The 60,948-nt window shown below is 38.7% G+C and overlaps 2 protein-coding genes across 2 annotated transcripts; both read left to right on the forward strand.

The window, feature by feature from the left end:
• Positions 1-47,748: 47,748 nt before the first annotated feature.
• mgst2 (microsomal glutathione S-transferase 2) lies at positions 47,749-51,669 on the forward strand. The gene is made up of 4 exons (XM_059346713.1): positions 47,749-47,924; positions 49,409-49,508; positions 50,122-50,274; positions 51,257-51,669. The coding sequence occupies exons 1-4, from the start codon at positions 47,870-47,872 to the stop codon at positions 51,363-51,365; spliced, it is 417 nt and encodes a 138-aa protein (XP_059202696.1). The 5' UTR covers positions 47,749-47,869; the 3' UTR covers positions 51,366-51,669.
• Positions 51,670-52,819: 1,150 nt separating this feature from the next.
• LOC131981951 (short coiled-coil protein B-like) lies at positions 52,820-59,259 on the forward strand. The gene is made up of 4 exons (XM_059346493.1): positions 52,820-52,966; positions 54,266-54,334; positions 54,439-54,519; positions 56,319-59,259. The coding sequence occupies exons 2-4, from the start codon at positions 54,319-54,321 to the stop codon at positions 56,459-56,461; spliced, it is 240 nt and encodes a 79-aa protein (XP_059202476.1). The 5' UTR covers positions 52,820-52,966; positions 54,266-54,318; the 3' UTR covers positions 56,462-59,259.
• Positions 59,260-60,948: the final 1,689 nt, after the last annotated feature.

Raw genomic sequence — 60,948 nt, forward strand, 5'->3', positions numbered from 1 at the left:
TAGATAGAGGCCCAATAAAACATGATAGTCAAACCTTTTGCATCCCAATTTACAGGACTAATTTGCTCTCTTGCAGCCTTTTTTGTTTAAAAAAAAAAAGTAAATCATTTTTGGGTAACTTAATTTTTTTTTTGTTTGTTTTTTTACGGAATTTAAGGTTGTCACGTCACCCTCGTAACTACTTCACTTCCAGCATTTACATTATAGTTAACGAAAACTAATGAAAATAACGAAAACTAGAATTGAAAAAACATTTTCGTTAACTGAAAAAAGAAAGCGAGTTTTTTTTTAAAACGATAACTAACTGAAACTGTATTTTGTGGTTACAAAACTAACTAAAATTATAGTGAAATGTCCTTTGTTTTAGTCTTTGTCAACTTTTTTCATACATAAACTTTTTGGTTGATATGAAATCTATTTCATCTATTTGGTTTCATGACTTAATAAACTTATTGGGGCTGAGATGGATCAGACAAAGGAAACAAATCTATAAATAAACATCTCAGTTAATGTTCCAGTTAATGCTAACATGAATTAGCAGCAACTTCTCTCAGTCAGGTTGAGGTGTAGAGAGGCTGTAGTCAGTGATCAGATCCCTCTCCTCCTCCACAGTCCATATATGGTCTGCTTCCTGTATCAGAAACAAGATGGCGACGAGTGAAACGCTGAACTCGATGCCTCAAACGGGCCACAAACCAACGGGTGACGTCATGGTGACTATGTCCATTATTTGTATGCAGTCTATACCAGTGCAAGAACAACAGACCAACATTTTTTTGCAAGATGTAATTTTGTGCATTTTTACACTGCACTTTTAAGATTTCATGCTCAAATGCATGTAGTTGTACTGAGGGCCACTTCAAGTGAGGGTGCGGGCCATATGCGGCCCCCGGGCCTCCAGTTGCCCATCCCTGCTTTATGTGCTAATTTTAAGAATGTGAATATTTTTTGTCTTGTATAGTTAATAAAATCTAAAGAAGTCATTTTGTAACAAAAATGAGTAAATAAACTCTTCACAAGGATTTCAGTCTTGTGAAAGACTTCTTTTTAGGGTTGACATTGTGAGCTTTTTCAAGCTTTTCAATCTATTCAACTGTTGAATATGGTGAGTTTTTACCTAAAATATTGGTTCCAATGGAGATTCTTAGTTGCATGTAGTTTAAATACTATTACAAAAGCATTTTCTCGTATTTTTGGATTTATATTTGTATATTTATATTTTATAGTATATTTGGCCGCCGGATGCGGCCCCCGGGCCTCCAGTTGCCTATCCCTGGTGTATGGTTTGCTCTTGGGCCTCCAATCTACGAACCAGAGTAATTTTTTTTTACAATTTGTTCTGTGAGCAACACCTCCAATCTGTACGAGTAGAAGAGAATCAGACACATTAACCTTTCCTTATGTGCAGCCCGGAGAAAACATGACTCTAGCTTTAGTGATTCAGTAGAAACCTTCCACATCACATCACTGCCCTGCAACACCTCCATACTTTTACTACTTGGATGCAGAGTATTAAGTATTTTTGGATTTGTATATTTATATTTTATAGTATATTTGGCCGCCGGATGCGGCCCCCGGGCCTCCAGTTGCCCATCCCTGGTCTATGGTTTGCTCTTGGGCCTCCAGTCTACGAACCAGAGTGATTTTTTTACAATTTGTTCTGTGAGTAACACCTCCAATCTGTACGAGTAGAATAGAATCAGACAGGTTAATGTTTCCTTACGTGCCGCCCGGAGGAAACATGACTCCAGCTGCAGTGATTCAGTGAAAACCTTCCACATCACATCACTGCCCTGCAACACCTCCATACTTTAACTATTCGGGTGCAGAGATGACTCCTAACCCTGAGCTCTCCAGTTGCCCATCCCCGGTCTATGGTTTGCTCTTGGGCCTCCAATCCATGAACCAGAGTGATTTTTTTACAATTTGTTCTGTGAGTAACACCTCCAATCTGTACGAATAGAAGAGAATCAGACAGGTTAACGTTTCCTTACGTGCAGCCCGGAGAAAACATGACTCCAGCTGCAGTGATTCAGTGAAAACCTTCCAGATCACATCACTGCCCTGCAACACCTCCATACTTTTACTACTTGGATGCAGAGATGACTCCTAACCCTGAGCTCTCTGCTCCTCCACTTCATCTCTCCTCCCTTAAAGCTGCTTGTATTCATCTCTTGTATTCTCCTTCCCCTCTCATTCTTTTTCTATCCTCTTTGCGCCCTCATCCTCTCCCATCCCTTTCCCCTGTTGCCTCCTCTCTCCTCTTCACCCCCTCCTCTCCTCTGTCTCTCCATCCTCCCCTCCCCGTCTCTCCATTCATCAGTATTTCAGCTCCCCGGCTAGATAGCATCGTTGCTTTACTGCTGCGCCGAGCTGACAGTCTGTCTGTCCTCGCTGTGGGCTTTAAACACACTAAATCAACGCCTGAAAGAAATAGATATTTTGCCACCGAGATAAGCCCATTTCCTGGCGAGTATTCATTGAAATGATATAATAACTGACATGGATAGCGGAGCGGCGGAAGAGAGAGGGAGAGAGAGGGAACAGAGATAAATATGGTATTTGCAAGTTTCCTTTTGTAGCGTGAAGGCGCCTCCCTTTTTTCCGGAGGAGGAGAAGGGGTGAGGGATCTAAACGTTGACAGGGGAGGTGGTAAATTGAATGCCATGAGCCGTCTGAGCCTCTCTGTCTCTAAAAAGAAATTCAATTAAAGTGTATTGGAGGGTTGTGAATGTGGCAGAGACTGGGCTCCCAGTGGCTGATAAGAGCTGCTTCTCTCAGCGAGTGGCGTTATAACTGAAGCCAGATCACTAGCTGCTAAACGTGTAATCCCCTGCAGCCGAACAATATGGGCCCCAGTCTGATTCAATACAGCAGCAGCCAATTCTCCACATTAAATCAACGCAGGGGGGCCACAGTCTCCGCCGCCGCACAGCCGCTAACGCACTTCCTCCGGCTTAAGCCACACACAGAAATCAGAAAGCTAGGCCGCTGACAATGGCTACTATCTACCTCTCAACACACACACACACACACACACACACACACACTCATACACACACACATTGTATAAAAGCTCCCTTGGGAAGTGATTTCAGTCTTTTCAGTGTTAAGTACCTGCCCCACTCTGGCTAATACCACCACTAATACTGGAATTATACACTCTGTGTGTGTGTGTGCGTGTGTGTGTGTGTGTGTGTGTGTGTGTGTTTGCCTTTTCTGACAGATAAAAAAGATGAGATTAAACGGTGCTCCTTGGCTGAAGCACACACACCATACAGTCTGGTTCGTGACCTGTTAAGCTCCAGATCTGTGTGTGTGTGTGTGTGTGTGTGTGTGTGTGTGTGTGTGTGTGTGTGTGTGTGTGTGTGTGTGTGTGTTAAAGGGACACGTCAACTTGGAAGCTCACTGATCAACTTTTCACTTTGCAACAAGTCAGACAGAGACTCTGTGTCTCAGTGGAATAATGTGACTCTGATGGGTTTTTGCTGCAGTAAATCAGCATTAAGAAAGTTTTATTGTGTTGCCAAAAAGAAAAAAAAACACCAAAATACCAGTGGTCCAGTGGTGGAAGAAATATTAAAGAATTCTCACATGCATGCACATGATGAGGCATGAAATTAAGTACTGAGGTCCGGTCGAGCCAAACATAGAAAGTAAAAAAAACACAATACAATACAACACAGTGAAATATAAAATCAAGTTTAAGAGAAGTGTGCAATATTTGCAAGTATCTGTATCAATATAGATATGTAAATATAAATATAGTGCACAGCAGTCAAAGCTAATCTAATCAATATTGCACCTGTCCATGAGGGGGCATGGTGTGTGATTATTGCACATGTTCCTGGTGGGAGAAGTATTCAGATCTCTTACTTCAGTAAAAGTACTAATACCACACTGTGAAATGACTCCACTACAGTAAAAGTCCTGCATTCAAAACTTACTGAAGTAAAAGTACAAAAGTATCAGCGTCAAAATGTACTTAAAGGATCAAAAGTAAAAGTACTCGTTATGCAGAATGAACCCACTCAGATTGTTTTATATGTTCCAAATATATTATTGTTATCATTGTTGTATTATTATTGATGCATTTATGTAATATTTTAATTTTCTCAAGATAGGGTTCATTTTTAAGACTTAATATACTGTTATGATGTTTTATTTATTTTTTTAAAAAGCTAATCACTTTAATTTTTTCATGTTTTTCTGTTAAATATTGACATGAAAGTAACTAAAGCTGTCAGCTAAATTTAGTGGAGAAAAAAGTGTAAAGTTATATAAAATGGAAATACTCCAGTAAAGTACAAGTACCTCAAAAAGTACAAGTACCTCAAAGAACTTGAGTAGATGTACTTAGCATGTAACATTCATACATGTAACTTCATTGAGCATGTGTTCATTGTCGTTTTAAAAGTAAAGAACATAATTTTCAGAATCTGATCTTGTGCTTTTTGGCTTCAAAATATTGATCCAGTTAGTCAAAATGAAAAATAATTCATAATAATTGTCCTTTCAATTGTTGTGCTGAAAAAATGATCCAGTCCTACATTTTTGTAGTATATACAGGCAGAATGAAAAGGAAAAAATAAAAATAAAAATGGATAATATAGCCCAAAACTCCAAAATAAATTAACTTTAATGACAAAAAACCCAACTTAGTATGACCAGATGTGTCATTTTAATATCTCTAGTTATTTTTATTTTTTTTGCTCTTTTCATTTATTCCACTTTATTTGAGTCCTTTTTGTTGTTTTATAGATGCCTTATGAGATAAATATGATTGTTTATTTCACATTACTATGTGTTCGAGCAATTTATTTCTTGTAAGTATTTATTTGTGTATTTAGTTTATTTTTTTATTTTTAAGCCCAAAACTCCAAAATAATTTTACTTAAATGACAAAAAACCCAACTTAGTATGACCAGATAGTCATTTTAATATCACTAGTTAATTTATGATTTTTACTTTATTTTATTTTATTTCTTAGAAACGGTGAAACAAAATGTATCCTGGTCATAAACAAACCCAACCTAACACACACACACACACACACACACACACACACACACACAGATTGTGAATGACTAATAAGTTGCCTGGGAATAAAGCTCATTAATTAATAACAAGAGATACACAATAGACCCACATTAACACTGTCAGCCAGACACACACACACACACACACACACACACACACACACACACACACATCCAGCACCCCCTCCAATCTCCAATTATTAATTAGTGAAAGTGAAATCTATGAATTACTTGCTCCATTATGTACTTTAGCGGCTTCAATTTGCATTGTGGCCTGTTTCCCCCTGGCCAGCAGATTAAAGTGGCTATTTGAAATCAATTTCTCTAATAACAGATCTTAACGAGCTCATCAATTAAGGCTTCGTTAATGGCTTGTTACCGTCCAGTGTGTGTGTGTGTGTGTGTGTGTGTGTGTGTGGCCCTGTCTGCCTGTGTTACTCCTGACGAGACACACCTCGTACATACATCACTGTGATTGGTGTGAGTGGGCCGGGCTGCTGGGTATTGATAGGAGGAGGCAACATGGGGGTTACTCTTAACTTTTAGTCTAACCTAACTAACTGGAGGCTTGGAGGAATGTTGGACACACACACACACACATACACAAACACACACACATGTGTTTGGGGTCGGGGTTGGGGGTGGGGGCGTGTCCCGGCCTTCAGGAACCTATTTGAAAGAGTCTTTATGCAAATTAGTCCGACAATGGCTTCCAGCGTTGAGGTTATGATTTCCATAAGTTAGGCTGCTCACTGGGGCGTTTCCCAGGCTGGAAAGACCATTAGCACGCCTCACACACACACACACACTCACACACATTCTTGTACTTCTATCTTTGTGAGGACCCTTATTGGAATAGTGAATTCTTTGTTGAATTTTTGTTTTCAAATCCAGTTAGTTTTAATGAGTTTTTAGAGTGAGTTTGCTAGTTTTAGTTTAGTATTTATTTTTTGAAATGCTTTAGTTCTGTTTTTTTTGTAATGGGGTATTTGTTGGGTGGGAGATTAAAAGAGGTCACAGTGAATTTTGCCTTTATTTGCCTTATTTCCTTTGTTTTATTTGTTGTTATTATTTATTTATCTTCATTATGGATGAAAAAAGTTGACAAAGAAGATGAAAATGAAGGACGTTTTCACTATAATTTTAGTTAGTTTTGTAACCACACAATACAGTTTCAGTTAATTATCATTATCATGTAACCTTTAACCCTGAAAACAAAGTCTGAAATCTAAAAAAAAAAGCCTTTAAAGAAGTGAGGACCGGCCGAAATGTCCTCACTCTGCAAAAATGTCCTCACTCTGTTTGTAAAAAACGTGTTCTGGTCCTCACTATGTAGGAAATACAAGATCACACACACACACACACACACACACACACACACACACTGTTATGAGCCTGTGACCTCCTCCCTGACCCCTCTTCTCTGCGACACACACACACACACACACACACACAGTGACGCCCCCTCTAAATGTAAGTGTTATATATGCATGGGTTAGCTTAACTGCTTGGAGCGAGGCCTGTAATAAGCAGTTCATTTATTTAACCTCTGCCTGGGCACTTTCTCTCAGCTCTGATGAAGGAGGCTACAACATACATCTACTCCTCATGCAGACTGAATGTGGACTCACTTCTCATAGTTTCTGCTAGATTCAATTAGATCAACAACAACGACACCTGAACGCCCCAGTCTCAGCCGTGTGGGCTTAAAGGTCCAGATGTGATACACGTTCATTATTATTTGGAAGCAATGGCAATAGCTGACCAAATCTAGTTAAAAAATCTTCTTCTTTTTTTGTTTTTGGGTGTTATTCAAACAAGTTTGAATGCTGGATTATGTTCAGAAACCATTTGATTGGACACACGTTTGGCACTATCTTACACCTGACACCTGAAGCTATATGCAGCACAACTGAAACTGCTATTTTCAGACTGATGCAGTTGTCATTTTTCATGGACAGTTTATACCGTGTTGTGTAAGTTACGCTGATATGTAAGCTTATAGATGGGTTTTTTGCCTTAAAACGAGGTGTGGTCAATGTGGTGTTGGTGCTAACTTTGGCAGCATAAAAGCAATTGTGCCATTGACCAACAAATACCTGGTCTAAAGTCAATGGTGCAGTATTTTCCTGCTGTTTGTCATGACAGGAAACACCAAATTTCCTTCACACCGTCTAAACGAAAGGCACATCTTTTAAAAATATTTTGTTGTTTGATATGTAACAACCAGTGGTAGGAGAAGTATAATTAAATAATCCCATAAATATATAAGTATAATCCCATAATTAAATAAAAGTACTGATACCACACTGTGAAATAACTCCACTAAAAGTAAAAGTCCTGCATTGGAAACTTACTGAAGCAAAAGTACAAAAGTATCAGCATCAAAATGTACTTAAAGTATCAAAAGTAAAAGTACTTCTTATGCAGAATGGACCCACTCAGATTGTTTTATATGTTCTAAATATATTTTTGGTGATGCATTTATGTAAACAGTCTTTGAATTTTCTCAAGATAGGGCTCATTTAAACCACTTAATATACTGTTCCTCACTCTAATCACTTTAAATTTATCATGTTTTTAATGTTAAATCTCAACCTGAAAAATAACTGAAGCTTTCAGCTAAATACTTTATTACACTAAATGAAAGAATAGTACAGAACTTGAACTGTAAAAAATAAAATAAAAAATAGGTAAAATTAATGTAGAAATACCATAATGTCACAAAGACACAGTTTCTAACTACAGTTATTGCTGATATTTACATTCAAATTTACAGTAGAAAACCCACTCACTGTATTTTTTACTGTGTATTTTACCATCAATTTAACAAATTTTTTTTACAGTGTACATTTATGCACTTTTCCTTAATTACAAATCTAAAGACAGGACTTAACATCATGGTATAACGACTTTTACTAAAGTAAAGGATCCTCCATCACTGATATTGCAACAAATGCTCACCCACATTTAAATGTACGTAAATATTTTTCTATTCCTCGATCAGAAAAGTACACAAAGAGCTGTTAAAGTTCACGATGCTGTCAGACTGGAGCGTTCAGATGTAGGTGAAGCGCAGCAGGAATAAAAGAGTGTAAACCCTCAGCTCATTACTGCACATTTAGCGCTCTTATCATGTGATTTCCCAGCAATAACAGCAGGAGACTCTCGGCCATGTCTCCGCTCTCATCAGCTGCCTGTTTATCAGCAAACTTGCACTTTAATGATTGATACTGGGAGAACTAATTATGACACCTCAGTTCACTCATTAAGCTACACAGCTACAAATGATTAATTGATTTATCACATTTTCCCAAGGCTCCATTTATAATCTCATGCTGAAATGAGTTTGGAGAAGGAGGGGGAGGAAAAGAGAGAGAGACGAGACGGAGCGAGGGATAAGACGGGAGGAAGGAGGAAGGGAGGAAGGAGAGGATGATGAAGGGAGGGAAGGTGAAAAGGTGGCGGTGGGATTTTAAGGGCGGAGTGGAGGTTAAGGAATATTAATATACTCCAACTGGTGCTATTAAACTATATTAATGCACTGCGAGCTCGGAGATAAGTGTTCCAATTATTATAGTGGTGAGGGGGCAAATCAAAAACAAGCAGAGTGACATGATGGGGTTGTTTCATGAAGCTCGCTTCTGGGGAAATAGGGTTTTATTCACTTTTAAGATTTTCATTTTCCTTCTCCACGGGAAAATATTTAGGAGATTTTCCACTACGCTGTACGTCTTATATTTTATTAAAAATCAGTTATAACATACTCCGACATAGTAGAATATAGCAGTAGTAGCAGCAGCAGAAGAGCCGTCATGAAAAAAGGAAATACAATTTTTATTTTCTCAGGTTTCATGGCCCATGAAAATTACTGAACATCTAGAGGCATGCATTCAATCCAGGAGGGAAAATGGAAATCATGAAACTTGGGAGTTATGAGGATTGGTTGAGAGTACAATATAAACCGCTCCAACTTCAATTCTTTGTTTTTCCACTGTCTGAACTTAATAGGAGGCTCTTAATTTTCTTCCAGGAGGCAGAAGGAGGAGGAGGAGTAGGAGGAGGAGGAGGAGGAGGTCTGTCGGGAGGAGCGGAGAGGAGAGAAGAGGTCTGTAATCAGGAAAGTAGGACGCTGGTCTATCATCAGGAGAGAAGGAGGCCACTCTATCAGGAGGAAGTTGGTCTGAAATTAGGAGAGAAGGAGGCAGGTTAATCAGGAGGAGACGGGTCTATCTTCAGGAGAGGTGAAAGCTGGTCTATAATGAGACAAGAAGGAGGCCAGTTTATCGGAAAGAGAGGAGGAGGCTGGTATATAGCCAGGAATGTAGGACGCTGGTCTATCATCAGGAGAGAAGGAGGCCGGTCTATCAGAAGGATGCCCGTCTAAAATCAGGAGAGAAGGAGGCCGATCCACCAGGAGGAGGCTGGTCTATCATCAGGAGAGTAGGATGCTGGTCTTTAATCAGGAGCGAAGGAGGCCAGTCTATCAGGAGGAGGCCGGTCTATTTCCAGGAAAAGGGGAGACCGGTATATCAGCAGGAGAAATGGAGGAGTGTGGTCTATCATCAGGAGAGAAGGAGGTCGGTCTATCAGAAGGATGCCCGTCTATATTCAGGAGAAGAGAAGGCTGGTCCATCAGGAAGAGAGAAGGAGGCTGGAGGATGCCCGCCTAAAATCAGGAGAGAGGGAGGCCAGTCTATAATGACAAAAGAAGGAGGCCAGTCTATCAGGAGGAGAGCAGCAGGCTCGTCTATAGTCAGGAAAGTAGGACGCCGGTCTATCATTAGGAGAGAAGGAGGCCAGTCTATCAGGAGGAGGCCGGTCTATTTCCAGGAAAAGGGGAGACCGGTATATCAGCGGGAGAAATGGAGGAGTGTGGTCTATCATCAGGAGAGGAGACGGTCAATCTAACATGAACACATCGGTACATCATGAGGAGGCCAGGAGAGGAGGAGTCCAGTCTCTCACAAGGACAGCATAAACCTGGAGCCTGGAACCTAACTAAAGGAGATCCGTGTTTCAGAAGGAGGAAGAGGTCTCTCAGGAAGAGGAGGTCTATCAGCAGGAGGAGGTCTATCAGGAGGAGGTGTAATGAGATGCTGAGGCTCGGCTGCCTAACAATAGCTGCTGTGTGTCGCTGCTTAGCCTGCTGCTCTCCGTCTATTTGTCATAATCACAGCCAGTTTTCTCATTAGTGGAAACCATTAGCCCTTAAAGCTTTATCTGTCTCTTATCAGCCCAGCACGACCACATCACCAGGCTCTGCACTAACACACTCACACACACACACACTCTCACACACGCACACACACACACACATTAGAAAACCTCAAAAAACAATCAGAGAGCACTACGTATGCAGTGCATTCCAGCAGAAATAACACCCACAGTGCCATCGCGCCACTGGCCCACAATGCCTTGCTCAGGTATCTCATAAAGGAGCCACTGACCCCACACATCTAACTGAGCAACTCCGGCAGTGCCAGCGCGAGTTACAAAGCACACCCATCCTAATCTGGCTCCATTAGCGGCGTCTGTCCCTCCCCGCTTCCTGGGCTTTGTTCAGCTGTCAGGATGACCAATGACGTCGCACCGCTGCTTGATTCATGGCGGCGACCCTAAGATCACATCTGATGGGAGCGTCAGGCCAAACGACCAAACGCACCCCCAGCAACCCATTATAGTCTATTTATCTAGCTGGACATCTAATGGGAGCGCTTCTTTTCCACTCCAACAATGTGATGCTATCACTGAAGGCTTGGTTAAGACTTGGACTGCTTGGCTGGGGCTATCTGGAGTGGTGCAGGTTAATAACTGGAATAGCTGTTAACTTCTGAAACCTATAAAAGGGAATTAGACTTGACTGAGGCCTGTGGAAGCCCCTCCTTTAAAAAAAAATCAGCACAATGTAGTCTGAGATGTGTTTAGTCGTCAATCATCCTCTGAAACCTTTCAGCTCCAACAAGCTGGGTCTAAATTAATCTACGTCCAGTGGATGGCGGTTGTTTTGTAGATAGTTAGGGTATTCAAGGCTTCAACAAGATGGATATTAAATCATATCTGTGATTCCAAACTCCCATAGAATGATCTGTCATCACACTTTTTATTACAAGTTGGCAAACACAATTGTTGACTAGACAGAATTCGGCCTGATGCTTGTTTCAAAGAAATATAAAAAAAATAATCCACATTTTCACAGCTCAATTTAGGTTAGCACTGAGTTTAACCCTCTGGGGTCTGAGATTATTTTGGCCATTTTTGAATACTTTTGATTTTGCCCTTCATGTACCACATAGAAAATGTTTACTATACCCATATTTGGTATCCATTTTTTCTTCACCTATATGATCTGACAGTTATTTTCTCACTTTAACCGACTTTATCAACATATTCAGCCCAAAAATCATGAAATTATACTATTTACTACAATAAAAACCACAAATATGCTCAATGAACTGTTTTGGAACATAGGATACAAATATGAACATATAAAAAGGTAAAATTTAAATATAATAAAACTATCCCAACAAAAATGTCCCATAAAAACATGTATATTTATCGACGTTTTTTCCTTGTTAGCTGCAACTCTTCAAAACAAACTGTGCAAAATTACATATTATCATTATTATCTTTTCTTATTATTATATCTTTGGTTTTACACGACCTGGGAAAAGGATGTTTCTTACTTTTGAACATTCAGTGACAACAACATGGTCTTATTTTCTGTCCTCACTGTCTATAGTCCGTGTGTTCTTAGATCTCAGATACTACTAGAGTAGAGTAAATGTCCTAAAAGCTGATTGATTTCAGACTGTTAGACTATTTCTTTAGTCCACAGAATGTTGTGATGACATTACTTATGATAAATCCTAAAACGAATCAACAGCCACATATCAAGAAAGTGCAACAACACAAGACACAATAAGCCAGCTAAGAAGCCTCTCTAAAAGCCAGTCTTGGATTTACTCTTGTCTGGCGGCCTCTTGCTCGGTCACTATATCCTTTTCTCTTCTTAGCTCTTCTCCTTAATGTCCGTAGAAGCTGCTGAACCTCCCAGCGGTCCAAAGCTCCTGTGCTAGCGGTGTAAACACCAACACTCCCCTTGTGCTTGAAGCTTCCAGTCCTAGCCGCATGGTGTCATATGACATCAGACCAAATTTTCTCCATAAAATGTGATCCAGTTTCACCAGTTTCAGGTCGAACTTGGTCTCATAGTAATCCGCGAAATAGCCACGGATTCGCTTAACTCAAAATCCGTGGAATAGCCATGGAATCACACGGATTTCGCTACAATGCAAGTTAATGATCCCGTGGCTATTCCATTGATATTTTTTCCTATTGGTTTGTTCCAAGTCACGTGACTTTCAAGGTCCCGGCAGTCAGAACAAAAAACATGGCGGACAATTCTCTCATTTTTAGTGAAAAAATCTATATTTTGACTTAGTTTCTGCAAAAAATGAATTTTGATCACATTTCCAGCTAGAAATATATGTTTTATTTTCTAAATATTCACTCAGTGAATGTACATAATCACTTTGTAACATGTTACTTGACAAAGGTAGTGTAATAATTTACCAACTATCCTGTTTGTAGCACATTGTATTGTATGATAGTTAAAGTAGAAGTGCAGCTAAACTCCATTACAATGATTCCTTGCTGTAAAGATGCTGACAGCTTTGATGCAGAAGGCGGGAAAAACTGACCAATCAGAGCACACTGGGCTTTTTGGGAGGGGGCTTAAAGAGACATGCACAAAAACAAAGACAGAGTGAATACAGGTGCAATGCAGCGCAGACAGTAAAGTAAAAAATAATGGATTTTTTTCAACATTAAAGTTAAATTCAAGTATGAAGTCCCTGTAAGTTCTTCCCCTTTTCTATTTCCTCTCTATTCCACCTTCCTCCTCCTGTCTCATCCACACCTTCTTCGCCCTCTTTCATCCTCTCCCTCTTCTTCCTCCTCTTCCTCATCTCTCCATGTCATTAAGCCCTCAGCCCGCCCGTGCACTAAAACATGTAAAAGAGCTTCCATTTTGGGAGAGATTTGTTTGTGGCATTAATAGTCTTTAGTTTTCCACATGGTTTCCCAGCACTCGGAGACATTAGAAAGAGAAGTGAGGTGCAACACATTTCCCCTCTCATCCTCTCATCCTCTCATCCCTGCCTCATCCGTCAAACACAGAGGCGGAGGGAGGGAGGGAGGGAAGCACAAAAAGGGAAGAGAGACATAAAGAAGACAAACATTAAAGAAGAGTTTGGTGGATTTTATTCGTAGTTTAGCACCTTTTTAAGACTCAGATTCCATAATGAGACACTTAAAGGACAGACAGAATAATGAAACTATAAGTGATATTGTTTTTCATGTTGTTTTTTTCTCTCCACAGACCAAAAACCACCATAAACACCCAATTTATTTTATTACTTTTTTTCCTCCTGTTTTTATAATGCCGTATTAGGGCCAAGAATGAAAATAATAATAATAATACAGAACCGGGGGAGGGGGGTAATATTTCAAGAAAAACGTTGCTGATTTATGAGATTAAAAGTGGCAAATCTACCAGAAAAAAATAGCAGATTTATGAGATTAAAAGTGGTAAATCCATGAGAAAAAAGGCGCAGATTTATGAGTTTAAAGTGGCAAATTTCCAAGAAAAAAGTCACAGATTGATGAGGTTAAAGTGGCAAATCTACAAGAAAAAAGTCACAGATTTTTTTAGATTAAAGTTGGAAAATCTATGAGAAAAAAGTCTCAGATTCATGACATTAAAGTGGCAAACCTACCAGAAAAAGGTTGCAGATTTTTTAGATTAAAGTTGAGAAATCTTTGAGAAAAAAGTCTCAGATTTATGAGATTAAAAGTGGCAAATCTATGAGAAAAAAGTTGCAGTTTAATGAGATTAAAGTGGCAAATCTACAAGAAAAAAAGGTTGCAGATTTATGAGATTAAAAGTGACAAATCTACAAGGAAAAAGTACCAGATTTAGGAGATTAAAGTGGCAAATCTACAAGAAAAAAAATCACAGATTTATGAGATTAAAAAGTCAGAAAATTAAACTGTTGTTTTTTGTTTTTTCAAGGAACTACGTCACCACAGAAGCTTTTTTTCTCGTAGATTTGCCACTTCTTTATCTAAATATTACCCCCTCCCCTTGGTCTGTATTCATTTTATTTTTTTCATACTTGGCCCTAATAGGCCGTCATATTTTTTTAGACATTTTTTCTTTTCTTTCCACACATAGGCCTCAGTACACTTCAAGCAAAACCCTGTTTCTAATCTCAGGACTAATGTGTCCAGCTTAAAAGTGGCAAATAAACAAGAAAAAAGGATCAGATTCATGACAAAAAAAGTGGCATAGATGTACAGCAATATCCTTGTATCTGTCCATTGTGTTGTAGTAAAACTCTCACCCCATCCACATTAGCACATTGTTTTCTTCTAGTTCACAGCAATGTCTCTTCAAAGTCCAGATACGTCTATTTTAGATAAATTCCAAATAGACGAAGAAAGAAAACAAAACTCAGGGTAAATGGAAATATTTGTGCAACTGCACTGAAAAAAATTGGAGTGACATTTACTTAAAAAAAAGCTAGGGAAGTTTTTCCACACAGAAAGTGTTTGTAATCTTTACTCTGCTGTTTCACTGATGTCCCTCAATTACATTTTACTAGGAAATATCAACTAATTCAGCCAATGAACTGGTTTAGTGAATATTACTTGGAACGAATGATTCAATTTAGATACAAAACTGAGGACACATAATAACAAACAATCACTAAGTAATGCACCACATGAAAAACTGATATTTCAAAGTAAAAGCACTGAATTCGTATATCTTTGTAGAATTTATATAGACGATTGAAATAATAATTACAGGGCCAAAAAAATCTATTTTTTTCAGTGTATAATTCCATTTAATTTCTTAGCTCAACTGAAATATTAAAGCTTTTAGCCTTTCTTTGCTTTGATCTGGTCTCTTATTCCCTCCATCCTTCCACTCATCCACTCATCTCTCCATCCACTGTGTCATCAGTTGGTTATGTCACCTGCAGCGACCTGTCTGTCTGTAATTAATACAAGCAGACTGTGAACATTTTCCGGCCAGCTCCTCCTGCTCCTCTCTCCTTCTTTCTTCTCTTCCACCCCCTCCTCCCTCCCTCGCTCCCTCCCTCCGTCACCCCCCCTCAGTTAATCACAGTTGTTCCCGGGCAAAAGGAGCCGTTAACGGCTTGGTGCGTCAGGAATGGTCCTGGCGCTCCCCGCCGCTAATCGGACCGTTACGACTGAGAAGCTTTGCATTATGCAAATCACTGGCCGGGAACAGGTGACATTTGTAGGGGAGCGGGGCGACAGGGCGATGGAGTCTGGCTGATTTAGACATTAGTCCCTGTCACAACGCAACACACACACACACACACACACACACACTGCTCATCTGCATATGCACACAGCACACACTCACTGTATATACAAGCAGAAAGAGCGGAAGTAACAAATGACATATAATCTGCCTTTTGTTCTGTAATTGAGGAGCTAATTTGTGCCACTGCTCTTTTTGGAGTCGGTGTTTTAGTTCGGCTCAGACTGAGAAGCACAGACTTCTTGTTTTTATGTTAATTCGACCACAGTTCACTGGTACGGTTTCTCTTTCTCACGATGGTGTTCACAGATCACGTAGCAGTGCTCGGTAAACTTTAAGTCTTCTTTGATGTGTTTGTTCACGTGGTCATGTTCAAGTCAACCATCCAGGGCTGTTTTACACAAAGATCTAATGGCTTAGAAATCATAAAACACATCTTACGAACCCCTCTGACTCTTTAAAAGTCTTTAACCTAAAGCATCGTAACTGAAGACCCCCTTAGAAGTGATGAGTGCCCACCACAAAGAGATGTAAAACAGCTACAAAGAGACACAAAGACACAGTGACTCCAAAAAGGTGCAAAACAACCACAGAACCAAACCAAAAAACGGCCGCAGAGATGCATGACGACTGAAAGGCAACACAAAACAAAACTTACTATTTTTAATTTACATGCAAATAGATGGTTTTGTGTGTTTTCCTGCTTTTTTTGTGTCTATAAATGGTAAAAAAAAAAAAATAAAAAAAAATAAAAAGTACATTTCAATAGAAACCTGTGTCTTTTGTTTGTATTTTCGGTATTTTTGGCAGCTTTATACTAATTACATATACTAATTAAAATAAAATGAAGAATCTGACTGATAGCCAAGTTTGTGTGGAGAAAAAGGAGCCATGCATGTGATGTAAGGACAGACTGAAAGATGCTTATTTGACAGAAAATAATGGATAGGAAGTTGACAAATTTGAACCAAAATCTCCTGGACTTCAGAGGTTTAAAACACAGAGTGGACAGAGTGAGGCCTGTTGGCTGCTTTCATCCTGTGCTGTCTTCAGCACTTGGTGTGTGTGTGTGTGTGTGTGTGTGTGTGTGTGTGTGTGCAGGATTAACATGTTTAAGTTGGAGCATCCTTGAACAAGTCAAAATCTAATTCTCTGTCAGTCTGCTCGATGTCTCTGTCACTCTACCTCTCTCTCTCTCTCTGTCGTGGTCTGTCACACACACAAACTGACACACACACACACACACACACACACACACACAGATATCTGTATTCATTGAGCGTAAGCAGTAATAAGAGGCCATTATGGATGCTAACCAGATCTTTTAACCAATGACTAACTGACATTCCCTCATATACAACCAATGAGCTGTGAGAGATCACACACACACACACACACACACACACACACACACACACACACACCGAGAGTGACACGGTGTAATAATACATGCATACCAATCTAGAGTGTGTCTGCCTGAATGCCCCTCAACTGAACACATAACCATAATCACTTTATCAGAGGGAGGAGAATAAAAGGCAGTGAATATGAAGAAGGGGAGGAGGAGGAGGAGGAGGAGGAGGAGGGAGCAAATTAAGAAGTTAGGAAGGGAGGAATGAGAGAGGGAATAAGGGAGGAGGAGAGAGAAATAAATGAAAAGTGAGAGCTGCTGTAAAAACACGTCCGTACTTGAAACTCATTCATACAGGATGGAGTTCTTCCAGTACAGTTACAAAGAGTTCTATGTGTTGGTCTGGAAACATTCATTGGGGACTATTTTTAGTGGCGGATTAACACATATTTGTTGTACTTGTGAGCATTGTTTTAACAGTAAATACTGTGTGTGTGTGCTGGACAACAGTGAAGCTTTATGACACAAAGGAGGGTGAATTCATTGTTGGTTTTGTCAAAAATACTAAATAGAACCATGCAGCCTTATGGATACTCACTGTCTTCGTAGCAGGCTGCAGGGCCAATGGGGACATCCAGTTCGGCCCCCCAAAAATAATTCTGCAGCAGGACAGTCAAACATCTGGTATCTAAACTGCTAAAGCTAGTTAAGCAGGTGAAGTGAAGATGATGTTGCTGGTGGATAAAAAGCTCTAAATTCCTCCGTACACAACCTGCTCAGCTACAAACAGCAGTAAAACACCAGCTGGTGAACATGGTGCAGCATTTAGCTCCAAAATGAATGATTCTGAGATTGTAATAATTATAATAATGAGGCTCTGTGTCTGTCAGATGTGTAAATAGTAGGGGTGTGACGAGATCTCGTGCCACGAGATTTGTGAGTTATCAAACTTCTATTTGTGACCTGTGGGGGCAGTAAAAGGAAAAGAAGAAGAAGAGGAGGAGGAGGAATGACGTTGCAGAGACTCGTTAAGAAGAGTAAGAACGAATCGAAGTGGCTCAGTCCTCCTGCAGCAGTCTTTCCCAGCTGCAGAGCTGGAGTCTGCAAATTGCTAACAAGCAAACAGTTAGCTCTGTAGCAGTACAGTGTGTATGTGCTAACAGGCTAACAGTTAGCTCTGTAGCAGTACAGTGTGTATGTGCTAACAGGCTAACAGTTAGCTCTGTAGCAGTACAGTGTGTATGTGCTAGCAGGCTAACAGTTAGCTCCGTAGCAGTACAGTGTGTATGTGCTAACAGGCTAACAGTTAGCTCTGTATCAGTACAGTGTGTATGTGCTGCTGCTGCAGGAGGTGTTCACTTAGTGATCTCTGTTTGTTTACAACAAGCACCGGACACTCAGTTAGCAATGCCATTTAATTAAAGATCACTATGTTTATGACAATTAGCCATGCTGGTTTGTTTTGATCAGCTGATGATGTTGTGCTGTTAGCGACGGCGGCCACAATCCATCGTGTATGTGATCCCGGATCACGGTCAACACTGTTGCTAAGTGATTACCATACGTCACCTCTGGAGTCTCATTAATCCCTCTGGGGGATTTAATTTTTTTATTTATCTTATTTTAACTTTTATAAATTTTAGTTTTAGTTTCAATTTGTGGAAGAATTTTATTAAAAGCCCATGCTTACATCATGCATGTAAAGAGTTATAATAAAACATTTCAAAATGCATGTGCAACTTGGTTAAATAAAAGTCTATTGGTCCAGTCAGATATTTTGTCATTGTAGTTTTCTTAAAGTCTCGTCTCGTCTCGTGAGCTGAGAGTTTCGCCACACCCCTTGTAGTAAATAGGCAAATAACATGTTTGTCATAGCATTGTTAAAAGAGCACTCTGTGCCAGATTGGTTGTTGGCTGTTATCTGTCATCTTGGGTATTTTTGGACCCAAAAGTGAACAGCCGACTCTGTAAAGTCTCTTTTGGGAAAACCAAACACTCAGCATGACATTTTTAGGCAACCAACATGTTAAAAATTAACTTTCACAAACTGAAAACTCACTGTAAAAAAGTTTTGAGATGAAAACACAGACAACACCCTAAAACCCAATGTTGCTTGTTTGTTATTATAACTAATTTGTCCTTTTCAATACAGCAAAGATTTGTGCAAAAAATCATTTTAACCTAAAATATTGAGTCAAATAGCAAGATTAATTTGAGTTAACTCCATTGTCTTTGTTGTCTTGACATAAAATTCTTGCAGCATCGACACTCAAACTTAATTAAGTTGAAACAACAAGTTGGGTATGCTTTCGGGTGCAGCTACCTAATAGAAGTAAACTTGTAGTTACATTGTAAAACCTGTAAAACATCTTTATTGTCTCTAAAGGAAATGTTTACCGAGATAATAAACCAAAGTGAGAATTAAACAAATTATTCTTAGACTTCTATAAAATTAGACTTCTTTTTGCCGCCAGCAGAGTCTCCCCCTGCTGGTCATTAGACAGAACGCAGGTTTAAGGCACTCCTGGATTACCAGTTCTGCTCTAAAGTAAATAAAAAATACATACATAATTAATGCAGCTTTAAGTTTCCACCCCAATGAATAATAGGTGATAAACCCCTCCTCATCCTTCCAGAAATGTTGTCTATTAATGATGTGAATTAATGTAAGTTTCTCACCTGTTTAAATGGATGGAAAGCTTTTATCCATGCTCTCTTCAAAACCACCAGACTCCTTTAACAAAAACAGGAATTTAACCTGCCAGGTGTTGGTGTCTCAATCTGTGTTTTTTTCTCACTGTTTCACTTTTGTCCAGACTAACTCTTTAAACACCAGAGGTGGCTTTATTAACCCAAACCCTGACTTATGTAACAACCTCACATCCTGCAGTAGTATTTTCACATCAATATGTGGTGTTGTTACACTGGATCATTTACAGCAGAGGTCTCAAACTCAAATTACCTGGGGGCCGCTGGAGGCGGAATCAAAATAACCAAAAAAAGACACAAAATTACTAAAAAAAGACACAAAATTACTAAAAAAGACACAAAATTACCAAAAAAGACACGAAATTACCAAAAAAGACATAAAATAACTGAAAAAACACAAAATTACTTAAAAAAGACACAAAATTACAAAAAGACACAAAATTACAAAAAAAGACACAGAAATACCAAAAAAGACACAAAATTATTTTTAAAAAGACACAAAATTACAAAAAAGACACAGAATTACCAAAAAAGACAGGAAATTATTAAAAAAGACACAAAATTACTTTAAAAATACACAAAGTGACCAAAAAAGACACAAAATGACCAAAAAGACACAAAATTACAAAAAAAAGAGACAAAATGACAAAAAGACAAATAATTACCAAAAAAGACACAAAATTACAAAAAAATATTTTAAAAAGACACAAAATGACACAAAAAAGACACAAAATGACACAAAAAACTGAATTACTTAAAAAGACACAAAAATGATTTTAAAAAGACACAAAATTACCAAAAAAGACACAAAATTATTTTAAAAAATATACAACATGACACAAAATTAACAAAAAAGACACAAAATCATTTTAAAAAGTAACTAAAGGGACCTTCCACACACAACATGGTAAAGTGCCATTCATATAAAACTCACATTAAACTTTCATATCAAGGTGGGGGCCACAAGATATCATCACGAGGGCCGCAATTGGCCCGCGGGCCGCGAGTTTGAGACCCCTGATTTACAGTATCATGTAGCCATCATTGGGAGAGAAGAGTCTGATATTAAACTGGCCAATCAGATGATCAATAGCCCTGCAGACCCCCCAGCTCCAGCCAATAGCAGGCGAGCGTGCCCAGTGTTAATTAGCGCTGGTACATCTCTGCTCTCCTCTTGTCTCTGTGTGTCTCGCTAATTCAGCCTCTCGTTAACAACGCTTATACAGCCAATTACCATAAATCCCTGTTAGCCGCGGCAATTAACAGTAACGAGGCAGCGCTGCATGTGTTTCTACTGTTGTAATTAAGCCAGTGTGTTGTTAATTAGCAAAATGTGAGTGGGAGGTTTTATGCTCGTTAGTATGGCCATTTCATTCAATTAGCACCGTCATTAACGAGGTGTCTCTGTTCTAACAAAGTTAATGCAGGGAGGAGGCGGCGACTGGGCGATTAGCCTAGACAAACATGATGAGGAGCATGGCACCGCGCCCAGGGAACGATATATGGAGCCTGTGTGTGTGTGTGTGTGTGTGTGTGTGTGTGTGTCCAGGTGCAGCCTAACACAGTGCCACTGTGCTGCAGACATTTATAAGATGTTTAATGACTCTGGCTCCTCATGCAAACAGACATAAAGTGAAAACATTACAACACGTTAACATCCACCTTCTGCTCTTCTTTGACTTCATTAGTTCTAACAAGAGCTGTCAACAAAACTGCAAAATATGAAGGAAAGCCAAAACCAAAAAAAATGAAGGCTTCACATCCACGCTGCACAAAGTGGTGAAAAACATAGAGTGACCAAAAAATATATGGTAAATAAAGATCATATTGAGGTTACACACAGTGTTACACACAGTGTGCAACATGTTGCTATTAGCATTTAGCTAAAAGCAATGTTGTGACTTATATTATTATTATTTTATAATATTATATTAGTAAATCCTCTGTTAACACTTCTCTTCTCACTCTCTCTCTACAGATAAGAGTATTCCCCTGAATATTTACCGTAACTGCTCCTGGTTGGGGCTGTTTGACTTGAACTACTGGAAATGGACTTTTCCATCACATTCTAATATATTATATATTCTTTGTTTCTTCTTCTGAAACCATGTACCTACACCTTTGTTTAGAGCATGGGTCTCAAACTCGCGGGCCGCGGGCCAATTGTGGCCCTCATGCCGATATTTTGTGGCCCCCACCTTGATATGAAAGTTTAATGTGAGTTTTATATGAATGTCACTTTACCGTGTTGTGTGTGGAAGGTCCCTTTAATAACTTTTTAAAATAATTTTGTGTCTTTTTTTAATAATTGTGTGTCTTTTTCATTAATTTTGTGTCTTTTTTGGTAATTTTGTGTCTTTTTTTGTAATTTTGTGTCTTATTTTGTAATTTTGTGTCTTTTTTAAATAATTTTGTGTCTTTTTAAATAATTTTTTGTCTTTTTAGTAATTTTTTGTCTTTTTTTGTCATTTTGTGTCTTTTTGGGTCATTTTGTGTCTTTTTTTTTATAATTTTGTGTCTTTTTTTGGTAATTCTGTGTATTTTTTGGTCATTTTGTGTCTTTTTTGACATTTTGTCTTTTTTAAATAATTTATTGTTTTTTCAGTCATTTTGTTTCTTTTTTTCGTAATTCTGTTTCTTTTTTGGTCATTTTCTGTCTTTTTTTGTAATTTTGTGTCTTTTTTTGGTCATTTTGATACTGCCTCCAGCGGCCCCCAGGTAATTTGAGTTTGAGACCCCTGATATAGAGTATACAGAAAATCTTTGGTGAACAGAATACAGAAAAATACACATAAATACAGGAAAAATATATTGATGAAAGATGACGAACCTGAAGCCTAAAATAACTTCTCATGTAGAAGAAACAAAGACACACCCAGCGATTTTAGTGCTATTATCAGAGTCAGTCACCAGAAATGGTTCTGAGGAAGAAGAATGTACAACATTGATACATTTAATGAGATTATTAAAAGAAAATAGAGGCGTCTGGCAGGTTTCTTCACTTTGCTGCTTCAGTAACTGCCGAACTAAAGAAATCTCGGAGGTTATGCTGCTTTCTGAATCTTTTCTCTCCACTAAATTATAATGGAGACACATCATTTACTCCTCTATCTGTTTTATGTTTTCAGAGCTCACTCAGCCATTTAGTTGAAACCCATGAAAGGAACGCTGAAGCTCCCGCGGTGCATAACACACCAGACAGATTAACTTTAAATGGGAATTGCTCTGACATCCAAAGAGATTACCAGGAATTATGACACGACACAGCGGTGAGAGCGGAGACATGAGCGGTGAGAGCGCTGCAGGTCTGAGAGCAAACATCAAGTGTTGAAGTGTTTAACATCTGGAAACACATGTGAACTGTGATTTCTAGTAGCATTTAACCTCCTCTGTATGACATACAATAATATTTGTGTTTGCCAAAAACATTGTGGCTCAGATCAGATATCAGATCAATATCAGATATAGAATGAAAACAAAACAAACTGCACATTTCTTCCTTTTAACTAGGAATAAGAAAAGAAAATCACTCAAGACCTGACAATGACATGGACAAAGTCCTGGTTCTCTGACAGGGAACAAGACAAAGAGAGACATGGTCAATATAAACACACAGGTGGAAACAATCAGGGTGGAGACAGGTGATCCTAAAGGCGGGAAAACAGACAAAGGGAGAAAGTAAAACTGGGAACTATGGACACAGACAGGAAGTGGAACCAAAATAAAACACAAGACAACAAAGACACGAGACAGAACTAAATGAATGAATTAACTTAACACAGTTTCCTGGACATGACTGTGGCTGTATCCCAATGTCACGGAAGGATCCTCAAACAGCTGAATGTGAAGGATTCTACGTCATCGACAGCTGAAGGACTGTCCCAATGTCCAGGATCCTCCAGAGGACAGAGTCTTTCTTTTCCCCAAATTCCAAGGATGCATGTGTGTATCCTCCGACTACCCATAATGCCTTGCGCACACCGGTCTACCGGGAGATTTAAAAATGGCGAGCGAAGAAACAGTGACGCCAGTGCCGCAATGTGGATTTAAATATAGAAGTATCTTCAAGTTACACTTAATATTTGTTATCACATAACTTACAAAACTTGTGTTCAAAGTCAAGCAAACCATATCCATAAACAAATACCAGAATATTCAGCTAAAAGATAATGAACATTATCTTGATACATTGCCAGTTAAGTTAATTAATGCTGTCTCAGTCGCTTATTTATATGCATCAGATGATGATGTACTATGTGCAAAGTTTAGCTATTCCATTCAGAAAGTTATTCATTTGTTTATTGTGTTAACAGACCAACAGTCCACTATTATCCTTTATTGTTATTTATAAATAACTGTTATTGTACTGTACTGTAAAATAAAAATAAAAAAAATCACAGAACACATATCCATGGTGAGTTATGCTCCACTGCTTTTATGAAACTAAGTAGCGGCCAAATTCAGCCATAAAACTGGAAACTGGAGATTCAACCTAAAAGCATCTTTTTCCTTTTCCACTAATATGTGTCAGAGTGCTGATGCCAAAGACACATCATGTGGTGAACTGGTTTAGAAATTGCGGCGCTGAATTTAACCCATTGAAGCCTGGAAAGCGGATACGTCATTTTGTAGTATTTGTATAAGCTCTAAAATACTTTTTGAATTTCATTTCTATCTGCTACAGAGGCTGAAAAATCGTTATCATCGTAATTATTTAGTAGAAGCGTTGACACTTCTGTTGAATTTCCAGTAAAACTTCAGGTTTTAGGGGGTTATTTTAAAATCGCCCAGAGGTTTTACCGGAAGTTTTAGGCCTCAATGGGTTAAGCAGGATGTCCAGTTACGCTGCACACTGAAGGCTGTTCTATTTGTGCGTTACACCAGTGAAAGGAAGGACTCTGGCCTCTGGAGGACCCGACTCTGAAGGAAGGATCCTTGACTTTGGGATACAGCTCGTGTCTCTCTTTGTCCTGTCCCAGTTCATCTTGTTCCATGTCAGAGAACCAGGACCAGGTCATTGTCAGGTCTTGTTGCTTTGACACTTTGTTTGCTAGAGTCATTTTCTGTTCTTATTCCCAGTTTAACCCTTATAATTGTGATTTTCTGTTTATTTTTTTTTTCTTTATCAAGCCTTAGTATTGTGAGTTTTAGTTTCTGAGTTTAGTGTAGTTTTATTTTGTTTAATAAAACTTTAATTTTGAAACTTTGGTCTTAAGAGTTGTGCATTTTGCTTCGGCTCCATAGTTCGGTCGTAACAGTTACAATACATTAACTACATTCATTTTATTAAATCAATACACCAATTTGACGTGTGTTTATCTATAAAGGTAATACATGTAAATATCCACTAACAATAATGACTTATAAATGGGAGACAGTGAGTTAGTGTAAATCTCTCATTAACCATAATTCACTCTGCAGCGCCCTCTGCTGGCTCTAACCAGAGCTGCGTCTTTTTTTTTTTTTTTTCAATCATTGTCTTGTATCATTTCCAAAGAATGCTTGAAGACAAAGACGCACGCTTTGATATTCCCACAAAGATGCAGAAGCTGAAAACCTCACCACTGACTTTAGCCACAGAGAGAGAGAGAGAGAGAGAGAGAGAGAGAGAGAGAGAGAGAGGGAGGGATGGAGGGATGGAGGGGGAGGGGCTGCTGGTGTTGATGTGACACAAGATGAACATGCTCCACACTGAATGGCCTCTTCTTCCTCATCTTCTTCTCCTCGTCTCTTCTTCTCCCCATTTCCTCTTTTTTTCTCCTCCACCAGAATCTTTCCACCTCCTTCTCCTTCTCCTCTTCTTCTCTTCCTCCTCTCTACTTCCAATTGTCCACATCCCTCTCTCTCTCTCTCTCTCTCTTTCACTCTTTCTGATAAGAGCCTGTTCTCTTTGACATCTCAGTCTGACTCCATTACAGCTAATAGAGAGAGGCCATCTTGCCACTGACACACACACACACACACACACACACACACACACACATTCTTGTACTTCTATCTTTGTGAGGGCCCTCATTGGAATAGTGAATTCCCTTGCAAGGTTATAATAGTTTTGGATTTTTTATTATTTTTAGTTTTTTGTAATGGGGTATTTGTTGGGTAGGAGATTAAAAGAGGTCACAGTAAATTTTGCCTTTATTTCCTTTGTCTTATCCATCTTCATTATGTATGAAAAAAGTTGACAAAGATGAAAACATGACATTTTCACTATAATTTTAGTTAGTAAGACACAAAATGACTGAAAAAACAGTAAATTACTTTAAAAAGACTCAAAATTACAAAAAAAATACACAAAATGACCAAAAAATACAGAAATATTTAAAAAAGACACAAAATTATTAAAAAAGACGCAAATTATCTTAAAAAGACACAAAATTACCCAAAAAAGTAATTAAAGGGACCTTCCACACACAACACGGTAAAGTGCCATTCATATAAAACTCACATTAAACTTTCATATCAAGGTGGGGGCCACAAAATATCGTCACGAGGGCCACAATTGGCCCGCGGGCCGCAAGTTTGAGACCCATGATCTATGCTCTTTCTCTCTGAGAGTCCAGGTCTCAGAGGACTCTTCTAAAAATGCTCACATGTGAATAAAGGAGCAAAATTTGATTTTAACTATTAAAATATCAGTTGTTAGAAAGCCATAGGGTGACTGTAGGAAACAAGAGAATGTTACATCGTAGGTTGAATTCCTTCAAGACATATCGCCTACACACACAAACACACACACACTCTCACACACACACACACAGACACACACACATTGATGTGACCAGTGCCCCCCCTCCTTCAGTGTCTGCCATGACAGGGTGATTACAAATGGAGAACGAGGGCTCGAGCGGTCAAATGGTTCAACAATAGAGTGTGTGTGTTTGTGTTGTTATGTTGCTATGTGCTTGTGTGTGTGTGTGTGTGTGTGTGTGTTGCAGTGTGTATCAGTGTATTGGTTGCTGATAAATGGCTGCCTCTTTAGGGAACTTATCTCTTTAAGTGTTGCCGCGGTGAAGGATGACATCATTTGGATCCCCCGGCTAACTGGCTGCCATGACGACACCTCACCAACCTATCCATTTACCAGATGGCCCGATAGTGTCTGCACACGCACGCACACACACACACACACACACACACACAAACACACACACACACACACACACACACACACACACACACACAGGTAATAGGAGGCCACGTGGAAATTACAGCCAGAGACTGTGGCAGCTCCCAGCACTGATACACACTCTGCTGTGATAGGGACACACACACAACACACACACACACACACACACTGATAATATACACTCAGTCGCAGTTGACTTACAAACACACACACACACACACACACTGAAGCCCACAGCACCGCCCCCTCCCTCGTCTTATCACAGCTTAACAGAGAAAAAAAGCATCGAGGAGGAAAAATTAAGTATTGATCAAATTAGCAGTTTTTAAAGCATCCCTCATGGACGTCTGTGTGTGTGTGTGTGTGTGTGTGTGTGTGTGTGTGTGTGTGTAGATGGTGGTGGGGCGGGATGTGTTGAAGGGATTTAATGAACCCATCACACGGCAAACAAAATGGAAAGGCCAGGAGGACGCTTGACCTGCAACACACACGCAATCACACACACACAGGAGACATAAATCTACATATCCAATACTATGAAAACAGGACACACACACACACACACACACACACACACACCTGGAGACGAAGATGCATCAGTATATCACTGAGTGACATCCTTTTACTCTTCAGTGATACAGATACCAGACAGTGGAGAGTCTTTGTGTGTTTGGCTGCAGAATAGTGAGCAGAAGTCCAACTAACAGTAGAGTTGAAGAAATGTGAATTGATGGAGTTGGGTCGATAAGACTTCATTTGGGTACTAATTGGCCCTGTCTGCACGAGAACACTGAGGGCTAAAGGCTAAAGGCTGGGAGAGCACCATAGGGGGCCCTGCATCAAGTTTTCTCCACTGGGAATTCACCCAAGGGAGACCTTAATCATGCTTTCTCCACTGGGAAGTCACTCTAGGGGGCCCTGCACCTTTTTTTTCCACTGTTAGGTCACCCAAAGGGGGCCTGCATCAAGTTTCATCCTCTGGAAGGGCATCCTAGGGGCCCTGCATCAAGGATTCTCCACTGAAAAGTCAGTCAAGAGCCCTCCATCAAGTTTTGTCCACTGGGAAGTCACTATTGGGGGTCCTGCACCATTTTTCCACTAATAGGTCACCCAAAGGGGGTCCTGCATCAAGTTTTCTCCACTGGAAGGAAATGTTAAAGGACCTTGCATCACCTTTTCTTCAAGGAACGACACCTTAGAGGGCACTGCATCACATTTTCTCCACTGGAAGGGCACCCAATGGAGACCTTAATCATGTTTTCTCCACTGGGAAGTCACTCTAGGGGGCCCTGCACCATTTTTTCCCACTGGTAAGTCACCCAAAGGGGGCCTGCATCAAGTTTCGTCCTCTGGAAGGACATCCTAGGGTCCCTGCTTCAAGGATTCTCCACTGAAAAGTCAGTCAAGAGCTTCACTGGGAAGCCACCCTAGAGGGCCTTGCATCAAGTTTTCTCCACTGGGAAGTCACTCTAGGGGGTCTTGCACCATTTTTTTCCACTGGTAGGTCACCAAAAGGGGCCCTGCATCAAGTTCTCGCCACTGGGAAGTCAAGAGAGGACACCTTAGAGGGTCCTGCATCAAGTTTTTTCTCCACTGGAATGGTACCCTAGGGGGCCCTGCATCAAGTTTTCTCCACTTGGAAGTCACTCTAGGGGCCCGGCATCAAGTTTTATACATTAGAAGGACACCATAGGGGGCCCTGCATCAAGTTTTCTCCACAGGAATAATACCCAAGGGGACCCCGAATCACGTTTTCTCAACTGGAAAGTCACCTATAGGGGGCCCTGCATCAAATGTTCTCATTTCATCTCATTTCCATTGGAAGGGCAACCAAGGGGGCCCTGAATCACACTTTCTCAGCTGCAGAGCACAAGCTGGATTATCTACTTATACTTAAAATACTTAAAATACTTCTCACGGCTAACAATAATACAGTTTGATTCATAGTGAACATCTGGAGCAGTGGTTCAAATATCTCTTTCCATTAAAGAAAAAACACTGGTTCACCCTAAAATCTCTCACAAATGAAATGTTCATTTTATACATTATATTGTTTTATTTTCATTTATGTTCTCTGGTTGTGTGGTATAATAGAGACCTTTCTAACACATGTGACCCCCCTTTATACCTAAAACACCCCCCAGTCACCCTCATAATGTTTCCTGATTCCTTCCCTGTGGGTAACACCCCATAGAGGAGAGTTGTTCACATTCACAGTTACTGATAGGCCCGCTGTGCACTATCACAGTGACAATTACTCATTCTTAAAATAAGTGCTTTGTCCCTTTAGAGCTCTGTGGACTGAGCTAATAGTTGCTATCAGTGACAGAATAAGTCAAACAAATGCTGCTGGTAATGAAGAGCTATATGTTCTGGACCTCATACTGCATATTCAGACTGGAAACAATACAAACACACACTGACCTGACTGACCTCACACGCCAGCCCTGGCACCAACACACACACACACACACACACACACACACACACATATACACACACACACACACACATATACACACACACAAGGGGAAACTTATTAGGTTATTATCTTTCCGCCCCATAAAATAGGAATAACTTAAAGCGCCGCCGCAATTAATAACCCAACTATAAATCTGAATATTCCCCATGAATATTATTCTATATTACTCACACACACACACTCGCACACACACATACACAGCGATCAGCAGGGTGCATGGGAGCAGGGAGAATGATAAAGCCATCAGAGAACGTTCTGGATGAAGTGAGACAAACGTGAATGTGTGTATCAGAGCATGTGAGTGTGTGTGTGTGTGTGAGTGTGTGTCCCATCAGAGTGTGTTCTGCATGGCAGCTTTATGCATCAACACACTGATGCATTCTGCACCTCCGTGTTGAGGGGCCATTCTCCCAGTCATATGTGCGGGATGCACTGGTTAAATCAATGCTCTACCCAGTAACCTCTAACACTGAAACACACACACACACACACTAACACACACACACACACACATTACTGTCATCTGCTGCGACCTTGCTGCCTGTTACCACAACACACACACACACACAGAGTTACGAGTTAAGAGTTAATTTCTTATTTTAAGCATTCAACATGCTTATTTCTAGATCATTTCCATCAGATTTAGTGTTTTTATCTTGTTTTTTAGACACCTTTTTTGCAGTTTGGAGTCATTTCACAGTGTGGTATTAGTACTTTTTACTGAAGTAAAGGATCAGAATACTTCTTCCACCACTGGTTGGTAGAGCATTTCACCACACAGCAGCTTTTAGACTTTTTTTCTGTTGTTTGCTAACAGACAGAAATGTCAAGGAGGCTCCTTCATTTAATACAAAGTCAATGGAGAGAGATGACTGTTTTCCTCTCCGGTGGGGGCGGGGCTTAAATGCACTCTGTCTCTATAGCAGGGGTCTCAAACTCAAATTACCCGGGGGCCGCTGGAGGCAGTATCAAAATGTCCAAAAAAAGACACAAAATGACACAAAAAAGACACAAAATGACAGAAAAAAAACCTAAATTACCAAAAAGACACAAAATTATTACAAAAAGACACAAAATTACCAAAAAAGACACAAAATTATTAAAAAAGGCACAAAATGACAGAAAAAAAACCTAAATTACCAAAAAGACACAAAATTATTACAAAAAGACACAAAATTACCAAAAAAGACACAAAATTATTAAAAAAGACACAAATTTATTTAAAAAAGACACAAAATTACTAAAAAAGGCACAAAAATATTTTAAAAAGACACAAAATTACCAAAATAGACACAAAATTATTTTTAAAAAGACACAAAATTACCAAACAAATACACAAAATTACTAAAAAAGACACAAAATTGTTACAGACACAAATTACCAAAAAATACACAAAATTTCTAAAACAAAGACACAAAATTACCAAAAAAGACACACAATTACCAAAAAAAGGCCCAAAATTATTTTAAAAAGACACAAAATTATTTTAAAAAGACACAAAATTACCAAAAAAAGTAATTAAAGGGACCTTCCACACACAACACGGTAAAGTGCCATTCATATAAAACTCACATTAAACTTTCATATCAAGGTGGGGGCCACAAAATATCGTCACGAGGGCCGCAATTGGCCCGCGGGCCGCAAGTTTAAGACCCCTGCTCTATAGGCTGTTACCTTCTGAAGCTCCACCCTATCATCTAAATATGGTCACTTATAATTACTCCTGGCTCCAAGAACCAGAGACGCCGACGGTCAAAATCTCCACAATCCGTCCGTTATTTCTATCCAGTCTGTGGGGTCGGCTGACCCGTTACTGCTCATCGGCATTAATCCACCTCTAACCTTTACTAGATGTCAGATTCATTATCTCTCTCTCACACACAGGACCTCTGATTACACCACCAGTTTATATGTTATTCTTTGTCCTGACATCCCTTACGTCTTTTCTCTGGCTCTTTATGTCTTTGTCCCTTTCTTTCCTCTCTCTGATCTATGTCCTGCAGCTCAATCTTTCAGCTCCAACACCAACACTCTCCTCCAGCGGGGCTTCATTTCCCCCTAAACAGATACCATCAGAGGACACACACACACACACACACACACACACACACACACACGAACACATCGTAGCCACTCAGTAGGTTGACAGATGTGGTAGGACAATAAAACAGTTTGTAATGGAGGTAATATGATTTAAAATACTATCTATTAGCCTGGATAGGCCTGTCAGGTGTGTGTATGTGTGTGCGGGAGATAAAACAATGAAGATGGCAGAGAGAATATAGAGCCTCACATCTAAATCAAACTACACAAACACACACACAGACACACACACAGTACAATTCATCCCATTAGACAACAGCGATGTAACCCTCAAACCAATCCTGTGAATACAGAAACACACACATGCACATACAGTTTATACAGTGCCAATAAGATCCATATGTCACATGAACACTGGTGATAAGAGAGAATAAAGTGAGCAGGGAGAGACCTGTAATACATATGTCACTGTTAATAATACACACTGCATTCAGAGTTTAGATGTATGGGAAAACTTTCAGCATGAGACACGCGACTAATACACACTTACATATGCATCATACATCATGGAAAAAATTATAAGACCGTTGTTTTCTTCAATTTCTTGTTCGTTTTAATGACTGGTACAACTGAAGGTACATTTGTTTGGACAAATATGATGATAACAAGAAAAATAGATGATAAGAGTTTAATTTGAGAGCTGATATCTAGACATTTTCCATGGTTTTCTTGATAACAACCAAAGTCATTATCTTTGCAATAAATTGTTTTTATCATTCAGTATTCCAGGTTTTCCTCAATCAGTTTGTTTTTCATCATACTACATCCTAATTGTATGTTTTCCTTTATCATTTTTTAATACCTTTTTGTGTCACTACTCTTCTAATGCACAACACGGGTGAAAAATGACTCATATCCATTTTTTAGCCAAGTAGCTTGCTAAGCTAACTACTTAGCTAACTTCTTGGCTAAGTAGTTAGTATGTTTAATACATAAACTTTTTTTCATCATAAAGTATGAGAGGCAAAATGGAAATAATGAGTCACCAGGAGCAACTAACAGGGCTTTTAACTGTTTAGACGTCTAACAGATACCTCTTGTACCTTTTTCCTTATTATTCTATTTTATCTCCTTATTTTCTTTCTTTATTTGCATATTATTTTTATTTATTTTCCCTTATTTTTCTGATTTATTTATTTATCTATTCTCCCCTCATGTTTTGTATGTTGATGTTTATTATGATGTCCCTTATAACAAGTGTGTTTATGTTTGTATAATGACTAAAATGCTAAAATATATATATATTTTTTTTTTAAAAAGGCTTGTTCACGGGAAAATAAAACCTGAAAAAACAAATTTTAAAAATGGATTACTAATAATAGTATTTATCTGAATGCTTTTTTTCCCCTAATTGCTTTATTTCCAGGGACACATCTAAAACTAATGCTCATAATACAGTCGTCAATTGAGAAATAATTGAGAATTGGCCCGGCTAATTTAGTTCTAACCCAAGCATTCACATTCTCAGCACAGATAAGACAGAAAATGGTGCGAGTCTGAGGGAGCCAACTGGTGAGTAAAAGGGGAAAAATACAGAGCCATAAGCATCAGCGACTCAGATAGCCTTTAGATGGAGTAAAAACCTCTCGGCAAGCCGAGAAGATAGAAGACATATCAACATGGACAGAGAAAATAAAGGAGCTGTGGAAAAACAGAGCAGTGTTTGCAGAATCCAATTGAGCTGACACTTTTTCAGCCACATACCATTTTCTGTTGTTTACGGCTTTATGAGTGGCTGACCCCAGTGTGTCTGTTTTTCGTGGGTGTGTGCGTACGGCTGAGCGGCTGACCTGTGTGTGTTTGCGTGTGTGTGTGTGATTGAGGTTGATAGATGTTGACAGCTGCGGAGAATCACTTTCCTGTTGGTAAAACACCATATTGACCCTGTAGACCCACCACAGGCAGAGGTTAGCCCAGCTGAAGCCCGGCAGGCAGAGTGGGGATGACATCCAGCTGAGGGCGGAGGGCTGCGCTTGAACCCACAGCATTACTCTAACCCACAGAGCCCCCGGACACACACCAACACACACCTCTCACCGAAAAGCACTCAGTGGGGCCAATACAGACGACTCTCAGGTGACACACACTATTGGACGTCTCCACCTAGGTCAGGACACAAAAGTATTACTTTAACCTGGGCTTTCCACGTCTGTTGACACAGGTTAAAGCCAGATTTACATAGCCTGTGTCAAGAAGTTTTGAAGCCCAAGGTTTGGCACTTCTTACAACTTCTTACCAGCAGCCGTGTTGGACGTCTCCACCTAGGGCAGGACACAAAAGTATTACTTTAAGCTGTGTCAACAGACGTGGAAAGACCAGGTTAAAGCCACATTTACATAGACTGTGTCAAGAAGTTTTGAAGCCTGAGGTTTGCCACCTCTCACGACTTCTTACCAGTAATTTTGCAGCACCTGCAGCTGGTACAAAATGCAGCCGTATTGGACGTCTCCACCTAGGTCAGGACACAAAGCAGGGGAAAAGTATTACTTTAACCTGTGTCAACAGACGTGGAAAGACCAGGCTAAAGCTAGATTTACAAGGACTGTGTCAAGAAGTTTTGAAGCCTGAGGTTTGGCACTTTATAGACTTCTTACCAGCAACTTTTGCACCACCTCGCTGGTACAAAATGCAGCTATACTGGACGTCTCCACCTAGGTCAGGACACAATAGTATTACTTTAACCTGTGTCAGCAGACATGGAAAGACCAGGTTAAAGCCTGATAAACATAGACTGTGTCAAGAAGTTTTGAAGCCTGAGGTTTGGCACTTCTTACGACTTCTTACCAGCAACTTTTGCACCGCCTGCAGCTGGTACAAAATGCAACCATATTGGACGTCTCCACCTAGGTCAGGACACAAAGCAGGGGAAAAGTATTACTTTAACCTGTGTCAACAGGCGTGGAAAGACCAGGTTAAAGCCAGACTTACATAGACTGTGTCAAGAAGTTTTGAAGCCCGAGGTTTGGCACTTCTTAAGACTTCTTACCAGCAGCCATATTGGACGTCTCCACCTAGGTCAGGACACAAAAGTATTTCTTTAACCTGTGTCAACAGACGTGGAAAGACCAGGTTAAAGCCAGATTTACATAGACTGTGTCAAGAAGTTTTGAAGCCTGAGGTTTGGCACTTCTTACGACTTCTTACCAGCCAAGCGGGGCCAAGTGTCACAGAGCAAACGCTGAGTCAGCAACTATCCAAGCCCTACCTAGAAGTGGGCGATATATATCGTCTACAGTAATATAATGTAACTGTATCCCAAACCGGACATCGTTCAAATAAGATTCTATCAAATTTTCACATTAACTACTAATATAAATGATCATGATATACTTCCAATTAATTAAATGGTGCGAAACTAAAGTCAAACTTCTTATCTTTCCAACCGTATATTGTTTTAACTGCATACTTTAGCCTCGGGTTTACCAGAGTCGGCTAAAGGACGCTAACGCCAAGCCACATACACCTCATTATATTAATAATTAATGTATGAAGTAAATTAAAAATAACTGTCAACAGAAAGTACTATTAGTACTTTTTATTAACCGTTTTCTGCAAAAATCAATAATGAATTCTTACTGTTTTTATCAGATTATTAATGTTTCCTGAAGGATTTGTGGAGGATCTTGGAAAATGTGCCTTGTTTTCTGCTCATTTCTGTTGGTCAATTAGTTTTGAATCAGACAAACAAAATGGAACAGATGAGATTAGATAACATGTCATTTAGCAGACGCTTTTGTCCAAAGCGACTTACAATAAGTGCATTCAACCTGATGGTACTAGACATAGACCACAGGAATCAAGTACAGAACTTTAAGAGCCAACTGTAATCGCAGCAGGAGTGCTATATGTTAAAGAAGAGAAGAAAGGAAAAGATTTGGTAACGCTTTATACTAAGGTCCTTGTAATAACCATTAATTAAGAAGTAATAAGGCCCTTGTAAGTCCTTACAAGATGCTTATTAACATTATTGTGTGTTTATAAGCTTATATAAGTGTTAATAATGGCATTACAAACACCCATGACCCACCCATTATGTCTTTGCCATGCCTTTATTAATCTTATTCTGTTTGCTTATTGATATTAAAATATACTTTATTGCTCATCTATTATAAGTTAACTATGGTTTTTGCAACTACCGGATCTAAAGCGAGAACAATGCCTTATTACTTGTTAATTAATGGTTATTAAGGACCTTATTATACAGCGTTACCAAATATTTCGATTCATCCAAAGTGCTTACAATGGTTATAAAAGAGAAACGGGGTTGCTGGTCCTTATTTCTAGACTAGTTGCTGACATATGGTCCCAGCCAGCGGCTGCTGGTGAGGGGCCACTGAGCCAGTCGCAGTACAGTAACTCAGCGGTAATGAAAGTGGCACCGGGCAGGTCCCAGGTCTCATGCATGTATGTAACCCTGCATCCCCAGAGTGCTGCTGGAAATAACTATTTGTTGTTCACCTGCTTCAGGGTTAAAATGCATCAAGGTGTCACCTGGTGTGGCCCGGAGTGAAACAGCTGACAGGCTGCTGCTGTGGGGCCACTTTATTCCATGTTGCTGGTAGCTTGTGTTTGGCCACCCTGACTTAATAACAAGGTTGGTCAGCCAGCAGGACCCCGCTGTCCCCCATGTTTCTGTCTCCAAGCAGCAGCTCAGCCAAGGCTGCTGGTCGCTCTGTGTCCCTTTAAGGTGGCTAATATAGCGTTCATTGGCCATTGGTGGTGGTGGTGGTGGGGTCCTTGTGTGTGTGTGACAGCGTATAAAGTGTGTAGGTGAGGGGTTATTCACCTAGAGAGTGCAGGCTGTAATTTAAAACAACTAGAGCAAATCCCACCAGCAGCAGCACCCCCCTCTCTTTGTCTCTCTCTCTCCTTGCCTCTCTCACACTTCCTCTTTCTCTTTATTACACAGACTAGCAGGCAGCTGATTGGTGGAGATTATTAAAACATCCTGCCTGTTTCAGCAGCAGCCTGCACGTCTTCTGACACTGATGTGTGTGTGGTTGGGGTCAGTCATGCCCCATCAACCAAAGTGACCACAGGGAGAATGTCCTTTAACTCTCTCTCTCTCCTGCACTCGTTCCTCCGCCTTCATCTCTCTTTCGTCCTCTGTGACTTGTCCGTCATTCTATCTTCTCATCCTCTTTTCCACCAACATGAACCTAGTTCTGGTGCTGGTCTTTGCTTTTCCACAGACTCGAGATCTACGTCATTACATCACTGTATATGTCTGGAAAGATCTCCGCTCTCCGCAACTATAATTACAACATCGTCTCTTTACAAATGTTGCTCCTGGCTTTGCGGGCCTACACAGGCATCTAAACATAACTTGTAATTTTATTTATTTTTTATTAATTTTCTCTTTTTCTATCTTCTTCCCTCTCTTCTCACATTTGTACTTCTTGCTTTGTTCGCCTATTAATTTTCATTGTGAGCCATGTTATATATATTTATATATATGTTATATCATCTGCCTCTCATCCACACACACACACACACAAACACTTGTGATGCCTCTGTGCACATCATTGTACATTTGTGTTTTTATTTGTTGTTGTCTGCGCTGTATGTCTGCTGTCTCTACTTGTGGTCCACATGGTGTAGTGTATTTGTCCCTCATGTCACCTTGTTTGTTACGTCATTTCATCACAAAAATATAATTTTAAAACAATAAATGAATAAAATAAACATAACTTGTAGAACACATTTGTTCTGCTTGTATTGATCGCTAACGTAACAACGCTAAGGTAACATGTTTGTTTTAGACTTTGTTGAAAGCTAACGGTAGCCCGCTAGCACTAGCCCTTATCAATTAAAATCAAATCAAATCAAATCAAATCAAAATTACTTTATTGGGAGAATGAGACAGCCTGATGGCTGGAGGAGAGATGGATCTTTTGAATCTCTCCGTCCTGCAACGGAGAGAGAGGAGCCGCCCACTGCTGTTTTTTTGGTCCATAAAGGTTTTGTGTAGCGGATGATCCGGGTATTTCAAGATGGCCTCCAACATCTTGACAGTGCCTGTCTCCACCACCTCCTCCAGTGTGTCCAACCTGGCTCCATCCACAGAACCAGCTCTTTAGACCAGTCTGTCCAACCGCCTTGCATGTCTGTCGTACATTGCAGTCATACAAATAAAATAAAATGAATAACACGTTTTAGTTGGTCTTGTATGGGATTAGAACGCCCCGAATACATGAAAAGCATCTATTGTGATTTAGTGCAATATGAATTACATTACATATGCAGTTTTCTGGGTCAAAGTCCATCCACCCAGACATCCTTCCGAGTCGGACTTTGTGGCTTTTTATACCATGTCATCTAACTTCCTCCTTTGTGTGTCTCCTGTCATAATTACTATGGCCACTAGAGGTCACCCTAACAATAAACATAATATGGGTAGTAATAAGCTACTTGTGCCTCATCTCTCTGGAAAATAATCCATAAAATAAGCATTGTTGCGTTATTCTACCATTAAAGCCGGGAAAGTGGATACGTCGTTTTGTAGTATTTGTAGTTTTTTTCCACCTATTTTCGGTCTCTTGGCCAATGAAATGCATCAGAATACATGTGGGAGTGTCGCAATGCATCATGGGACTTTTCCAGAACTGAAATCATGGCGGAAGACGACTATAGAGGAGGAAGCTCAGATATAACAGCTATAAGCTCTCAAATACTTTTTGAATTTCATTTCTATCTGCTACAGAGGCTGAAAAATCTATTATTTAGTAGGAAGTGTTGACACTTCTGTTTAATTTACAGAAAAACTTCAGGTTTTAGGGGGTTATTTTAAAATCGCCCAGAGGTTTAACAGGCATTTTTTCCAGGCATTTTAGGCCTAAATGGGTTAAATAGCAGTTTTCTGGGTCAAAGTCCATCCACCCAGACGTCCTCCCTAGTCGGACTTTGTTGCTCTTTATACCATGTCATCTAACTTCCTCCTTTGTGTGTCTCCTGTAATAATTACTACCGCCACTAGAGGTCGCCCTAACAATAAACATAATATGGGTAGTAATAAGCTACTTGTGCCTCATCTCTCTGGAAAACAATCCATAAAATATCGTCCAGTTTCTCCCCTAATAAATATTGGTCGAAATAAGTAAGTTATCGGGTCGTTTTTTGGGAAAAGGAAGGATGTGTTCTCAAGTGTTTTTCCTTTCCTCTCCTCTCCTCTTTTCCTCTCCTCTCCTCTCCTCTCCTCTCCTCTCCTCTCCTCTCCTCTCCTCCATTAGAGTTGACCCCTACATAAAACACCAGTCTGTAATGACAGACTAAACTAATGCCATTCATCATCCGCTTGGCTTTGACACTGCTCTAACCTCACTGTTCTCTCACACACACACACACCACACACACACACACACACACACCAGTCAAGCCAAACCTAGTGGGTTGAATGGCTGAACACACACCAACAAAGTGAAACACATACAACACACACACACACACACACACACACAGCAATCCCCCCCAAAGACAGAGGTCTCCCTACAGAGCAGAGCAGCAAAGTGGAACCCCAGTAAAATAGCAGAGTGTTTGAAGCTGTGTGTGTGTGTGTGTGTGTGTGTGTGTGTGTGTGTGTGTGTGTGTGTGTGTGTGTGTGAGAAACATGAGTCTGATTGCTGTAAAAGTCACTGGCCACCCCGCTGTCTCCTCAGGCTCTGTGCCTCTCTACTTTATTAAACCTCATTGGCTGAATGTAGCCGAGCCGGTTTTTTTTTCTAGAGGTTGCTGGTTCGAGTCCTCGGCTCGGCTGACATGATGACATATCTTCATCTTCACATGAGGACCAAAAGAAGACGTTAAAAGATACAAAATAACAAAAAAGACACAAAAGAAGACACAAAAAGCCATAAAAAGACACAAAAAGACATAAAATGACCAAAAAAGACACAAAAGATGTAAAATCACCACTCGGCCCAGCTGACAACATGACATAAGACACATGTGAGACGACATGCAGACTTTAATTACTTTTTTTTGTAATGTTGTGTCTTTTTAAAATAATTTTGTGTCTTTATTGGTCATTTTGTCTCTTTTTTGGTCATTTTGTGTCTTTTTAAAAAAAATATTTTGTGTCTTTTTAAATACTTTTGTGTCTTTTTAATAATTTTGTGTCTTTTTTAGTTATTTTGTGTCATTTTTCTGTCATTTTGTGTCCTTTTTGGTCATTTTGTGTCTTTTTTTGTCATTTTGTGTCTTTTAAAAAATATTTTGTGTCTTTTTTGGTCATTTTGTCTCTTTTTTAAGTAATTTAGTTTTTTTCTGTCATTTTGTGTCTTTTTTGGTCATTTTGTCCCTTTTTTTAGGTCATTTTGTGTCTTTTTTTTAGGTCATTTTGTGTCTTTTTTTTAGGTCATTTTGTGTCTTTTTTTGGGTCATTTTGATACTGCCTCCAGCGGCGCCCAGGTAATTTGAGTTTGAGACCCCTGTTCTATGCGTAATGATAACTGGAGACTGCTGTGTAAGCAGTTGGCCGAGCCGTTTTTTTCTAGAGGTTGCTGGTTCGAGTCCCCGGCCCGGCTGACAACATGACATATCTTCATCTTCACATGTGAGACGACATGCAGACTTGACTTTGTGGCCTTCACGTCATCACACTTCATTTCTCCCCATGAGCTATTGACTGGCCGCCTATTGATCTCCACACAATGTATCTCACAAATCATCTGTCTGTCGATCGATAGAGAAATCTCCCGGAAAATTCATATTGAGAAGCCGTGTGTGCTCGCTGCTCGCCTGCTGAATGGGAGATATTGAATGTTTAGTTGATTAATCGGGCTAGTTTAAATTTGGCCGTAGCTCTATTAAAACAGTGGCCGGTGTAAATCAAGACGCTGCCATTTGTGATTGAAATGAGCTGAGCTCTGCACACACAGCCGCCGAGGATAAATCAGTGGTTGGGTTTTTCTATTTTCATTGGCAGTAATAACCAGTAATGACTGGATGGAAATCTGGCAAAGCCAAGGTCTTTGTTATGATGGATAATTCACATCTGATAGAGTGATTATGGTATGAATGTTCATCTGCTGTATGTATATTAAAGTTAGACCGCTTTACTTTAAGTCCCCCTGTTTAGCATTTACTGTGAGCAGTATATGAACATTTAATGAATGGTTTAAAATGCCCTGTGAAGCAGATAGAAGTGTTTCATAATGTACTTGTTCACAAGTATAACACCTTCTATGCCAGGGGTCTCAAACTTGCGGCCCGCGGGCCAATTGTGGCCCTTGTGACGATATTTTGTGGCCCCCACCTTGATATGAAAGTTTAATGTGAGTTTTATATGAATGGCACTTTACCGTGTTGTGTGTGGAAGGTCCCTTTAATTACTTTTTTTGGTAATTTTGTGTCTCTTTCAAATAATGTTGTGTCTTTATTGAATAATTGTTTGTCTTTTTTAATACTTTTGTGTCTTTTTTAATAATTTTGTGTCTTTTTTCGTAATTCTGTGTCATTTTTTTGGTAATTTGTGTGTGTTTTTTAATAATTGTGTGTTTTTTTGGTAATTCTGTGTCTTTTTTTGGTTATTTTGTTTCTTTTTTAAGTAATTTCATTTTTTTTCTGTCATTTTGTGTCTTTTTTAAAATAATTTTGTGGTTTTTTTTGGTAATTCTGTGTATTTTTTTGTCATTTTGTGTCTTTTTTAAGTCACTTACTGTTTTTTTCTGGTAATTTTGTATCTTTTTTTTCGTAATTTTGTGTCATTTTGATACTGCCTCCAGCGGCTCCCAGGTAATTTGAGTTTGAGACCCCTGATCTATGCGTAATGGTAACTGGAGACTGCTGTGTAAGCACATAACTCAACAATAACACAACAGCGCGGTTTTAATGGTATTAATGCGTTAATGCTTTCCTGGCTTAAATGGGTTAAGTTATTTTGTGATGTACTAAACTTATGTCACATATGTAGGTACATTCGTACTTATTTGAACTGCAGCTGGTGTCAGCTCAGTAAGCTCTGCTTCCAGGACTGGAGTGTTTACACCACTAGAACAGGAGCTTTGGACCGTTTCAGGTTTTTAGGTCCAGGGTGGAGGGAGCCTCGCCAGTGTAATGCCTGAAATGGAGCCAGGCAAGTGGGCAACTGAACTGGATTCAACAGCCGCTTCAGAGAGACAGAAGAGGACGATTGACGAGGAAAGTAAGAGCTCAGATAAATTATGTAACACTTCTAAATCTTAAGTTATTTTTTATCTCGGTAAGAAACAAATAATCATCAGGTCACTCTGCTCGGGCCAGTTCATTGCTGCTTACAGCTTTAATTTATCTTGTTTTAAGAGTTAATTTCTTATTTTAAGCGTACAACATGCTTATTTCTAGATTTTCTTTAGACACCCCGTTTTTGCAGTGTAACATTGGCAGTCACAGAACTTTTTTTCAATGAGACATGCACAAAGTCCATTATTATTTGCATACATCTCACTGAAAAAGATAATAGCAGAATCTCTATGTTTTACCATGAACCAAATCGTGACAGTTTGACTATGATTAACAATCCCCCCCACCCCCACCCCCCTGACCTTTGTTACAAGACAATGGCAAACACTGTGACCTACACACACACACACACACATACACACACACTGACACACACAGCGAAGGGCATAAGGCTGGTGTTTTAATTTGGAGAGTAGATAACATGATGTTATCAGGACAGACAGATGACAGACTGACAGACAGAGACAGACGGAGGAAGATGACAGAATTAGAGATGAAGAGACACGAAGAGAAAGATATAGACAACATGTCCAAAAAAATATTAATATTTCAATCAATGCATTTTCTTGCTGTTTTAAAGAAATAAATATATAAATTAAATGTGTATAAAGGGGATAGGCATTAAAGGTTTCTGCAGAGCACTACATAAGAGCCAGTTCGGATTTTAATTTTGAAAAATTGATGTATTTATTTTTGAGAAAGCGCATAAAGCATCAAAGTGTAAATTCTGAATCCTAAAGATATTGTTCAAGGTTTCTGCAAACTATTTTTGATGTGTGCACGTACGTGTGCTTGTGAAGGACACTGGTATCAGCAGAGAGAGACGAGGGGGGGAACAGTAGAGACGATGACCTGATGAGAGATGGACAGATAAATGGACAGATAGATGGAGACAGAGACAGAGAGAGGGATAGGCTGAGAGGATTAGAGGAGCAGAGGTGGTGCTCTGTAGCACTGGGACATGATACACTACAAACACACACACCTACATGCTGTGTATGGTGAGTTACAGCCGGCTCAAACAGGCAGAAATATAGCAGATTTACAGCGAAGGACAGTGTTTCCTGTGAAGCAGTGGTACATGGTACAAAGCACAGTGAAGGGCACGCAGCAGAAGGGAGTCAGGTTTTATCAGTCTCTGTGTGTCTTTGGTGGGAACATTTTATCTGACAGTAACGGTGACCAGAGTTTTAGTAAGCTGTAAGCTGTTTTAACTTTGTTAAAATGTCGTATGTTTCAGATTCTAACCAAGCAGCAAACTCTGAGTCTGGAAAGTGAAGCCAATGTGGGAGGGCTTTACTAAACCTGCATTCTTTCTTGTGACCAGGGCCGGCTCTAGCCCATTTGGTGCCCTAGGTGAGATCCATTCGTGTTGAACAGCTCCGCTTGCTGTTTCACAGAGGGGGGAACTCCTGTTTTTGTTTGCCCATGGTGCCAACCAGGCTATATAATACAACTGTCTGTCTATAGAATTATTATCTTACAAGTAAATTTGCAAAGGAGCACAGCTGGAGACCGCTAACAAAGTTAGAGACAATGTAAGTGCAAAACTGTGTTAAGCTAGCGTTGCTTTATTTCAACCTAGCTAGCAAGCTAATACAAATGAAACGTCTTCACACAAAAAAGCATTTAAAAAAAAAAAGGCAATTTCTTCTCTTTCGATACTGCGTACCGGAGAGCTTTGACGGCCGTTTCATCTTGCAAAATATATCAAAACATAACCTGTCTGTCACTTGACCTGACCTCTGTGACAGCGGTCTGACCGTCTAAAGGGGGGCAAGGCAATGACCACACGTCACATGTCTCAGCACCACAAGTGACAAAATGTCATTGTTTATCTGTTTCTTAATTTTGTTAATATTTATTATATTCAAGACAGAACACAAAGCGAGTGTGACAATGGGCATCGAAAAGTACTATTGTTTTTGTTTTTTTCTCCCGTGAGGATGACTGGCGGCGCCCCTCCAGCAGATGGCGCTCTAGACAACCGCCTATGTCGCCCATGCCTAGTCGCCACCTGCTTGTGACCAGCAGGTGCGACTCCACTGGTTGGAAAAAGAAGTCAGATTGGATAGCAGACCTTACTTCTCCACTCTGGAACCAGTTTTCCTGGCCGAGAGCCGGTTCTTTGGCTGTCGAAAAAGCAAAGAACTGGTTCAATATTAGGCACATTTGGCCAGGAAGACTGGTTCACCATGAAGAGCTTACGCTAGGAGCTGTGGTGGGATTATCATGACCAACAAGACCAACTAAAACGCTGTGACCACCATTTTTAGAAACACAGATGAGCTTCACAGATACCAAATAGGAGGGAAATCCAGCAAGTCTGACTAGGAAACTGTTTACTGAGAAGTAGGTTTATTTTCTCATAGACTTCTATACAATCTGACTTCTTTTTGCAACCAGTGGAGTTGCCCCCTGCTGACGATTAGAGAGGATGCAGGTTAAAGGGACTCCTGCATTAGCTTCACAGAGGTTGGCACTTAAACAGAACCCACCAGCTGGACAGGAAGTGAGGTCAGGACTTCGGTTCTTTATGGCGTCTGAAAGTCTCTAAATCTTTCCGTCTATTAGTCCAAAGTTACAACACTGTTGTCACGGTAACGTCAGAGCAGAGAGAGGAGGAGGAGGAGGAGGCAGCCGCTGTGTGTTCTGTTAATGACCACAGGATTTATTCAATAAACCGTTTGCTTCTTAATTAATGCTCTAATTAGACTTCCTTCCTCTCACTGCCACACACACACACACACACACACACACACACACACAGAAAAGACTCACACACAAACACATGCAATGCAATTGAGGTGGTGACCTTGTGATAACCTGTGTTCATCGTTCAATGACCATGCCTCAGCACACACACACACACACACACACACACACACACACACCTTTACTGTTATTGCCATCCATAGTGCAGGTGTGCCTCCCACTGACAGTTGGATATTATCCACATAGACTCAGATTGAATATATTCATCAGTGGTCCCGCCCACGCCGCCTTAATGGCCATTGAGAATTAATTAATGAGTGTGAGGGGCCGGAGAGGCTGCAGGGAGAGAGTGGTGTAATGCAGCTATTCTCAACCTTGGGGTCCCGACCCCAATTGGGGTCCTGAGATGATTTCTGGGGGTCGCCAAATCATTTTGGAAGTCAGCTCTGTCTCCACTGTGTTAAAGTGTTTAAAGTGCCATTTTGTGTATTTTTTGGTCATTTAGTGTCTTTTTTTTATCATTTTGAGGTCAATTTGTGTCTTTTTTGGTCATTTTGTTTCCTTTTTTTGGTCAGTTTGTGGTCAATTTGTGTCTTTTTTGGTCATTTTGTTTCCTCTTTTTGGTCATTTTGTGTCTTTTTTTGTCATTTTGATTCCTTATTCGGTCATTTTGTGTCTTTTTGGTCATTTTGATTCCTTATTCGGTCATTTTGTGTGTTTTTTTGGTCATTTTGTTCCATTTTTGGGCCATTTTGTGTCTTTCTTTGTCATTTTGTGTCTTTTTGATCATTTTGTGTCTTTTTTGGTAAATTTGTGTCTTTTTTGGTCAATTTGTGGTCATTTTTTGTCATTTTGTGTCTTTTTTTATTTTTTTTTTATCATTTTGTGTCTTTTCTGACAAATCCCAAAGTAGCAAGTTGTTACTTTGCAAGGAGTCTCTGGCTTGAAGCTGACTGTTACACACTCAGAAGGTCAGAATGGACCTTTAAACTTATAGCAAAGGACTTAGATTAAAAGTAACAATGAAATATAAAAAAACATAAATGCACAGACAGAGAGATGTTTTAGTTGTTGTCTGCTTCATTATCTTCGTTTGTCTGATCTGAACTGTGAGATTGTGTTCAGTGAGCGGGGGTCGAGGACAACATGCATGTTAAATTGGGGGTCGCCACTCAAAAAGGTTGAGAACTACTGGTGTAATGTAACAGGAAACACAAGCTGCACAAGCCCCATTCAAAGAGAGAGAGAGACGAGAGGGGTGGGAGGGGTCAGAGGTCAAGGAGTCAGATGTGAATCAGGGGAGCGAGAAAAGGTGAAGCACCCCATTTGACTTCTTTAGTTGAGGTCACTCACTGTTTGTTTAATTGGGGGATAATATCTGTGTGTGTGTGTGTGTGTGTGTGTGTGTGTGTGACAGTACTATTAAAATGAAATAGAGGGTTTTTTTTAGCTGTTTAAGTACAGAAAGTGTTAGAAATAGGCAACCTCTCAAACTGTAGATTTCAAAATAAAATCAGTTCTCATAGTGGTGTAGCTGCTTGGTACTCTCTCTGGCGTTGTGTAATTTACGACGAGACGAAGACGACCATCTCTTTTGGCATCAAGCCGTTTATTTCGGACACTGGCACAGGAATTAATTGTACAGTCAGTCAGGTTTTTGCTCTCTCACACACACATGCACATCTGGAAAATATAAAATGAAAAGACAGCGCAGGTTAGCTAGCTTGTGGCCAACCTGGTCTCACAGAAATCCGTGAAATAGGCACGGATTTCGCTTAACTCAAAATCCGTGGAATAGCCACGGAATCTCTCAAATTTCTGTGAAACTGACACGGATTTCGCTACAATGCAAGTTAAAGACAGTCATATCCCGTGGCTATTGGTTTGTTCCAAGTCACGTGACTTTCAAGGTCCCGGCGGTCAGAACAAAAAACATGGCGGACAGTTCTCTCATTTTTAGTGAAAAAATTAATATTTTGACTTTGTTTCTGCATAAAAATGGATTTTGATCACATTTCTAGCAAGAAATATATGTTTTATTTTCTAAATATTCACTCAGTGAATGTTCATAATCACTTTGTGGTGAAGATCTCGCCAGAAAAATATGACTGTCATTAACTTGCATTGTAGCGAAATCCGTGTCAGTTTCACGGAAATTTGAGTGATTCCGTGGCTATTCCACGGATTTTGAGTTAAGCGAAATCCGTGCCTATTTCACGGATTTCTGTGAGACCAAGTTGTTGTTGTGGCACTAGCCATTTTGTAAACAAAAATAAAAGAAAAACACTGTCAACTTTTTACGAAAAAGGACGGCTAAACCATAAGGGAGCTGTATGTTCAAACAAATACAACTTAAACCACCTCTTTGTGGCGAAAATAAAGTAATTAATATGGAAAAATGACGGAGCTAATAGCTCGAGCACCTACCAGGGAGCCACGAAGGTCCGACTGTTGCTGCCCCGCGGGGTTCACCACCCTAAACCACAGGGGTGCTGCGTTTAATTACTATGGGACAGATTTTTACTATGGGAAGATTGCGTGTTGAGAGATGCGTTTTTATATGGCAAGTGGAATCAAATTCCAAATCATCTCTTTTATTTATCCAGTTATATACTCCACATCCTGTCCAGTCAACTTATTTTCATGTGATTTATCCATTTCTCTAATACGTAATATAATATAATTTGTTTCAGTGTGTATGAAACTCCTCCACTTACCCACAATAATTACATTTGAAATGTTTTGATGTTTACTTAAAATTACCCCATCTCATGAATTTATAGAATAATTCCTAATAAATTAGTGTGTATATGCTTGTTGGTTTCTCTTGGTTGAAAGAGTATAATACGTCAGGTTAATACAGCATATTAGTTTACAGTAAATTGGTATATTGGTATGATTACTGGAATCCTCATACTCTCTTTTCCAGAGATTTATATAAAGAGAGAGCGTTCATACAAAGTGTATTTCATTGTCCTGTGCTGCCATCTTGTGGCGAACCAAAACACTGCGACCAGGCTTTTTACAAACAATATGAGAGCTTTTTACCTAAACGTTCCTTAACCCTTTGGAGTTTGGGGCTATTTTGTCAGTTTTTGACTCCTTTTCATTCTGTCTGTATAAACCACTTAAAAATCTTTACCATGACGTGTTAGTATCATTGTTTTCAGCACAACCTCACCTATATGACCTGATTATTATTTTCATTTTGACTTACTGGATCAACATTTTGAACACAAAAAACACAAACAAACAAAAATATACAAAAAGCACACATAAAAGCACACACAAAAACACACCAGAAAGACAACACATCTTTTGCTTTAATTAAAGGCATTTCTATTATTCTACAGATTTGAAAAACAAACAGCCAAAAAAGAATCCCAAAATTGGAAAAACAACACCTACCCAAAGGACAAATATCCAAAGGTTAAACATTCAGGTTCAACCAAACGTATTTAATGATTGCTGAGCACATAATGAACAGTAAGAAGGGTTCAGCTGGAGGCAGACATTAGTTAGGATATTTTTGCAGTTGAATGACAGCAAAATGCATGAAGCTAGTGCAGATGTTTGGTATTTTAAGCTTGCCTTCACTTCTCTCCTGTGTTCAGCAGCAGGGCAGGCCTTAACAACACAACATGACAGCACTTGTTGTGGGATGGGCTGAAGTTACTTTCTCCCAGGAAGAACCAGCTGCTTGTTATCTAAAGCTTACTTTGTACAAGAGGAAATCTGAAGAAGAGTTCTGGAGATTCTAATCAGAGCGATGGGAAGCCCTTTTCTGTTGGCTGCAGTGTCTCTTCTGTCTGCTCTGCACATGGGTGAGCAACATGTCAGCAACCTGCTGAAACATTCTGGTTTAGTGGAGGAGGAGCTGGTCTTTGGTCTCTTACTGTTCTCACGCTCACATATCACAGCGGGAGAACAGTAACTGGTACCACAGTTTTAGGGTTAAACCATAGATTTGGTAGCAGACATGCTGTATTGACAGTAGACTAAAAATGTTCATCTACACCAGGAGTAGCCAACACAGTGACCACGGGCACCTGGTTGCCCACGGCGACAATGTGAGTCACCCCAGGGCATGTTCTAAAAGTAGCGTTATTTACAATGAAGGAAACGAAAAAATCGACACACTATAGAATGATTTTTTTTGAGGGGGTCATTTTTGGACATCCCATACGTGTTTTTTCACCATTTTCGGACAAACTATAATACCACATGTATCAACACAGTATTATTGGGCGATTTCTAGTAGTGATGGTATGATCCTTGTGTCAAACCTCACATGATTGGTTCGCACAGCATGCAGCAGGTACTTTTCCTAAAGAGAAAAGTGAAAAATAAAATAAAGAAGAACGGCTCGCTGACGGACGTGATCCGGCTCCCATCGGTCACTTAAACGGCTCTTTGAAGCGGCTCGTTCGCGACCTACACTTCACTAATTTCTAGCATTTTTAGGCATTTAAAAATCGACAGACTATAGGCTACAGTATGCCTTTTTTCAGATTTTTGGACATTGCATAATATGGTGTTTTTCTGTAATTTCTGGCCATATTATGCTCTAATATCAACAGACGATAATTGACCCATATGAAGAATTTTTAGGCATTTTAAAATGTGACCAAATCGACATATTATACACCTTAATTCAGTGTAAACCTGATTCGGTCCTAGGCTAAGTTTAAACCCATTTAACAATTCTAATCCATTAATAGGGTGTCCTGTATTACATTTAACTTGTTCTGACCATATTTCCTGAACAAATTAAAGTCACAATTTTGATATATGTTATGGAGATGCAAACAAAAAAGCAAATGGTTATTCTTTTTTATTTATTATTAATTATTATTATTTTGTTACTCAAAGACAAATCTGAAAAATAATTTTGTTAAAGGTTTGGAGATGCAAAGAAAAGGGCAAATTTGTGTTTCTGTAAGCAGAAAATGTGTTTAGTCTTTTTATTTTAAAATAAGAAATATCATAAACATAAATACCATAAATGCCCATTGTAAGGTATATGTCACATCTCAGATCTTTGACATTTAGTGGTAGTATTTTTGAAAAAAATCATAAATGTGTTCTACGTGGTCCACTTGGTCTGTGGTATTTCCCCTATAATTTTCCAAATTTTTCTTATGGGTTAAATACAAAAGAAGTAGATTGAAAACATGTCCATTAAAGGAAGGCCTGTAACAGACTGAAGACATCCCTGTGCTCTGGATTACTGTATGTTATTATACGGTTTAATGTTTGTTCCAGTCCTTTAAAGAGACTGAAATCCCTCCATGTCTGTCTCCTCCAGGTTACCTGGCCCGGCGGGTTGGTTTGTCCAGGATGGCCCATAAGGTTCTGCCTCCCGATACAACTGGACCTGCACAGTTTGAGAGAACTTTCCGTGCACAGTAAGACCACTTAGACATCTTTTCATAAGCTAATATGAACCTGGTCTCGCAGGAATCCGTGAAATAGCCACGGATTTGCTTAACTCAAAATCCGTGGAATAGCCACGGAATCACTCAAATTTCTGTAAAACTGACACGGATTTCGCTACAATGCAAGTTAATGACAGTCATATCCCGTGGCTATTCCATGGATATTTGTTCCTATTGGTTTGTTCCAAGTCACATGACTTTCAAGGTCCCGGCGGTCAGAACAAAAAACATGGTGGACAGTTCTCTCATTTTTTGTGAAAAAAATCAATATTTTGACTTTGTTTCTGCATAAAAATGGATTTTGATCACATTTCTAGTGAGAAATATATGTTTTATTTTCTAAATCTTCACTCAGTGAATGAACATAATCACTTTGTATGTTGGAATAGCCACGGGATATGACTGTCATTAACTTGCATTGTAGCGAAATCCGTGTCAGTTTCACGGAAATCACGGAAAGAGTTATTCCGTGGCTATTCCACGGATTCCTGTGAGACCATGTTGGCTAATATCATACAGCTGTATGGCGCCTTTAAATGCAATCAAAGATAGTAAAACATGAAGTGTGTGTGTGTGTTTGCAGTCAGAACTGTGTGGAGTTCTACCCGTTGTTCCTGGTGACTCTGTGGACCTGCGGCGTGTTCTTCAGCGAGGTCCCAGCAGCTGCAGGAGGACTGGCGTACATGATCGCCAGACAAATATATTTCAACGGATATGTCAAGTCCACCAAGAAAAGGTGATTTATCTCACTCATATATTGTTTTCATGAAATATTTTAATGTTTTTTCAAACAAGACTTTAGTTAACCCTTTGATGCACAACATATTGACCCCCCTTCTAATGCACAACATGGATCAAAAATGACCCGCATTCATTCCCCATGTTATTTAATGTTTGTTGTGTGTTTCTGTTCTCTATCTTTTGATATCAACTTATTTTATGATCGAATATTCCAAATATTCTTTAAATATCTTGTTTTTGATAACAACATATCATTATTTCCATTTTGCTTCTCATACTTTATGAAGAAAATAAGTTTTTGTATTATTACAAAGCTAACCACTTGGCTAAGTAGCTTGCTAAGCTAACTACTTAACCAAGAAATGAGCTAAGTAGTTAGCTTAGCAAGCTACTTAGTTAAATACTTAGCCGAGAAGTTAGCTAAGTAGTTAGCTTAGCAAGCTACTTAGTTAAATACTTAGCCGAGAAGTTAGCTAAGTAGTTAGATTAGCAAGCTACTTAGCTAAAAAAAAATGGAAATGGGTTATTTTTGACCCATGTTGTGCATTAGAAGAGTAGTAACACAAAAAGAGATTTTATTCAAAAATTAATAAAGGAAAACATAAAATTAGGATGTATGATGATCAAAAACAAACTAATTGATGAAAACCTGGAATACTGAATAATGAAAATAATTTATTGAAAAGATATGGAACATCACAAAAAACAATTTTGACAAAAAATGACTTAGGCGATTATTTTAACAGTGTGACGATGTGCCAGTGAAGCCTCATGAACTGTTTTCTTTATTATCTGAGCCCACTAGATGGCGCTCTCTGTTTAACATAGGGCTGAAAACACACACAATTACCATTGTGGGCTCAGTAAAATAAAGAAAAGTGGGCTTGAGGCTTCATTGGCACATTGTCTCGTTACAGTATTTGATAAGTGACTTTCCCTGTTGTGAGAATGTTGACTGAGTGTCGTCTGGTCTGCAGGATACCTGGCTTTTACCTGACTTTGGTGGTGCTTTTCACTCTGTTTCTACTGGGTTTGACCGGAGTAGTGCGTGGATTACTACACCAGTACTTTCACATCTACATCTGAAGATTTCACCTCCATCTACTATGCAGATCAAGCACTGAAATATCAGGACTATGAAATTAGATCGATTTGAGAAATCGGATTGTTTACAGGAAACTCATCTGTTTTAAACTCTACTGAGAAATAATAACTGTTCACAATTTGATTCTAACCAAAGCCCAGGATCATGTTCTTCTGAAATGCATCGTTTACCTCTTAGATTCCTTTAAGTCTGATATATTTTATGCAACAGCTTTGGCTTTTGGTGTCTTATACTCACAGTAACAAAGATACACAAAGCAGCAAAAGCAAATTCAAGATTGATTTTTTGTTTTTATGAAAGTGAAATAAAATCTTTTTTTATTTTGTGAGCTTCATTGTCATTCATTTTAAACATACATGGCTGTTTTAAGAGTGTATTTTTTCTTTGATGGTTTTCACATAAATAGAAATACAGACTATATTATATATTTAGTTCACCTATAGCTTTATAAAGGGTCATACATACACAGCATGTATAAATATGTACCATGTGTAAATACAAAATATCAAAAGAGAGACAGTCTATTTACCAACAACTAACTATGCATTCTTTACCTTTAGATTTCTAGCAGAATCTCTAGCAGATCCATGAACTGTCCAAAAACATGTAAACTTACATCAGACGTTGTCCTAGACTTCCACATGTACTTATTGCATATGAGGGACAAAAAACGACACACAGGTTCATCTCAATAAATTAAATTATGATGGAAAAGTCCATTTACAGTAGTTCAAGTCAAATAGCCCCAACCAAGTATTGAGTCATATAGATGGACATACTTTTAGGAGGCCAACATTTCCATATTAAACATACTTTTTAAAATGTGTCTTTTGTAATATTAATTTTTTTTTGAGACACTGAAATGTAGGTCTTTATTAAATGTAAGCCATAATCACTATAATTAGAAGAAATTAAATCAATTAAGATACGAAAGACAGACAGACAGACAGATAGATAGATAGATAGATAGATAGATAGATAGATAGATAGATAGATAGATAGATAGATAGATGTTATTGTGACTAGACAGCATATAATAATAATAATAACAATAATAATAATAATAATATATTTATACACATTTATACATGTTATATTTATGCACATTTATATATATATATATATATATATATATATATATATACACACACACACACACACAAGACATGATATTATATGATATATTGTACCGGCATTATATATGCACATACATACTTGACAAGACATAAGAGTATAAGAATATGTAAATAAGTAGAATGTGCAACGGGTAATAATAATAATAATAGCAATAATAATAATAATAATAATAATAATAATAATATGAGAAGATTTAAGAAGCCGTCAAAATCATTTTAATTAGGTTTTAAAACGGTTTATTTTTATAGTTTGACTGGTTTATTCCGGACGGGCCTGTGTTGTTGTCCTCCTGTGTGTGTGTCGCCCCCTGGCGGCTCTGAGCTAAACTGGACAGACTGACCACAGCTGGTGTCAAACACAAGCTGCAGGAATTCACACCAACCCTTTAACTTTGGGCCGAAATTCTGCATTTCAGCGCGGCACTTTTGGTTTTTCACGTCGTAAGGTATGTGCCCCGTGTTCACATTATCCTTTACTTGCTGTTTTTTATTATGTGGGGCAGATAAAGGGGGAAAGCATCTGTCTGGTGTATGTTAGCATGCTAGCGGCTAGTTAGCATGCTAGCGGCTAGCTAGCAGCAGGCCTGGCTCAGGGTTTGTTTGTGTTTTCCGCCTCTTCTGTCCAGTTGGTTTACAAGAGTTTATAGCAATCAAAACACATGATAGATATTTGTATGTGAGCTGTTGGGCTCAGGTTAGCTTAGCCTCAGGTTGTTTTAATCATATAGTGTCGTTATGTGATGTAATGGTTACTGGTTTCCACACTAACTGGTTGCTGTACTGGTGTGTGCAGCTGTTTTCTGCCTCAGTTAGCAGATTCATACATTTTTAATAAACATATAACTGGCGCATCTCCTATCTACTGTGGATATTATTGTTGTTGTACATCACAGCCACCTATACATAAAAAGAAAGCATGAAAATATAACGTTTGCAAGTTCGGGTAGAGCTGGATTCGAACTCGCTACAACAATATTTAATTGTTCATGAACCATCACCTCTACAGTCATGGGAGGAATTATTAGACCAGCCTTGTTTTCTTCCATTTCTTGTTCATTTTAATGCCTGGTACAACTAAAGGTACATTTGTTTGGACAAATAGTTAAATTGAAGAACTGATATCTCGACATTTTCCATGTTTTTATTGATTGATTGAAAACCATGTTAAATGTCTAGATATCAGCTCTTAAATTAAATTTTAATTAAATTGTAAATAAAAAATGTATTTTTTTATTTAATTATTTATTATTTATTTTATATTTTTTATTTATACATGTATATATTTTTATGTAATATTTTAAAATGTATTTTAATTTTTACAATTACATTTATGAGCAATTTTTGTTATCATTATATTTGTCTTAACAAATTTACCTTTAGTTGTACCAGGCATATCAAGAAATTATCAGCTCTTAAATTAAAAAAAAAAAAATCAGCTATTTTTTGTTGTTATCATTATATTTGCCCAAACAAATGTACCTTTAGTTGTACCAGGCATTAAAATGAACAAGAAATTGAAGAAAAAGGGTGGTCTAATAATGTTTCCATGACTATATATATATATAGATATGAAAATATTTGTTTTGTTGTAAATCAAAACTTTAGTCTTTCATAAGAATTCGGCATACTATACAATAGCAAATTGTAGATAAAAAATAAAGCAAATGGTTCATGAGGCTTCATTGGCACATCACTACATAATACACTAAATGGATTTAATTATTTATAATTCTTAATTCTCACAGTGTTCCTGAGAGTCGCAGCCCTGCATTCCAAAAAGGAAGACGAGTATTTCACCATGAGCTCAGACGATGGTGAGACAACACACACACACACACACACACACACACACACACACAGACACACACACAAACACACACACACGCCAGGTGTTTGACTGTCCCTTACATGGCTGCAGGTGACATGGAGAACCAGGCTGAGCTGGAAGAGAAGACGAGGCTCATCAACCAGGTGTTGGAGCTTCAACACACTTTAGAGGGTACGACACACACACACACACACACACACACACACACACAGTTACTGATCTACAAAGCCAGACAGTAACAGTAGTCTTGTTTCCATCAATGAATTTCGATGCACATTTTGAAGATTTGCATGAAAAAAAATTGATGGAAAAACACCAACATTTGAAAAAACTTTTCATACTCACAACCAACTCACAAACTATGCACACTGCAAAAAAGGTGTGTCTAAAAACACTAAATCTGAGGGAAATGATCTTGCTGCATGGACAGATAATTTCACTTGACAAGATTTCTTAAATTAAGATTATTAAATCTAGAAATAAGCATGTTGAACACTTAAAATAAGAAATTAACTCTTAAAACAAGATAAATTAAAGCTGCAAGCAGCGATGAACTGACCCGAGCAGAGTGACCTGATGATTATTTGTTTCTTACCAAGATAAAAAAAAACTTTAGAAACTTTTAGAAATGTTACATAATGTATCTTGTTTTAAGAGCTAATTTCTTATTTTAAGCTTTCAACATGCTTATTTCTAGATTCCCCTCCTGCCGGCCCAAACTGCAACTTTTTTGCTTTACACTACATTAACTTCTCACACTGCATAAACAGAAACACATTCAGAAAAGTATGAACCTTAAATTAAGCATAAGAAGTCCCTTTTTAATGGTCATGTCAAAGGACTAAAGCAGTGTTTTAACTGAAGTGTTAAACACTTTTTAGGCATTTTAATAAATATCTGGAGGTTGGCTGGTCCGACATGTCGAAGAGAACAAAAGGCCTTTATCTCTCACACAACAGGAACATGAAAATAGCTGTTTGACAGGATACAATGTGTGAGTCTATGTCAACCAGCTCTGATAATAACTAATGCAAATATTTCTAGGAAACAGAGATAGAGGCAAATTACTGTTACTGTTCAGTGTTTTCCAGAGAGTCATCATCTATTATTGTATTCAGCCAGTGGCGGACTCAGACTGTTAGAAGGGCAGGGGCGAAAAAATAAAAAGGGCACATTCTGCACAACATGGAGCCCCACCAACAGCAAAAAGCTCTGATGCATCATGTATGATGAGATATTAGCATTAAGTTAAAAGGAGATCCAGATCAAAGTAATTAATGATATGGTACTGACAGTTAAAAGTGTCGAACCAAACCATCTAGGGGGGTCCGGAGCAAAGAAAATTTGTACATTTTTAAGTAAAATGCATCTATTTTGTGCACTTTGAGAGCTAAATGAGAGCAAAAATCTCACATAACATTATTCACAGTTGGGTGATTCCGTATTATAGAATCTATAGGGGGCACATCATCATAATTTATTGTATAAAGGGGCACCCTAGAGGGCAATCAATACGTTTTTTCATGTGTAAAGGGCAGCCAATAAGGCACTTTCTCTCATTTTCACCACTCTAGAGGGCACTTTCGCACGCTTTTTCTAACACGGAGGCACCAAACAGGAAAAAAGGGCACTAGAAGGGAACTCATTAAGGCACGTTATCAAATTTTCTTGCACTAGAGGGCACATCATCATAATTTATTGTATGAAGGGGCACCCTAGAGGGCACCAAATCAGTTTTTGCATGTGTAAAGGGCAGCCAATAAGGCACTTCCTCTCGTTTTCACCACTCTAGAGGCACTTTAGTGTGCTTTTTTAACCATGGATTTACATTTACATTTACTTTTCCAGTTTATTCAGCTGCAGTTCCCATTGTTCTATATGGTTTGTTTAATGCACATGATCAGACAAAAACACCCCCCAGGCCTGGATAAAACCTGTTTCATGTGTCTAACGACCCTATATGTCTTCAGACCTCTCTGCTAGAGTGGATGCTGTCAAAGAGGAGAACCTGAAGCTGAAGTCGGAGAACCAGGTCCTGGGTCAGTACATCGAGAACCTCATGTCTGCCTCCAGTGTCTTCCAGACCACCGACACCAAGAGCAAACGAAAGTAAGAAAGGAGAACCCCCCCCCCCCTCCCCGGACCGTCCTGGACCACTGGACTCTTAATGATCAACATCATGGACCCTTTAATACTGCCCCGGCCTGAATCCTGTTTGAGTCTGCGTCATTACCGTTACATGTCCACTAGGAGGCAGTGTTGCATTTCTCACATCAGAGTCTCATCGAAAGGGAAAAAAAGAGCAGGTTAGAATACAAAGACCCACATTTCAGTTACTAATCAGCATATATGTTGTTAGAAAAACCCCTTATTGCATCTGTATGCCAATATGTATCTGCTCAGAAGCATGTTTTAGACTCTACAGCAGGGATGGGCAACTTAAATGCTGCAGGGGGCCACCATTTTTACATGCACAATACCACAGGGCCACATATAAGAGTGTGCACTTAACCAGATATGATGAAAGTGCAATTTTAAATATGTTTACAGTGCAGTAACTTAACATATTTCATGCTGAAATGCATGTTTAACAGTATAAATAGGAATACAAAAGGTTTGAAGCAAATAAAAAATAACCACTTTCTGTGATTTATTTATTTTTCAGTGCAAGAACAGCAGACCAACATTAATTGCAAGAAGTAATTTTGTGCATTTTTACACTGCACTTTTAACATTTCATGCTCAAATGCATGTAGTTGTACTGAGGGCCACTTTAAGTGAGGCTGCGGGCCGTATGTGGCCCCCGGGCCTCCAGTTGCCCATCCCTGCTCTAGATCAACATCTGACTTCATCTCTCATCTCAAACGTTATGAAGTCCCAGAGCAGCAGCAGCAGATTTACACTCGTCTGATCCCCAAACCTTCTAAAGTGTAGTTGCTGGTTATAGAGCGGCCGAAATTTTAGTGTGTCTTTAAATTGTACAGCAGCTTGTTTGGGCTCTAAATTAAGTGACTCCATCTGGGAGCCTATTGGGTATCAGACTGACAACGATTAAGCCTCTGAGGCATGGGTCTCAAACTCGCGGCCCGCGGGCCAATTGTGGCCCTCGTGATGATATTTTGTGGCCCCCACCTTGATATGAAAGTTTAATGTGAGTTTTATATGAATGGCACTTTACTGTGTTGTGTGTGGAAGGTCCCTTTAATTACTTTTTTAAATAATTTTGTGTCTTTTTTCAATAATTGTGTTTTTTTAATAATTTTGTCTTTTTTTAAAAATAATTTTGTGTCTATTTTTAGTAATTGTGTGTCTTTTTATTGGTCATTTTGTCTTTTTTGGGTCATTTTGTGTCTTTTTAATAATTTTGTGTCTTTTTTAGTAATTTTGTGTCTTTTTATTGGTCATTTTGTGTCTTTTGGGTCATTTTTTGTGTCTTTTTTTGGTCTTTTTGTTTCTTTTTTAAGTAATTTAAATTTTTTCTGTAATTTTATGTCTTGTTGGGTCATTTTGTGTCTTTTTTTTTGTGATTTTGTGTCTTTTTTTGGTCACTTTGATACTGCCTCTAGCGGCCCCCAGGTGATTTGAGTTTGAGACCCCTGGTCTGAGGGCAACAGAGTCTCAGTGTAGCCAGATGCTAAACGAAGATCTAAGCCAAGACCGGCTCTTCTTCTTCTCTTTCAGTCCAATTATCAATTTGAGACACAATCATGTAGTTGGAGTTGAGAGACAATTTTTTTTCGGCCTGATTTTTTCCCTCATTTGAATGCAGTCAAGCTTTTAAAAAGCTTATAAAATTCATAGTGAGATGATATTTGACGGGTTCAGAGATGTATTTCGGTCGATGCATTCCAAATCATGGAAAAAGTCATTAGACCACCCTTGTTTCCTCTAATATCTTGTTCATTTTAATGCCTGGTACAACTAAAGGTACATTTGTTTGGACAAATATAAAGATACCAACAAAAATAGCTCATAATAGTTTAATTAAAGAGCTGATATCTAGTCATTTAACATGGTTTTCTCGATAATGATTTTGGTTAATATCAATAAAACCACCTGAGTACAGGTTTATACATTAAGGAAAGAAGGATACAAAAATGTGTTCTAATAAGTGACTCTTTATATAATAATCACATTTGTTTTGTTGCAAAGCAACGAAACTATGATCTTTTTTGTACAAATTTGATCTCGCTTCCAAACTTTTGGCCTGTAGTGTAATGTTTTCCATGCATTGCTTTGGTCTCCAACAACAGAAAATCAACTAAACCACAAGCTCTGCATCATTTGTTAGTTTTCTATTCATTACTATGGACAATATATCGACAGTTTAGATCACAGAGATGTTTGGAAGAGGTGATGCCACTGTCTCTGGCACTCCACCTGGCACATACGGAGGCCCCTTTGACATCTTGTGATAAGAAGAGACAGTAAGCAATGAAAAGCACAGTATAGTACAGGAGAACTGATCATTTCCCCCTTTATTTATTTGTCAGTATTGCTGCCATAACTACAGCAGATCTTAAAGTTTGTACCTTTGTTGTTATAAAATGGTTTTAATGTTACTGCTCATATCTCTAAAAAGAGGAGGGTCTAAAGATCCGCTTTCTCATTTCAGAACAACGTCACTTTTTTTGTTGCTGCTTCTTGCAAGTTGGGAGTAAATGACACTGTTTAAACAGTGGCTGTTACTGTTCCAGTTTATAGCCAAGACCACATGTCGGTTTTTATTTAAACTGAGAAAATCATCGACAAAATGCGTCCTGTATTTTATGCATAAATGTGAAACACAGCTATGAAGTGTTGACATGTCTCTAACCTTGTTACATTTGTACATTGTTTACATTATGACTGATTTTGTTGCTTATTTGAACCGACTTTACTTTAATAAAGTGATGATCTTTTTTGATTAAATGTTTGTGAGTGATTTTCCCTGACCTCGTCACCATGACAACCACCTGTCTGCAAGAGTGTTCCCCACAAAACCAAAGTGTTTTCAAAAGCTAGTGATGTGCTAATGAAGCCTCATGAACCATTTTCTTTATTTTCTGACTCCACGAGATGGAGCTCTCTGTTCAACATAGGGCTGAAAACACACTCGATTACCATCACTGGAGCCTAATTTTTCAAACCAAGGGCGCCATCTAGCAAGGTTATAATAGTTTGAATTTGAAAACAAAAGTTGACAACGAAATTAAAACTAAAACTAATGAAAAATACAAGTTGGTTTTAATTCGTTTTTAGAGTGAGTTTGCTAGTTTTAATTCGTTTTTATTTTTTGGAAAATGCTTATTTTTAGTTTAGTTTTTATTAGTTTTAGTTTTTTGTAATGGGGTATTTGTTGGGATTCAATAAGGTCACAATAAATGTTTCCTTTATTTCCTTTGTCTGATCCATCTCAGCCCCAATAAGTTTATTAAGTCATAAAACCAGATAGATGAAATAGATTTCATATCAACCAAAAAGGTTTACGTATGAAAAAAGTTGACAAAGATGAAAACTAAGGACATTTTCACTTTAATTTTAGTTAGTTTTATAACCACAAAATACAGTTTATCGTTTTTTTTTTTTTTTTAAACTCTCGTTTTTATTTTTTATTTCAGTTACCGAAAATGTTTTTTCAATTTCTAGTTTTCGTTAACTATAATAACCTTGGTATCTAGTGGGCTCAGAAAATAAAGCAAATATCAGGTTTATGAGGCTTCATATGCACATTTCTAGTTAGTTGACAATACGTATTAAAGGATTTAAACAACCTGTATGACACTGATGTCTCTTACCTCAAAACCAGTCCGTGTGGTTGTTACTAACAAAGGATCACATTTCCATATTCTGCGTCACAACATAGATATTTGTCTCTCAACATGAGAAGACAAAAGAAATATTTGTATATTGCTGAACCTGTTTTGCTTTAACGCATGAGAACCCAGACTATTTATCCTTAAAGGAAAATTATGGGAATATACCACAGACCACATAGAACATTTATGATGTTTTAAAAAAAGAAAAAAATACCCCTAAATGTCAAAGATCTGTGATGTGACATATACAATAGAATGGGCATTTATGGTATGTATGTTTATGATATTTCTTATTTTAAAATAAAAAAAAATGCTTACAGAAACAAAAAATTGCCTTTTTTCTCTGCATCTCCACAATATTTATAAAAATGGTGACATAAATAGTGCTGTTTAACAACAAATTATTTTTCAGATTTGTTTTTAAGTAACAAAATAATAATAAATTAATAATAAATAAAAACAAATAACCATTTGACATTTTGGTAACGCTTTATAATAAGGTTCTTAATAACCATTAATTAACAAGTAATAAGGCATTGTTCTCGCTTTAGATCCGGTAGTTGCAAAAAGCATAGTTAACTTATAGTTAACTTATAATAGATGAGCGATAAAGTATATTTTAATATCAATAAGCAAACAAAATAAGATTAATAAAGGCATAGCAAAGACATAATGGGTGGGTCATGGGTGTTTGTAATGCCATTATTAACACTTACATAAACACACAATAATGTTAATAAGCATCTTGTAAGGACTTACAAGGGCCTTATTACTTGTTAATTAATGGTTATTACAAGGACCT

The sequence above is a fragment of the Centropristis striata genome, chromosome 12 (genome assembly GCF_030273125.1).
Source record: "Centropristis striata isolate RG_2023a ecotype Rhode Island chromosome 12, C.striata_1.0, whole genome shotgun sequence".
Taxonomy (NCBI): Eukaryota; Metazoa; Chordata; class Actinopteri; order Perciformes; family Serranidae; genus Centropristis; species Centropristis striata.

What these genes read in the sequence shown, in the direction of transcription:
- mgst2 (XM_059346713.1), top strand. Translation starts at nt 47,870, where the DNA reads ATGGGAAGCCCTTTTCTGTTGGCTGCAGTGTCTCTTCTGTCTGCTCTG. An exon ending in GAGAGAACTTTCCGTGCACA is followed by an intron (nt 49,509 to 50,121) that starts GTAAGACCACTT and finishes GTGTGTTTGCAG; the next exon opens with TCAGAACTGTGTGGAGTTCT. An exon ending in GTCAAGTCCACCAAGAAAAG is followed by an intron (nt 50,275 to 51,256) that starts GTGATTTATCTC and finishes TCTGGTCTGCAG; the next exon opens with GATACCTGGCTTTTACCTGA.
- LOC131981951 (XM_059346493.1), top strand. An exon ending in GCTTCAACACACTTTAGAGG is followed by an intron (nt 54,520 to 56,318) that starts GTACGACACACA and finishes ATATGTCTTCAG; the next exon opens with ACCTCTCTGCTAGAGTGGAT.